Source organism: Marmota monax, unplaced genomic scaffold (genome assembly GCF_021218885.2).
Source record: "Marmota monax isolate L192 unplaced genomic scaffold, Marmota_monax_Labrador192_F-V1.1 WCK01_AAM20220418_F8-fsc00027, whole genome shotgun sequence".
NCBI classification, from domain to species: Eukaryota; Metazoa; Chordata; class Mammalia; order Rodentia; family Sciuridae; genus Marmota; species Marmota monax.
Window position 1 is genome coordinate 13,153,262 of NW_026694617.1, and position 72,089 is coordinate 13,225,350.

The window sequence follows — 72,089 nt, forward strand, 5'->3', positions numbered from 1 at the left end:
ACCCAGTGTTAATAGAAAACCATCAGACCCATGCTCAATTACCCACGGGTGATGGTCATTGATCTGCTCTTATGGCAGGACAAAGACTTATGAATTCGAGACACCACTTTGAAGTGAGTCTCTACATGTTGTCCCTTCAAGCACCTGCAAGGTATTAATCAAACTCCAGATATTTTAGTTTCAGGTGGTTCAATCTTTTCCAAATTGGATACTGGGGAAGGGATATATAAGATTAATGTGGGACCTAAGTTGATAGTGAAGTGTTGAAAACTAAACAGTGGAAAGGAAATCTAATTGCTGTGAGAACATTTCAAGTACGAGAATCTGATCCCTAAAGTGAGAAAGACAATTATTAACTAATTCAGTAATACCTATGACCCCAGTGATGAATAGAATTCAAATATCTTCTTGTAAGGGATCTCAATTAAAGGCATTGGGGAGTTGCACATACTATAAAATTTCCAGAATTGATCTCTAGTTTATACATGGCAATGACTCTAGTAAGCATGTGTTGTTTTATTTAAAAAGACAGATATTTAACTGAAGACCATTTTAAATGCACACACACACCAAGATAACCAAAAATAAAATTATTAAATTGGAGAAAAAGAGATTTGTGAAAAAGAAAGTTTGATAAACAGTACAAATATGTGTGAATGGGTGGGGACAGACAGGGACTTATTCACAAAGGTTAGAACACAGAGCCCACCATCAATCATCCCCATATGCACCACAGATGAAACCCCAAAAAGGGACAAATCAGTTTTCTAACAAACTCTTATTAAGAGTGATGAACTAAATAAACATAATCACTATGAGTAACACTCTTTCCCAGCTGCGTGTGAGGAGACTGAATTTATCTCAGGACTACCGCATGATGTACAGTTCCTCATTTGTAATGAGGTAGCAGTTGACTCAAGAGAGGAACAGGGGAAAAGATATCTTAGAATCAAGCATAAAATTAGAGTGAGATCTTTGAATTAGAACAAAGCTACTCGAGTAGGAATATTAATACTGAAGCCAAATATAAAGAATAAAAAGGAATTGAGTCAACTGAGAAGAAACTGCTAGAATGGCTTCTGGAGTGTGAGACTAGACTGAAGGAGAATAAAAAAAAAAAATGATTCAGAATCTTTATCCTGCCTAACCCAGGGTGAGAAGTTTGTAGAATCAGAGAGAACTGTGTCATAGGAAAAGGGTTGTTACACTAAGAAGTGGGTTAGAAAAGGCTTTGGTTATCTACCAAACACTGGCAGCTGAAGGAAATAGCTTAGACTGAAATTAAATAAAATGTGTAATGACAAAGACTTCAGAAATCTAGCTGGTATTTGCAACAAAGCCTTCAACCTTCACACTTACCTGCCTATGCCTAATTTGAATACCAATATTTTACCCCTTAGACTCTCCTACTGATGCCAGTACATATACGATCTTCTGAAAGAATTCCTTTGGAGCTTGTAAGAAGAGGATGAGGAAAAATACGGAAAACTATGATTGAGCTGGCCTATCTTCCAATTGCCCTTGGATATCCCTCAAATTTCTTTCCTCTCTTCATTCTGGATTATATGGGGTAATCACACTTTCTCACCTCCTTGAGGCTGGGAATGGTCATGCAACTTTCTTTGTAATATAAGAATATAAGTAGAGGTGGGCAGAAGGATGAAACTATCATTGTAAAATATCTAGAACATTCTTCCCTTGCAGCCATAATCATGGAAGCATGCTGATATGGAAAACGCAAAGCTCAGTCATCCTGTAGAGGGCTGCTGCCTATAAGGTCACAATGCATTTTGTCTGAGTGAGACAAAACTTAAACTTCTGTCTTTGGACTTTTGATATTTGGGGGATGTTTATTACTGCACCATAAGCTAGCTCATCCCAACAAAATCAAATTCCCCAAGACTCAGAAAACAAAAGAAATAGCTTAATTTTTTGGTAGTAAAAATAGTGGACAATTGTAGAATTTTATGTTAGAAGACTCATAGGCAATTTTATCCATGAATTTTTATAAGACCACCTTTTATTGGTTTTTTTTTATTAAAACATAGCCTCCAGTGCAACTATTTATGTAAAACTCTATACCCTACAAAATTAATTACAAACAATACTATTCTACTGACACCATCACTTCATATACCCACTCACCTCTACCATCCAGCTTTCTTTGAAATGTAAGCCCTAGAAGGAATGCTAATTTAGCTTAAGACCCTGAGAATATTTCTTCTACACCCTTTAATTTAGAAGTTAAATAGGATAGCATTTTCATCTGTTCTCTTGTATTCATTTTATAGCACTTCTTTTTGAGTGCCTTTTGTTTGTTTGTTTGCTTTGCTTTGCTTTGCTTTTGTTATGGAGCTAGGGTCAGGAAGATAAACGGACAAGATCATAAATACTTTCAACTTCATAGACAGTATAATCTGTGTTGCAACTTCTCAGCTCTGTCACTGTGGCCTGAAAGCTGCCTTAGACAATGTGCAAATAAACAGGGAAGTTATTTCACAAAAACAGGCAGAAGGCTAGTGTGGGCCCATGGATCATATTTTGCTAAATCTTGCCTCGGATGAGAATTCTAATGTAACTTACTTACATGTAGTTCTGTGTTATCAGTTATCAGCTATTGCAAATGTTGAGACCAGAATCATTAGGTTACTATTCTATCCATCTAAGAATTATCTGATGTTCCCTACAAGCACAAAATAAAACACATATCCTATTTGTGCTGGGAATTCCAGCACATCCTTTGTTAAAAATAGTTTTTCACAATGCTAGTTCCATAGGGTTAGATGTTAAAAAAAAAAAAAGAAAGAAAGTGAAATGAATGTTATATTCTTATAGGATATTCAAAAACTCATTTTCCTTGATATTATATTTTAAATGGACATTTTTATGGAAACAAATTTAATTTTTGTTCCATACAATAACCAAGAGATAAAAATCTTAGTGAAATAGAGGAAATAAAGAGATGTTAGTGTCCGAGGCCGAACAGAGATGGATCTTTAAAATTATTTTCAGAGAATGAAATTATGACTGACATGACCTAACTTCTCTCCATCAGAAAAACATTAGTCTGTGACAAATTGGTTCTGTGCTTATTACTTCAAAATAAAATGTCTCTGACATAGCCATCCACATGGGAGGCAGTTAGAAAGAAGAGTAAAGGACAGGAAAGAAAAGAAATATATGCATGTATATCTAAACATCCTAGGAGGAACAAAAACAATTTTATTCTTTTTTGGTTCAATTGTAAATTAACCTTAATGCAATATATTTTTAATTAATGGGGCAAAATAATGAACAAGGTATAGTCAGCTATGACAAATTAATTTAAGCACATAGTTATATGGAGAATTGGATTATAATGATTCAAGGCTATTTTTCTTTTTTTCCTACTTGAAATAGCATGTGTATATGAAATATATATATCACAATAACTCCATGTCTCAGGAAACATATCTAGGATACAAATTAAAATTAATTTTATTAGTTTATAGCAGATAAATATATGAACTTGGTCTTTTAAGGTACCTGATTACTTTTGTCCTTGTGTATACTACTGAATATCCTGGCCAGTTAGTTTCTAAATAAACCTGATAAGTTCTCCTATGGCTATAGGAGAACTTAGGATATAAATGGACAGGATCTTCCAAGAGAGGAAAATACATGGATGCAGACTGTGATGGTTCGGCCATGAAGCAGATCCTAACGTTTCCTGTGTCTCACTGACATGTGGAAGTAGTTCTACTTTAAAGCTGCTTTGATTGCAGTATAACTGCCACAGAGCAGGAGATGTCACTCAAATCCTAAGTACAACTGGCCAACAGATAGAACCCAGCAGACTTTGGATTGAATTTAGTACAACCACTACCACCTCCATGAGCTTGTGTAAATTATTTAATTATTCATGGTTTTGATTTTTTCAACTCTTAGGCTAAGCACTCTGAAAATGTGAATACTTAGCTGTTTTAACGTACAAGATAGGTTATTTCATATGGTCCAAATGTATGTCACCTGTCTTACTCCAGGTTAGCTAATGCTTGTAAAGTTAAGTGGATTCTGGCTCAGATGTTCCAACAATGATCTCACTTGTGAATAAAACAGAGCTTCCACTATTAATTGAAATTATATCTGTGTCTTCCAGCCACATTCATCTCAGGAAAAGCCCAGTGGTGCAGCTCGTAAATGCTCAAAGATACCTACTACTACTACTAATACTACTACTACTACAATAATAATAATCAAGTCATATCTATTGACTTCTTTGCCTGAGAGCATATTTTTCATGTGAGCTGCTATGGTATTAGAAAATCCTGAGGATTTTGGTCAAATATCCATTTGCTGTTTTAAGATTGAGTAAAAATGTAGCCAGGTGGAGTAGCATTCACCTATATAATCCTGGCAATTTAGGAGGCTGATGTGGCAAATGCAAAGCCAGCCTCAGCAATTTAGTGAGAGCCTAAGCCATTTAGTGAGACCCTGATTCAAAATAAATAGGTAGGTAGGTAGATAGATAGATAGATAGATAGGTAGATAGATCGGTCGGTCTGGGGATGTGGCTCAGTGATTAAGTGCCCCTGGGTTCAATCGCCTCTACCCACCCACCCACTCACCGCCCCCAAAAAAGATGGAATAAGTTCAAGGTGAGTGATCAGTGTTTCTAGGGGAAAAAAAACAGAACCTTGACAGGAGAAAATGGTCAGTAAATCTCCAGGGTTATTAAGGAACCTCTAATGGGTTGTTTTAAAATGAGAAAACAAAGCCTAACCCATAATTAATGACGAGCTGTGACAATTTGCTGATAAGGTTTATAATTACTGTTAAATCCCTTGAGACAGTTGGTTCCCATTTTAATGTGAAAGTTTTATGCGGTGGCAATCTCCTAAGTCAAACTTCTCTAAAGGTTTTCTCAGTTACTAAATTTTAAAACACTTCAGAGAAATGTTTAAAGTTAGAGGTGCTCTCTCTATCCCTCTTTCTGCATGAAGTTTACAGAAGGTGACATCAAGCCATCAACCTCAATGGTTTCAATTATACATGGCAAACAAGAGGACACTGAATATTTTATTGCCCTTCCATTCTCATCTATTCCACAGGTTTCCGATTGTTCACCTGGAAATAATTGGCACTGTAACTTGAGCCTTGGTGAACTGTCTAAAGCTTCAAGATTCACTAAAAACTGTGTTGACAACAAATAACTTGACCACATTTTAAGAGAAGGCAAATGGTCATTGAGGTCATTTCCCTTCAGACACCTGATGCTTGTCTGTTAGTGAGCTTCACTTATTTTTGAGCACAATATTTCAGCCATCCCACACATATTTCTCATTTAATTTCCCCAGCAGTTCTAGAAAGCAGCAAAGGGGAAATCTGTTGTTTTTAGCTGCCCAGATCCTTTCTGCCTTCTGGTATCCAACTTCCTTTGAGAGAATTACACCACCTCCCAAATCCCATCATGGCCATCTGTTAGTCATGGTGGTCACAGTGCTCTCCCATGAGCCACACTTTAGGCACATGACCCAATCAAGACTATACCAACTCTACTGAGAATCTGAATCTTGAGCAGGATGGTGCAAACCCAGAAAAGGGTTTGGTCAGATTCATCTCCATGGTGTTGCCCAGAAGAGTCTTTTATTCATCCATTCTTAATCTGGACCCCAGAACTACTATGGCTCCTATATTTTCAAATGCAAACTTCCCTCATCCCTTCAATAAATTTATTTTATGTCTTAAGTTACCCAGGAAAGTATTCATTGCTGTGTAATCCATTGTGCTATTATAATCAATTTTAAAAATCAATTTCATTCTTCAGAAGATCAAATCCATACCATGGTAGGAAAAGCATACAATATGGTATCAGACACAATAGTCGTTGAATCCCAAGTGCACTTATTTTAACCCTATACAGGTTGTTTCGTTTCTCTAAAGCTCGATTTTGTTAGATATAGAACAGGTTTAATGATGCTGTAATGCTTATATTTCAAGGTTGTTTTAAGACATTATTTATATAGTCCACACATAATTAGAATTAAAAGTGTCTCTAATATTAATTGTATTGTTATAAATTTTCTAAATTATCATTACTTTTTTCAAGGAAATTTTATTACCTTAATGTGTCAGGAACAGTACTTAAAAATTGGGAACTGCTTCACACAGTCAGCCTGATTATTCTTTTAGAACACTTTCTGCTGTAGGTAGGTAAGGTGCATGTGTGCTTGTATGTGTGAGGAAGCACACACACACACAAACATACATATGCATGCATACTTTTATAAGTGAAAATCAAATCAAGATCTTCTCATGGCTGATTTCAAACTTCGCTAAGCAATTTTGAATAATTTCTTCCTCTGAGAACATAAATGAGGATGTTCTGCCAAGTACACACATCTTGCAAACCACACAGGCTTTATGGGTTTCTTTGCTTTACTTCTGTGTCCTATAAAAGCCTCCCCTTAGCATTCCTTAGGTAGAACTCCTGGACCACTTCTGGTTGGGAGCTACTCAATTCATGAGTTGTTTGCTCAAATAAACTCTATAAAATTTTACTTGCCTCAATCATTATTTTCATTATTTCAAAGATATTTTCAAATAGGCCAAACTCTAGAAAGCTTTGCAAAAGAACCTCTATCACTCAAATGTTATTTCAGACAAGCTGTCACAAAATAAGTATGGCTGGTTTTGACTTATGGTGAGTAACATAATGTCTATTGAAAACTATTTTTTATTACTCATTTTGCATTGTATATTTCCCCTCCTTGGTGACAGAAAAATCTTTCTTTTATTTTTCATTTCTAATTTTTTTGGTCTTGGGACATGGATGTTTTCTTTTTGTCATGGATATAGAACTGAGTCAGTGAGCATATGATCTGAAAAGGTGTATTGAGAATGGAGCAATGTTATAATTTCACAGAGAAATTCACAGACCTAATTAGCATAAGTCGAGTTCTAAACTTGATAAGAAGAACATTTAGAGGAGAAAATAATGCTTGTTCCCATTCTGAACTCATGGAAATTTTCCTTGCATTTCTATAGATCAGACAGGTATTGTGTTCATTTAATACATTGTAGAAAATAAATTGCTAAAACATTGCATATGCTAATTTTCTTTAAAATTCATATCTTCTTCACCTTGTGTCTCTAGAACTCAAAGCATATCAGAGAAATATAATGAACTTTTATTAGATGCATGAATAAAGCTGAATACATGGATATTGGCATGCTTTTTCCAGTTAGCTTAGGTTATATATGTACCATCTGCAGTCTAGTGGTCTGTCACGAATCAGGAAGGTTTAATTACTATTTTAAGTGGAATTAGGAAAGTGAAAAAAAAATTGCTGATCTTAATGATCAATAAATTGATAACAAAGCCATCTCTAAAAACATGTTGCTAGATATGAAGATTTCTGTGTTCTCTGTGTTTAAAGTTATTTCATCAGTTAGCTATGAAGATCTTGCCAATTCACATATTAAAGAAGTTAAGAAATTAGAACTATAGTGTATTCCCAAGTGAGAATCCTAATATATCTCCAAAATTATGAGGAAAATGAGCCAAAATTAACAATATAAAATTAAATATAAACTTAAGTAAATATAAAGTTTTTCACTTGGAACCAAGAAGAAAATTAAACAGAAATACAAAGATGAGAAATGGAAGAAGGAAGGAAGGGAGGGAGGGAAGGAAGAAAGGGAGGGAGGGAAGGAAGGGGAGAGAAGAAATAATTTGAACTAGGATTTCAGAAAAAGAGAAATACCAGTTAGCAATATACTCAATTTATGATAATAGCGTGATATTATGAAAAAAATCTATTTACTTTTGGCTATATCAAGTAAGGTACAATCCCTGAGTAAGGAGGCCCACAGTCTGTTGTACTCTTTGCTAGAATCTCACCTGAATTTTTTGCAATATTGTGTTCAATTCAGAATATTCCATTTTAAGAACATCGATAATTCATATCCATACAGATATCCATACATTTTAAAATAAAATGGAGATATTGAAATAAAGAAAATAATATTTTTCAAAGTGAGAATTTGAGTTTTTAAATATATTATTATGTATTTTGTAATTTGAGTATTTAAATGTATTATTATATGGTCAAAACATAGGGCTAATATAGTGATATAATGATTGATGATGCCCTATTATGAGATGTGAAAAATGGTATTTTCCAAAATACCCAAAGATTTCCAATTTCATATATTCTCCAAAACCTTGCCATTTCCCATCAGGAGGTGGAGTCTATTTCCCTGATCCTTGAAACTAGGCAAGCTTGTGACTGCTCTAACCAATGAGGGAATGTGTGTGATTTCTGAGGTGTGGTTATAAAAAGATGTAGTTCTGGTTCATGCCCCTACCTCCTCTAACACTCCAAACACAACCCCCAAGTAAGCTTGGGTCACATGAAGCAGTCTCACAGGTGGGTGTCCTAGCCATGGTCCCAGTTGGCTTCTCAGCCCATACTGGATCAATCACTGCACATGTGAATGAGTGAGTCTTCAAATAATTTCCCCCTCTGTGAGCCTTCTGAATGAAGGTCCAGACATTTGAAGAAGAGACAAGCCCTACTAGAAGGAAAACAGAGAAATGAATGTCAATATTTCAACTGATGCTAAGCCCTCAGAATTACCATCTTGCTTAGATATATAGCTCCATTCCTGGCTTTTGGGGTGCCCATTTCAAAAACAAACTTATCCTGACTTGCTCCAATACAGTAGCCAATATAAATACAGGAATGTTGGAATGTGAATGAAGCATTGGAAACTTCACTTCCCATGGCAGCTCCTTGCCTCTCGGAGCTCTGCAGGATGCTCTGAAGGGATATGAACTCCTGGTAACTGCTACTCAAAGAGCCAAGCAAAACCTTAGGATTCCCAATAAGAGAAGTGTCTTCATGCCTGCCTGACTAGAGTATTTCCAGAGAATTAAGATGAAATAGAACCCTTTCACACAATTTTTTTTGGAGCTTAGACTTTTAAACTTACCCAAACTTAAAACCCTTACATAGAGGTTGCCCTGATGCATCTCTAGTTTTTTAAATCCATATATTGAATTCCAATTAAAAAACACTTTAGGGACTGGAGTTGTGACTCAGTGGTAGAGCACTTGCCTAGCATGTGTGAGGCACTGGGTTCGATCCTCAGCATTACATAAAAATAAGTAAATAAAATGAAGGTATGTGCACATCTACAACTAAAAACAAAACTTTCTGCTGCTTGTTACAGTTGTTTTGATATTGAATATGGCATCAAAACACAAAACAACACAGACTTTGTCTCAGAAATTTAATTAAAAGCAGTCATATATTTCTATGAGAATATAGAAAAGCATATCCTCTTGAAAAATAGTCTCAAGGATTAAATGCTTGCTTTTTTTTTTTTTTTTTTTTTTTTTTTTTTTAATATTTATTTATTTTTAGTTTTCGGCAGGCACAACATCTTTGTTTGTATGTGGTGCTGAGGATCGAACCCGGGCCGCACGCATGCCAGGCGAGCGCGCTACCACCTGAGCCACATCCCCAGCCCTGATAATATTCATTTTAAACTACATCTTTATATGACTTATTTTTGAGAGATAAGCCATGACTTTAATCTTTTGAAGATTTTATTTGAATCAAATGGTAAGAGTTATTCCAATAAAACTTCTGATACACACACACACACACACACACACACATTTGGAGGTATGGTATAGAGACTAAATGTATAGAGACTAAACCCAGGGATACCTTACTACTGAGCCACATCCCAAGTATTTTTTTATTTATTACTTTGAGATGGGGTTTCTCTAAGTTGCTGAAGCTGGATTTGAACTTGTGATTCTTCTTCCTCAGACACCATGTTGCTAAGATCACCTCTGCACACAGCTAAAATTTTTGATAATTTAAAAAAATCTTCCTCAACCAGCTCAGGAAAAAAACAATGAAATGTAATAAAATTAAGTGTAAATTTATGATCAATCATCATTGGAATATCTTTGGTGAAGAAACAATTTGCATGAGGAAGCAAAAACTAGAGAAACTAATGAGTGTTTTGTATTTTATAGCAATAGTTTACTCATGTGCTTTCTGAAACATAGTGAAAATGATTATGCATTTTATTATTGAAGACTTTCAAAATGCTGCATCTCTACTCTTTTAAATATATGATTGTACTTCTATTCTCTAACAGTTGAAAAAAGTGATCCCTGATGATTATAATAATTCTTTTTTACTCCTAAGTAAACTTTTCCTTTTATTATATCCTTATACTGCCTTGTCAATTTTCAGCTTTTTATGGTTAAATTTTTTTCCTTAGGGATAATAAAACTGAGAAAAATCTAGCTTGAAAATATAGTTCTTTATTTTCTTTTCTCCAACAAATTTGACCTACTTTCATGATACTCTTTGCAAATTGAAACAGAACCTAATTCCTTACTAACCTGAAATATTGGAAAGAAATAAATTGATACTGTTCACTTTGTTAAAATATATCCTTCATATGTTTTATCTGTATACTCAATTTATCTGATAATTTTAAGTGATATTTATTAAGCATATCCATTTGAGAAAAATATAACATTCTTAGAAACCAATCTATGTCATTCTCTTTTACTTGGTGTTCATTTTTCTTTGAATTTAGTGATATTCTCTCTGGGATTTCTCTTGTTTTCTTAGGCAAAGAGTGAAAAGAATCTCCTCTTACTTCTGCAGCTGAAGCTGGGTACTTAATGAACACCACTGGCATTGTTTCATCAATACACTCATTCATCCGAGTCAACCCTGGCAGAATTTTGATTTAAAAAAGTTTGTTTTACCTTTTGTGACATTTCCCTACATTTAGTTATAAATATCTAATATCTAAATCCAAAATTTAATGTCTTTCTATCTTTTTTGTTTTTCATCCTATCCAAATCAAATGTTTCTAAGAGTCATAATCTTACATCATACGTATTAACCTCTTCTAAAGTATCTGCCTTTTCAGATGTAGAAAGATTTTAAATTCTTATAAATTGTTAAATTGCAGATAATGAAATAAGAGGATCTGTGCAGGATGCAGGCATATTTATGTTTCCATCGGAACTCTTAGATCTAATCAAAACGCCAGTCTTTAAATAACAATAATATCATAATTCACCATACATAAACTTTGTTATGCTACAGGAAATGATTTAAGTGCCCCTACTCAAAGTTTAAAAAAAAAAAGACAAGAAGACTCTGAAACCTCTGAAATGTGTAAGCATGAACACTGAGTAGGACGCAAGAGCAGCAATAAACTGACAACCACTATGGAACCTAAAAATTGCATTATTGCATTAGTTGGGTCTCTTAGATTCACAGGGAGGAAAATGCAGATTACCCAAAGAAATGGGAATTGACTACATTCCTATTCAGAAGTAAGACAGGAATAGTCTCTCTGAGTTAATTTTTTTTTTAGTCCTGATATTTGCAGAACTCTTAAGAGTAGTATGAACAGCAAGCTATGCAAGGATTTGAGCTCAGTGACCTGCCTTTCTTTCATCTGGCCAGCAAGTATATTACCCAAAGGAAGAATGTGATTGGGTCCAGGTTGCCCCAACCCATCCTGGGGTGGCCTTCCTGGGAATATCTCTGTTATGCTAACTCTGTGGTGACAAGCTTATTTGGAATTCTACCATACAGTTTATGTTTGTCTTTGTGACAATTATTAGTTTGTTGCTTGGTAGTTGAACAAATTCACCCTTTACATGTTTCAAAAATCATTGCAGGTTGAAGAGACATCTGCTTTCCATGCTTATTGCAGTGTTATTAACAATAGTCAAGTGTTTTAGTCAACTTTCTTTCATTCTGTGACTAATAGATCTGACCAGAACAATTTTAGGAGGAAAAGTTAATTTGAGGACTCACAGTTTCAGAGATCTCAATCCACAGCAGGCTCCGTTTCTTGGGGCTTGAGGTGAGGCTGAACATCATGGCAGAGTATGTGGCAGAGGAGAGCAGCTCATTTGATGATCAGAAAACAGAGACTCCACTCTCCAGATACAAATTATATACCCCATAGCCCCACCCACAATGAGCCTCTTCCTCCAGCCACATTCACCTGCCTCTAGTTATCACTCATTTAATCACATCAGGGATTAATTCACTAATTAAGCTAAGGTATAGCCCAATCATTTCTTCTCCACTCCTTCTTGCATTATCTCACACCTAAGATTTTGGGGAAGACCTCACATGGAAACCATAACACCAAGATACAGAATCAGTCTAGGATCTACTGATGGATGAATACATCAAGAAAATGTGGTGTGTATGTATGTATGTGTGTGTGTGTTTCACTTTATGACATTCTGTCATTTTCAGCAACATGGATGGAACTGAAGAAAATTATACTAAGTGGAGCACAGAAAGACACATGCCCAATTTTCTCACATATATTTGGAAGCTAAAAAAAAAAGCTGATCTCTTTGAAGTACAGAATGAAATAATGGTTACAAAAGATTTTGGAAGGGTGCAAGGTAAAGAGGATCGAGAAAGTATAGTTAGCAGATACAGAAATGCAGTTGGACAGGAAGAAAAATTTCTACTGCCCTATAGCACAGTAAGGGAACTCAGTTGACAACAACTATTTATATATTTGAAAGGTCCCAGTACAGAGGAATTTGAATGTTCTCAACACAAAGAAATGAAAAACGTCTGAAGGGATGGATATGGCATTTATCCTGATCTGATCATTACAGATTTTGTGTGTGTGTATGTGTGTCAAAATGTCTCTCGGTACCCCAAAATTATGTACAATTGCTATGTGTCGACTTAAAAATCCATGGAATAACATACTGAAATGTACAACTTATAGTACATATATGTTAAGATGAAAATAAAAATTAACACTACCTAAACACTAAGGGAAATCTTTTAGCTCATATTATAGAAAAGTCTAGAGATAAGGCATGCACTTAAAGATTTCCTAAATAATATATCCTCTTTTCACACCAGTTCTGCTGCTCTCATAGGTCTTTATACTCAGGTTGGCTTTTCTTAGGACAGCAATATGACTGAGGCATGCCCAGGTCTCTCATTTACTAACAAAACTGTCTGGAATGAAGTAAATTTCCCTGCCATTCAATAAAAATCCAGGAGTGAATGGTAAAATAATGACTCCCAAATATGCCTTTATAATCCTTCCAGATTGCTCCACCAAAATTAGACCAGGTGGCTAATAAATAACCCAAATTTATTCCTCACAGTTCTGGAGGCAGGGATGTCCAAGGTCAAGGTGCTTTCAGATTCACTTTCTGCTGAAGGCCTGTCTCCTTATTAATAGATGACTGTCTTTTCATGTGTCTTATGTGGCAAAAGAGACAGGGATCTTTTTTTGTGTCCCTCTTAGATGGATATTAAGTCCATTCAGCAGGGCTCTGCCTCATGACTTTATCACCTTCCTGAAACTCCACCCCCTTACACCATCACCCCAGTACTTCTGTGGTTAGAATTTCAACATGAATTTTAGGAGGGCACAAGCATTCAGAACATGTTTTAGCTTTTAAAAGCTGCAATGTAACTTTTCAGATGCAATTAAGAATGCTGAAATGGGGAATTCTCCTGGAGGTTAAAATGGGCCCAATGTAATCACATGGGTTCCTAAAAGCAGAACCTTTCCTAGCAGTGGACAGAGGGATATGTAACCACAGGAAAAAATAGTCCAAGAGATGCAATGTTTACGGCTTTGAAGAATAAGAAAGGGAGTTGCCCCCAAGACATGCCACTTGCTAGAAGGCAAGGAGACAGATTTCCCCCTAGATCCCCCAGAAAGGATTGCAGCCCTGCTGACACCTTGATCTTAGCTCAAGTAGGTGGTCAGCAGATGTCTGACTTATAGAACTATAAGGGAATATATTATATAGTTTAAGCCATTAAAATGTGGTAACTTTCCAGGAGTGATGCATGCCTCCACAACTCAGGAGGCTGAGGCAGGAGGATATCAAGTGTGAAGCCCACCTCAGCAACTAAGCAAGACCCTGTTTCAAAAAATAAAGAAAGAATAAATAGAGCTGAGGGTATAACGCAGTGGTAGAGCAACCCTCGATCCAATTCCACATTACCCAAAATGTGGTAATTCATTTTGCTAGCTTTAGAAAACTGTCATACTCAATTTCACATAGATTGGACCCTCCATTGAACATGGGACTGTGACAATGGAAGTGCCCTGAGCTGAATGGTTTAGGCATGAGTTAAATAGCCCAACAAATTATAATGGAAAGGAAGATGGAATAATAATAATCAGTGAATCTGCACTGGGAGCTGGGGAAACAAGCCACACAAACTCCAAGGCCAACCCACCATGCAGAACAGAACATGGAGGGCCTGCCTGCAATATGCATTGCCGTGCCCTTACTTCAGAACAGATGTGATGCTGAGGCTCCAGAGCCTGCCCTGCTCAAAGTTTGCTCAAAAAGGTGGTTTCCTTTTTCTAAGAAAAGCATGGATTAATTTTTCTTCCATGTCTTACAACTTCTCTTGATCGATATATTTTTATGTCTGCAGAGGCCATAATTTGTCACAGGACCTGTCTGAAACAAGGTGAGCAATGTTCAATGCTTGAAGACAGCTTGCTGAATGCCTAAAAGAGGAAAGAATTATTCAGTGGAAGAAGATAGGGGTGAGACACAGTATGGCCACATGTTTATGGGAGTACAATATTTTTATTCCCTAGAGAGAATAATACAGGATTGTAAACTCATGAAAAATAGGGCATCAACCTGTTTAGATTTATTCTATAATCTTCAACTCACTGAGTTATTTCAAGAGTTCTTCAAATGTTTGTGTATTAGCAGAGACTTCTTTTCCAAATTTTATACTCATTTCCATTTTTGACAAGCAATAAATGCCATGTAAATATTGGCTGTCATTGGTGCTATTTTAACTACCTGATAAGTGACAGCAGTGTATGAGGAGACTGAGATTCCAGGGCAGTTCTGAGATATTGTGAAGACAAATTCCATCTGAAGGTAAATTAATGTCAACCCAAACAGGAAGCAACACCCATAATTTCGTAGGTGTGTGGGAAGTAAGATTGACTAGAAACAGCGTTCAATTTAATCAGTGAAATTAACATGGAGGTATATTGAAGTAATTTCTTGCTCCTTATCCACCAGGATCCAAAGGAGAAAGACTCAGAATCTACGGGAAATGGGCATTTCAGTCATGAAAGTGGGATACTTGTCAGAGCTCCTCCACAGCCCAGAGGAATCAGTCTTCCGTACCTGCAACTGCCCAGCAGTCATCAGCCACCATGTGACTTTTAATGCAAATCCTTTAATTATTTGATATCAGGACTCAACACTTGGGATATAGGATGTGAATCTAGGCTTATATACTCAAAATATGCACATTGATTGAAATTCAATGGCTCAGTAAGTCTGTCAACCCAAGTCACATTGTCACTGGATTATACTGAAAGACTCCAAGGTTAACAGATTTTAGATTTTGTCAGTGTCAACTCTGTGGAGCTTCTTTCCCTGGTGGCATTGGTGGCCTTTCTACTCAAACACATTTGACAGTTTATTAAATGAAACTTTATAATATAGACTACCAGTTTCTACATAAATGTGTGTATGATGTTACAAATAACTCCTTTAGAAAAAAATTTTGGAATGATACTTTAAAACCCATGGTCTACATGTACCACGTAATTTTAGGGCTGAGTATTTCTTTACTTATTCTAATTTTAGGACATGATAAACTATGAATAGGGGCTATGTGGGATGTAAAATTAACTAGAAACAGCATTCAATTTAACCAGTGAAATTAACATGGAGGTATATTGAAGTAATTTTTTGTACCTTATCTACCATGATCCAAAGGAGAAAGGCTCAGAATCTGAGGGAAATGGGCATTTCAGTCATGACAGTAGGATACTTGCCAATGTTCCTCCATGGTTTTCAATCCACGGATTTCAAAAGCCATACTACCTACTATGGTTTGCAATCTGTTTGGTCTGGCACCACTCTGCAATTTACCAGGGACATCTGGAATATGAAGAGTTGCAATGGAAAAGGAGGAGAATTGTATCAGCACAACAATGAAGAGATCTAGTTATTGGTAGGTCCTGGGGGTGAGGTACAATAAACGTGCTACAACATTGGGAAAGTCAAGTACAACAAAGAGCAACAAAGAACTCTCCTTTCTGAAATGTCAATCATATCTCTACTGAGAATTATTGCTCTTAGTCCCTTATAATGTCAAGATGGATTATAACTGAGAGAATGGTTTAATACAAAAAGACACTGGAGATCTAAGTGCATTTACTACTGTTATATCAAGAAAGGATAGAACCTATTTAACTTTCTAATTCCAAAGCTTTATATATAGCACTGTGTATGTGTGTGGAGCTAAATGACATTTATAGAGTTTCTTTACTTTTTGAAAGTCTATTTCTCCTCTCTCTTTCTCTCTCTACTTTTCCAATGGGTGGAGCCTGGTGATATAGTTCTTTGAATCAAAGACCTTCCAAACTTTCTAGATAATCTAATCAATCAAAGCAGCAAACTCAGAGAGCTCACCTTGGCAACAGGGAATTGCAGCAGTGAAAAAAAGTCACAGTTCTTGCATGGATCAGTCATTCTGCATTCTTAATCACATAAAGTTTCTTTCCACTAGATTTAATCATCCAAAGGTGACAGTGAAGGGGAAACCTCTAAATATCCATGCATTTTCTCAACCAGATTACAAAGCCTGGCATTATGTGTACACTCTACTGATGTAGAAATAGGTTGGGGTACAAATAGGGCCTGATCCAATATCAGAGTCAGGGTGACCATTTACACAAAGGCATTCAGTTCAGGGGCAGAGGCAGCTGGGGCTCTCAGGCCTGCTTAGACAAAGACCCAGCTAAAACCCTGCAGGACTGAGGTTTAGACAATCATACAATCAATTGCATTACAGCATCCAGTCCTTTTAAACTCAGTGACCAAAGATCAGTCCCAACTAGGAGGCTTTCTAAGTGTTGCAAATGCTCTTATAAGTGCTTGGCTTGTCCTACCCAAAGCTTTTAGGAGATAAAAGTTAATTCAGAAACAAAGTTTTATGGATGTCAATGAAGGCTTTTGAAGAAACATAATTGAGATTGTTTTAATCTTTTGCCAAAATGAAAGAAGAAAAAAGTTAAATTTCTGTCCAACAATCTCAAAATCAGCAAGACAAAGAAAAATAATCCAACCCCCAAAGCCAACAAAAGACTCATTTGATGTCTGACACCCTGGTGGACTTTGAAGCCACACTTCTCTAACAATCACTGTATTGTGCCCACAGAACAATGCCAACCTGTTAATATGGGTTTTGTTCAATCTATTTGGAATTCAAATCAGAATACGTCAGGGTAGAATGCTGCTCCAACACCAACTTGCTGAGGCTAACTCAAACATAGAGGAAAACAACAAAGTCTTTTTTCCAAGAGAGTGAAAGCAAGATTAAAACTTAATAAAACTAAACTCTGCTGACACAAGCCTACAAACACAATACAAAAGTACTTTTGCAAAGTGAAGGACAACATCCTTGTGCAACCTCAGAAAGTTAAGTGTGATTCACAGTGTTCCTCCCCTGGACACCCCGGTAATCCATAAAAGGCCATGTTTGTCTTGCAAACTGTTCTTAAAATCATTAGATTTTCAAACTTGAACTGTCAATGAGATGAAAACAGCTCTAAACAGGCTTTAAACAGAAACAGGGATGAATTTTTAGAAAAACCAAAGCACATAATTGTATTCTCCAACATAAACCCCCCATTACTAACATGCTTTTTGATTCCAGTCACTGTTCCATTACCTTGAAAGCACTTGCGATCACAGCCCACTCTCCCTGGTAAACAGAATTGGGAACAATAACTATCAGGAATAAATGTCATTAGTAAAAGGAGAAGGTATTAAAAAAATATGATTTGTGGTTTTATAAATGGTTTTAAAGCTTCCTTTGCAACCATAACCATCTCTTTACTCATTCTGAACACCCTGAATGTACCCTCTGTGTGTAACGTTGTGTGTGTGTGTGTGTATCATCACTCCCTTAAGCTTCTAAACTCTCTCTTAGAATAATTTTCAAATTTTTCAAGTTCAAAATACTTTGTTTCATTAAGAAAAAAGAAATCGTAGTTGACCTAAATTTATATTTTTCAATACAAATAAAACTAAGAAGAATACAATTTTGAAAAGGCTTTTTCCTCAAACCTCAGAAAAATAATGATCAAAATAGTAAACTTTCAGCTACCTATGCTTATTCTTAAATTTAGTATATATAAAAAAGTAAAACAAACCAGAAATGTTTAGCTTTATAGTAAGGCATTTGACTCCAGTGATTCCTATGGATTTTATGGAATGAATTGCATGTGAATTAATTTTCTCTTAAGTAATTAAGAAAAAGTATTGAATGAAGTTTGTGGAATTGAAATAATAGGAAATGAAAATGCCATTTGACAGCCATGTGATTGATTAAAATATTACTAGTAGAAGAGAATGATCACTTTGAGGTTGATTAAACTGTACATTAAAAAAAAAATCAATCTTGGAATTCTGAGCATTTGAGCCACAAAGACTTCTAATCCTCTACAAATCCACAGAAAGCAATGGAAAATTGATTTAGAACAGAGTTCTAGGATTCAAAGACCCTATAACTATGGCAGCAAATAATAATTATCTTCTACTTAAACGAATACAGTCTCTTCAATCAATTTATTTTATCCTACTGCAGATTACAATGTTTGACGTAAAAGTTGGAAAACAGTTTAGAGAGATAGTGAAAAATATCAGGACTATTGTGAGGTTATGACATTCAAATACATAGTAAGTCTGTTTTCTAATAACAAAGACGATGGTCTCCCTGGAGACCTAGCACATGTAAAGACTCTGTTCTCCTATGCTGCTGCTCTTCCCTTCGTTGGGGGCCTTGTCTTGTCTTGTTCAGTATCCACCCAGGGCTTTGATACAACACTTCCCTCTACCTGGGATCCTCCTTCCTCTCTAAGCCTTTTGCAGTACTTCCTCAAAAGGATTTTTTTTTTTTTTTGTACCAGGAATTGAACCGAATGGTGCTTAACCACTGAGGCACATCTTCATCTATTTTTTAAAATATATATAAATTGTATTTAGAGACAGGGTCTCACTAAGTTGCGGAGGCTGAATTTGAACTTGTGATCCTCCTGCCTCAGCCTCCCTAGCCACCGAGATTACAGGCCTGTGATTACAACTGGCCCAAAAGAATCTTCTCTGACACAACAAATAGATAAGGTTCCCCTAATATATACTCCTAGAGCCCTTTTACTTTCTCAACATTAACCATATTTTCACTAAATATTTGATTACATCATTTGCACTTCCTGTAGGTGCTGTATAATGTAAATTCTATGAGGGGTTGCTGTGGATCTAATGTATATGCTGTGTTTTTCCAGGAACTTAGCACAATGTCTGGCATATAAGAGTTTAACTGAATGAATAGAGTAATTGACGGAAGGAAGGGGAAAGGGACAATGTCTAAAATGGCTTTAAGGATACTGTAACTGAAAACTCTGAGATAGAGACATTTGAAGATTGAATTATCACACACGGATACTATAGTTTGTCTAGAACATATACCATGTACATGGCCATAAATCTGTATGTCGTTGTGCTGGACTGTTCATATTATGGCTTGAAAATTGTCTTAACAAAATTGTGCATTCTTACTCTTTTTAATTTTTTTGTGGGGATCATTCCATCTTAACTCGTAGTTCTGATTTCCCATCTGTATTTTGCCAACCTGTATTGTTTGTGTGTTCAGTTAGTTTAAGGACTCATTTATTCTTTCATTAAGTAAATACTTACTGAATACCTACTATGTGTTATCTGAATTTATTTTTTTAGATTTTTCTGTGAGTGTGCTGGAGAAGTAGAGAAGTTATTATTTGTAATATCCAGAAGGAGATCTCTACTCATAATTCTTATGCTAAATCATCGTACAATTGAGGTTAAATTGGGTGACTTCAGATAAGTCAGGTAACTTCTCAAAGAATCAGTGTTGCATATTTTTTTTAAAAAAGAAAGATCTGAATAATACTGAAAGATCTTAAGATATCTTTTAAGTCCAAAGTAATATAATTCCATTACATAATACAATCCCTATGTTGAGCAATTTTGAATTAAAAAAGTGACAATATAGGCAGCAAAACAAAACTGGGTTTTAGTAAATAATTTTTAATAGCATTCACTAAAAGACCAAAACAAATAAAAATATGTATCTTTCTACTTCCCAGAGGAAGGGAGAAAATATACATAAGGCATGATTGTGAAATTATGGAAGCTTTCAATGTGCTTCTCCATCTTCTCTTTATGATAAGGGTTATCTATAGTCAGAGATATGGGGATATGCTGCCTAAAAGGAGAATATAGAAAACCAAACCAACAGAAATTTCTTGGAGAGTACACAAAAATGCAAGATGTAGTCAAATTATCAGGAAAAGACTTCAATGATCAGAAAAGTCCATGTAGTTCAAAATAAGCATCAAGGGTTAGAGAGAAAATTTCTTTAATGGATCATGCTCTCTGCCAAATGTGTTTTAGATCAGGACTAGGAGTAAATGGAGAGAGAGGGGAATTGTTATACTCACTGTTAATTAACCCCTAGCATGAGATGAGGGAAGATGGGCAGGGACAACCATGTGAAGACATGACATTTAGAATGCCAGCGAGACATGAGGCTAAATAACTGCTTATACATTCATATTAGCAGCAGGAGTATGGACTAGTCTCCAGAAATGTAGGATGTGTTTTCAGTATCTGATACTAAAGGTATCTTCTGTGAGATCAGGCCAACTCTTAATCCAGGTGATTCCCAATGTGGTGAATATTTTCATTGAACATGAGCAGTCCACCCTGTGCTAAGTAACCCTGAAAGTGGGGAGAAATAAAGTGTGTTCATGATATCCTTAGGAATTGCGATATAAAATAACAGTAGTAAAATACAGTAATTATAACACACTTGATAAGTGTTTATTCTATAAAAGACTTTGCTCTTTGTATTAATTCATATTAACTCAATATTAATTCATCCCTAATACTTTCAAATATGAGAGGATACCCATATAACTACAAAATATTCACTTTGAACTTGGAAATTTAAGGAATTATAAAAGACTAGAATAAATAAATTATAAAATACTAGAATAGAATATTTAGAGCAATATTTCTCAAATTGATATACCCCCCCCCAAAAAAAAAAACTATCTGGATGTTTGGCACACCATATACTTAATAAAAATCTGATTCAGTGCCTCAGAGTTAACTTTGAGATGAGATAGTATTTCATGAAGATCAATCCAGGGACCTAAGACTTTTCAAAGAGCCAAGGAACTTTTTGAATGTTAAACAATTGAGTGTCATATAGAAATCATTGTATGAGAAAAAAAATCTGTAAGATTTAAGGAGGTGAATGATTAGAATTTAATAGACTCTGTATCAGTAATCTATACTCTGAGATTAATAACATCTTTAATATTATGCTCAAGTTCTAATCTCCTTAAAGAAAACTAAGACACAGATCATCATAACATATTAGGGTAAATTATCTATTTTATAAGGTTCAGAAAGTAATAATAAAACCTAATATATAGAGTAGTAATCAAACAGAGATAGAAGCAGGAGAATAAGAATGTAAGACATGGGCCATAGACTAAAATTGAGCAATGCAGCATTACTATTAAAGTCTTACATAATTTGGGATGTAATTATAGAGACTGAGAAGTCTCACACTGCACCATCTGCAAGCTGGAAAATAAGGAAAGCCATTGGTATAATTCAATTTGAGTCTGAGGACGGAAGAACTAGAAATTCATCCACAAAATAATTCAATATTCTATTTGGAATACCCTTAAAAGGTTGAATTGTATCCTCCAAAAAGGTATTTTAAAATCCTAATCCATAGATCAGGATGTGATTTTACTTAAAATAAGTAATTGCAGATATAAGATAGATGAGGTCAGACTGGAAGAGAGTGGGCTCTTAATCCAATATGACTTGTGTCTCACAGGAGAAGAAGTTATAAACAGGGAGAAAGTGGGCTCATGGAGATGGGAGAAGCATTTGTAGTTAGGCACCACCAGCCAGGGCTAGGGCTACTAGAAGCTGGAAAATGAAAGGAAAGATATCCTAAAGGCTTAGCTGGTTTCCTTTCTTCCATGTTAATTTTCACTATCAAAGACACTATGTATTCTCCTTATTTATTTATTTTGTATAGTGTCTTTCTCAACAAGACAGGGCAGGATTGTAGATTTGTTCCTAGCTATATCACATGCACCTACATCTGTGCTTGACAGATAGTGGGGCTCACTAAGTACTTGTTGAATAAGTACTCATGACTTAACCAATGCCCAGTACTCAACTGTCACTTACATACTTCTATGACACACTAGAGCCAGTTTTACCATGATTCATGGAGAAATGGACCTTTTTTTCTAATTCTACTTTTATGAAAATTAAGCAAATGGTGAGAAAAACAATTATTAGGTGTATATTTTAAAATATTTTTAAATACTAAATGCAAATTCAGCTGGATTTTGTAAATGACCTACATTTATAAAATGGAGCAACGAACATTTGCTCTTTTCCTCTGTGAAGCCATCCTGCCCACCTTTTTTCCCTCCCAATCACTGATTCTTTCTCTTTCATAAATGTTCATTGAGTTGATGCATGGCACCATGAATCTAAAAGCTTTGTTAATTCTGAATCATTGAAGAAGTGTTAAATTGAGTACATTATATTATACAGTTATAGAGATAGATTTTGAAACAGTTTTTGTTAACTCTCCTGAAACCACAAAATTGTTCTGGCTAAGGAACACAAATACGATTTATACATTTCCAAATTGAACTTTCTATTACAAAGTTAAGATGTTGTGTAAGATTCAAAACCTTAAAAACTAAGCTCCAATTTTGAAAGAATTCAATTTAAACATCTTTCAAAACATGACCCCTTTACTATAAGGCCTCAGTACACATTTTCATTACTATTTTCCATAAGGCTTCTGTTGAAATCCTCTTCCCATTCTTATAACCAAATGCCCAGGTTTGGGTAGTTTTAAAAGTAAAAAAGTTCATTTACATTTATAGTTTTCAAGGCTGAAAAATCCGAGATCAGGCTGCCCCATCTGCTTGGCCTCCTATGAGGGCCCCTTTACTGTGTCACAACATGGTTGAGAATTAGAAAGGCTGTGGGTAGAAGAAACCAACTACATTTTACTTTACGACAAGTTCTGCTCTTACATTACCAACCGGGTCCCACAAGATCTAGAAATCTCTTTAGAGAGCATTAATCCATTCACCAGAGGCTCCTAGGCCTCATCTTCTAAAGATTATGCCACCTCCCAACACCTTTGGGAAACATATCTGAACCATATCCAAACCACAGCCGCTTCTAGCTTCTTTACACACGTGCACAGGAGCCAAACTGGACTATTCATTCCTCCATCGTACCCAATGAGTTCCTCCTCTGTTCCTTCATTAAACTCTCTCTCTCTCCTTCTCCCTGGAGCACCACTCCTCACACCACTCCTCTCAAAGCCTACCTATAAGTTTTCTCATGAGGCCTTTCATGCTCTCCCCCAATGTGACCTGTTCTCTTTTCTGAACAGTCACAGAACTTCACACCTTCCTGAGGTACCTGACATGTCCTTGGTTATGTCACAGTTGTTTCTTTGTCTCAATCCTTCTTGCCCATCCACCTCTTTCTGTTTTTTTAAGGTCTGAGACTAAACTCTAGTTACCCTCAGTTAGCATAGAATCTTTTCTATTTAATGTGTTTCATCAGTGTTTCTTCATTTATAAAGTTGCCCAAGTATCATGAGAGGAAATGTGAAATCACTATTATTAATCTGCTCTGCAGCCAACCTAGGTGTCCTCAGCTGTCCTCGTGAAAAGAGGACAATGATGCCTTGTTGTTATCATTCCTGAAACCTCTTAGAGAACACACAGTGGGCCAGGCACTGTAGGGCAGGCCTATAATCCCCGTGGCAGGGAAGTCTAAAATGTGGATAGTGAGTTCAAAACCAGCCTCAGCAACTGAGTGAGACACCGTCTCAAAATAAAATAAAAAATAAAAAGTGCTGGGGATGAGGCTCAGTGTTTAAGTGTCCCTGGGTAAAAAACAAATGAAAAAAAAAAACAGAATACATGATTACATATACACATACACACAGAGGGAGAGAAAAATCCCTTTGAAGAGTATCAGACTGGGAAAAGAAGAGTGTGAGTAGTCATTTAGATAATTAGGTTTCATCTGGAAGATAAATGGTCTGGATCACATCTATTTAATTTTCCTACCTCTGAAATTTAATTATTTTAAATAACGTCATGTTAAAATCTGAAAGAAGAAAGGCACTGACTCAGTTATGTTACACAGTATATAAACTGACCATTAGAGAAACATATTCCTGGATAGAAAATTGTGTTTCCATATCATGCAGCTTTTTTAAAGATGAAGAAATTCAACCACATTTCTTTGTTAGTAGCTTTTAAATATCACTGTGTCACCAGGTCAGAGTCTTTGTCATCTCATTTAGACATATGCCCCACATGTCCAGTATCTAACCCAATTGCTGCAACTTAAACTCCTAAAGAGGAAAGAGAGGGGATTCAAATAATCCCAATGGAAAGCATTAGTTTATGTTTGTTTGTTTGTTTGTTTAGTTCTAAGAGGGAATTTATTAGATTGACTCAGAAAGCCAGAGGCTGAAGAGTTTCACAATGGCTCTCTGCAGGCTGGAGAGACAAGGGAAACCAGGAGTTGGAGCCTCAGAGTGAGAGAAGGGAGCAAAAGAGAGAGAAAGACAAAGCAAGCCTGCATCTGACTGATTCAGCAGGAGGGTCAAGGCCTGAAAGCCCCCGGAGAGCTACTGGTACAAGTCATGTTCAAAGGCTGAAGAATGTAGAGTCTGATGTCCCTGGGCAACAGCCACGGGGAAACACATCTGGTCAGAAGGGGAGAGCAGGGACAGAGCTAGCTTTTCTCTTCTGCATTTTCATTCCAGGCCTCTACCCTATAGGATGGTGTCACCACATTTGGGGCAGGTCTTCCCCACTCAGTTCACTGACCCACATGCCAATCTTCTCTGGAAACATCCTCACAGACCCACTGGATTTTCCAGTTCTTTACTTCTGTTCTAAGCATTGCTGAATCCAGTCAAGTTGGCTAACAAAATTAACCACCAAAGTGGGACTAAATATAAAAACAGAATAAACCCCATTATTAAACTACCATCTCCTATTTTGGGTGGGACAGAAAGAACACAGGCAGATGCTTTTAGACTGAGAGATTCTGAGCTTCACATCCTGAGAGTGGAGAGGCCAAATAGACCAGCAAGATCAAGGAGGAGATCAGCAGGGGTGGGCTGAGGACTCATGGATCCAGATCACTGGCTGAGGTTTTGGGGTTGGGGTAGGGAATCTTCAGCTCAGACCACTCTAAACAGAACAGTTACATCAGGGTAGGGCTTCACTCTGTCTCCTGGTACAAGAGAAGCCTTAAACTTCAGTAGAAAGTTGTGTTGGTATCTCCAAGAGGAGACTGGAGAGATTTGGTTCTAGAACTGGCCAGGTTATTCAAAACCCTACCCATATTTTTCCTCTCAGTGTTACATTAAGAGTCAGCTTGAGCCAGGTGCAGTGGCACACATCTGTAATCCCAGCAACTTAGGAGGCTAAGGCAGGAGGATCACAAGTTCAAAGCCAGCCTCAGCAAACTAGGGAGGCCCTAAGCAACTCAGTGAGACCCTGCATCAAAATAAAAAACAGACTGCGAATATGGCTGAGTGTTAAATGCTCTAAGGTACAATCCTTAGTACCAAAAAAGAAAAAAAAAAAAAAAAAAGAGTCATCCTAGAAAGAGGCTGGGCCTTTGGGCTGGTCAGAGCATTAGTTTTTTAGTGGGAATTTATAAAGAATCTGTTCAAAGGTAGCATTTGAATATTCAAGTGTTCTAATCAAGATGTAGGAATATTTTACTATTCTACTACTGTGCTTTCATTCCACTTAAAGAAATTAATTCATACAGATTTAATCAAGTCTATTTTTTAAAAGAAGGAAAATTAGAATTCAGAGTGCTTCATGCAGGATGCACAAAGCTTCAAAGGTCAGCATTGAGGGAAAACCAGATGACAAGTGCATTGTTTTTTATTCTTGATTCTGCCCATAATTCCTCATGGGAAAATCATGCTTGTTCAGAAGTGAATTTATTAGGAAAAAAAAAAGATAATTTCTTCCTACTCTATTTATTTATATTTTGTAAATATTAGGAAGTAATTTTACATCTATATCTGAATATTAAAAATACAGTTTTGTTTTAATATACAATATACTTTTATGAGTCATGCACATAAAATAGTACTATTAGGAATGCTTCTTTATAACATAGTGATTACCTGCCCCAACGGGGCATATAATTATAAAGCAGTAAGGCCAATTCTAAGTTGTGCATAGAACCAGTAACTGTGTCATTAAGGCAATTAAAAGATTTATTGAATGTTGGTTAAAAGTAGATTGACAATGACATTAAAGAATAAAGTGTAATTTATTTGGTGCTACTTGGTGAATGAATGCCTCTAAATACAAATCATCTCACAATACCATATACAATATACTTTCAGTTACAACTCAAACATAAGGTAACTTGCAAAACCACATGGCTGTACTCAATATACAACAATTGTAATTTTTTAAAGAAAGGAAGAAATCTAGCAATTAATTAAATTAAGGTGCAGTAACTTTTTCAAATAAAATATTAGCACCATACAGATAAAATAATCTAAACTATCAGCCTTCTCATTCTTCTTAAATAACCAAATATAAACATTTTTTTTCAGAGCACAAATATTATTTTGCAAAATCAGTTCTATGGTAGTTAATATGTATTTATTTGCTTTTTTTAAATTTTTTCCCCTCTTTTTGCATGTTTTCCCCTAAAGAAAAATATGAAGTAGAAACATTCACAGGATATGAAAACCAAACAAAGAAGCAAATCTGACCAAACCAAGTACTGTCCTTCAGCAATGAGTTCCAACCGAAGCAAAAGTGGACATTTCCCGGCGTATGGTACTGAAAGGAGACAGTTCGAGCTCTGTGGTGTACTCGTTGTCATTGTCATCACTGGTCACTGTTGAAGACTTCTGGATGCATTCTTCGCAGCAACAGCAGCAGCACTCCATGAACGCACGACTGAAGGGTTTGCAGAGACAGAAGAGGAGGACGGGGGTAACACAGGACTTAAAGAATAAAAGAAACTGACTGATGATATTCAGTAGGTCCATTGTCTGCTGTGAAACTCCGGTAGCCATGTAGGCAGTGACAATATTGCAGATATTTTCAGGAATAATGCAAAACCCATACAAAATGGTCAATGCCACTACTGTACAGTTCATCTGGCTTTCTAGTTGGATCTGCCGCTTATTCCCTCGGGTAGAGGCTTTCTCTGCTTTGCGGATTTTCCTTGCAGTCACTAAAGAGCAGGTGATGGTGAAAAGTGTGGGTAAACAAAAGTAACAGCCAAAATACCACCAGAGTCTCGCGCTGTCATAGGTGAGGGCTAAAACGTAGATGGTGTCCGGTAAATCGGGAGAGATCTTTATGACACATCGTTCTGCAGGAGCCCGGCCACTGAACCCCAAATCCTCCTTGCTCAGCTGGCGGAGAACGACCTCTGGAAGTGCCAGCAGCAGAGCGCCAACCCAAATCACAGCAAGTTTGGCCGTCGTTGAAGAACAGTTTTCGATCATCTCATAGTACATTTGTACATTGGTGGCAGCGCGGAAGCGGTCTATACACAGCGCACACAAGGTGAAGGTAGTAACTCCTAGAGAAGCAACCTGCGGGATGGGGAGAACCAAAAAAAACATTTATTCTGGGCGCTCTCTGAAAAGATCAATGCACTAAGAAATAAATGCAGATTGGTGAGAGAGAACCGTTTTCAGGAGTCATGGGTAACTGGAGTGGTGACTGCAGCTGAATCACTGTAAGAATAAAAATAGAATAATATTTTAATGGCTATACAGTGATGCAGTGATGTAGTAAAAGAAAAAAAATTAGAACTGGAAACATCTATAAAGGTCAGTTATTCCAATACCATTTTATTATAGATAAGAACTCAGAGACTCTAAGAATTTCGGACAACCTGAAAATGCCTACCACCTAGAGATCCAGATAAGGAGTAAAGATAAGGGTTATGCCCCACTTTCATTACTGAAAAGACAGGTCATGTTTTCCAGCATGAGGGTCAATAGTGTGCCTCACACACAGCAAGCAATCAAGATCACTGTTTCCAGAAAGCTAGATAATGAAAAGTCTCCTCTAATTTCTAAATAAATCATTTTAGTATTATTTTCAAAGGCAAACATCTATGGGAAAAAGGAAAGAGGAATTCTTCAGAGGCTAAGATCAATGAGAAAAGAAATTCTAAGCAGGTCAGAGATGATCCCCCACCACCACCATCCCCAAGGCATGTTTTCCACAGCAGTATCTGCCAGGCCTATGAGGGTTTCAGGTTAGTTTTAGCTGGACAGATGAGGCCAGGTGCCCAGGTATGCAGAGGTGGGACACAAAGCTGGGGCTGATATGGGTAAGGATTATGGCAAAGACCCCTTTTTAATTAAAAATTTCCTAAATACTGACATCTTTAGAAGTGTAAAGGGGGGGGGGAGAGGAGAGAGGAGAGAGGAGAGAGAGAGAGAGAGAGAGAGAGAGAGAGAGAGAGAGAGAGAGAGAGAGAGAAACTAGCCTGCATAACCTGAGTTGGAAGTGAATTGGGGTTGGGATGTGGGTAAGGAAAATAAATCCTGACACATTCTGAGAACCTGCACTTACATGGCATTAGGGCCAGAATTCACATTATCTATTTTTGGTTGTCAAAAGGATCAAAAATGTATTTACAATCACCCAGGTGCTTGGTATAGGCAAACACAAATCCTCTCTGGAAGAGTGCACCTTATAACCAAGCCTCAGACAAATCTCATAGATAAAATTCAAGGGAACATGAATTTACACAATCAAAAGTCTAAATCTAAACGAATTACAAAAGTTAAGAACCAATAATATGATCCTATGTTTTTCACACAAAAGTTTATCCAAGAATATAAAAATATATTCCTAATATAAACAGAATTCATTTGCCTATATTAAGTATTACACATACTTTAATCAGCACACAGATACATACATACCCAACACAAACACATATTTATTGATATCAGCTCTATGCCAAGCTTAATATTAGGGGTAAAAGACATAAGAAGGAGTCCTTTTCTCCCAAGAGGGATAGGATGGTTTTCAAAGTCCCAAAATAAACATAGCACTTGCCTGGGAGCATCAAATTTACTCAAATATTTTTGGAGTAATTTATGTAGTTTAGTGCTTATTAATGTAGCCATTATTGATATGAACGGAATGTAAAATGCTAGTGAGGCTTCAGATAAAACAGGATACTAAAAGAAAAGTCCTAAGTGGATGGAATGCTTTAAACTATACCCCAGAAACCTGAGTATATGCATTCAGTCTCCTCTGTGGTCTGGTGGGAATGTTTAAGAAACATAGTTATGGGTCATGACTTGGTCAATGGGTAAAAAAATATATGTATAAAGTTAATATCTGATTTTTTAAAGTCAATGTGATCATGTTGACAAAAGGAAAACCATTTGCCATACAATTTTAGTACTTGAAACATTTGTTGTTTATCTACTGCATTCAAGCTGTCACTGTCCCCAGAGCTATGGCAACTTGCCTTGTGAATTCTAAGAGTTCAATGTCAAATAATCTCTCCTCTTCTCACACACTGCACAGTGTCTACTAGTTAGAATATAGAAAATACCAACATTACTCCATGCCATGACGAGTCTCATGCTTATTAAGGGAAACATGTCAAAAATGAGTTATAACAGGTTTTTAATTACGTGAAAAATCAAAAATAAGGAAAAATATGATTAACCGAGCTCTAAATCAGTACAGATAAAGAGCTCATTATAACAACTCTTGTTCTCCAAGAATTGATTATTTCAGAAATCCCCCCTAAAGACTAGTATAAGAAACATCAGTCTAATATGACTGGGAAAAAATAAAAGCCATTCTATATTTACCTTGTAAAAATTAACTTTGAAACTAATGAGTTATTAACCCTGATGGAAATTTGTTTTTAATCTATACTGGAGACCAAAAATAATTCTAACACTGACTTCAACATTGTGTGATTATCTTCTGATTATGCTTTTTTTTAATATCAGTAATTGCCAAACTTGAGGAAATCTGAGGATGGCCTGCCATTATCTAAAGGTCTACATCAAACAATATTGTTCTACTTTACTTTATAGATTTTCTACACTTTGGATTTAAAGTCTTCAAATGCTTTGATTCATTTCTCTTAACAATATAAAACAAAATTTCAAGTTGTCAGATATATGCAAATACTCAGCAAGCCTCTCTGTGTAGTTTTCAGTAAGGCAAATCTTTGTGCATGGTTCTCTGTCGCTATATATCCTGAGTCAGTCCACAAATATGAAGTTAAGGCTGTATGCTTTGCATTCTTTTTAAATTATGAATAACATTTCTAATAAAAGGAAAGCTCCGTAATATAAAAATACTGGAGACTCTGAGAAGAGGCAGTCTGTTAGAGGCTCAGCATATCATTACTTTCAAAAAGCAAACAACACACAAAGGATAGCATCTTCTCCTCTACTAATCTCTCTAATTACCAGTGTAGAGATTTTAAAAAATCTGAACCAATTATTAGAACTGCTAGCATTTGCATCTCTACCTCCAACTTGGTTTCAGAGGAGTTCATGAGAGGTAACAGCAAACGCATGCATGTGGGTGGATGTGGATTAGGATGGGTGTGTTAGATTGCCAACTCTAGTTATCAGAAGCTGTGCTGCACATTCACTTTTAATTAAAAGAACATTTTCCAAAAAGCAAGAGAACATTTTCTAAGCTCCATATATTCCATCTCACAAGACAATGAAAGCCGGGGTGTGTCACTTATAGATGCTCCAACGTTTTGCTCAAGAATTATTTTGCAGTGCATTTTATTTACAGATGATCATTTCTTCAGACATGATTCCTAAAAGCTTTAGTACCAATTAGAATCTCAAACATATTTGATCTGTAGTCTTCTTGACAAATCATGGATGGAGGGATCCTTTCCAGTTTTCATACACTAAGCTCAAAAATCTCCTGTATACAGCTTCCCATTTTCCAACTGTACTTCTCACTGATAACATCCTCTGTGGTTAGGATCCCGCTGAAACAGGGTGAGCAATCCAGAAAAGTCACAGGAGTAACAGAGAGAGTTGCTGAAGGTGCCAATAAGGAAAGCAGAGTTGCCCCAGGTGCAGACAGTACTTTCAGCGTAGAGGCCAGCAGCAACTGCAGCCCAAATGCCACTCTTAGACATCCTTGCTCTCCTGCTGCCACTGCCTGCAGTGTGACTTCAGATATTTTCAGATATTTATGCACCACATTTTGTGATGTGAAAAAGCAAGAATGTGGGAAGGTCCTGCTCAGTACTTCTCCAAATCATTATAGAAGGCAGTAACATATGTAAAGAATTAATTGCACACCTCTGAATGGATTGATAAAAATCATCTGAATGAGTGGTGTTGGCCTAGTTTCTACTTACACATATATGAAATTTACCCATGTAATTAAAATTCCTAAACGTTGTGATAACATGAAAAGATTTCCATCACAATTTTAAATGTACTTGTTTATGTACAGCTTATTAAAGATTCTACCAAGATGAATAGTGCAATTATATGCAATTATAAAACTGTATCATGAATGCTGGATCTTCTACATTTAATGACCATATCTGATTGCTAAAATTCAATATCACTATGAAATATGCTCCTGGGAGGAAAGCTGTTAAGCGTTGGCTTAGAAGGGTAGTACTTTGAAGCAGCATCCTGAGATGGAATGAGATGAAATCTCTTATGATTAAATTGCAATAGGAGGAATAATTAACAGCAACAAAAGCAGAACTGTAAACACTTTTAATAGAAAATACTATTAACTTTGAGAATTTCAAGATCAGAGGAAAGCTGGAAACAGAAAATTTTCACTATGTGGGGAACTAAGATATTGAGTTTTGTGAGGGAATTGGCATCAAAATTCAGAAATGGCAAGGGAATCAAAACAAACAACTCTGAGATCTTTTTCTTTTTCAAACAACAATGTTCTGTTGTTCTTTGTAGCCCAGCATGACAACAATAAAGCTCCTTCAGCTCCAGCCCTGTCAACATCCAGAGCAGTTGGGCTCTGAGCAGTTGTGGCCACCTACGGCATTGCTACAAAGCACAGGAGAGACTCAGCAGAAGCTGAGGCCTGAGAATTTATACATGGAAGTGGCAGCCCCAGTGCTAAAGCAGGGGGTCAAGGGCCACTCTTCTTGATCACCCCTATGATGTACTGCTCCCATTTCAGTATTATTGTGGCTGTATTGAACTCCGTTTTTAGTGGCAAGGAGAGCCACTACATTAATGCTATGTGTGTGGATGCATGTGTATAAATATATATTCATTTTTTGAGAGCAACAGAGAAACTACCAGATATGTTATACTGTGCTTGCTGCTATGAACAATGATGAATCTGTCCTTAAGAGAACTGGAGTCCAAAGAGGAATTTTTTGACTATCCCACACCTGCTGCTACACATTCAACAAATTAGTTTATACACAGAATGACTCATTACAGTCTATTAGAGGGATTGACTCGACTATGCACAATTCTTGACATGTTTGCAGTGACTTCCCTTGCTCAGAACATATCCATGTATGCTTGGAAACTGTACTTGAGAACCACTGGCTTAAAATAAAAATGGTAGACAAATATAATTCCAAAATATTTGGAAATTGCTACAGATGCCTAACTAGTTTCCCCAAGCTGACCAAATAATAAAATCTCCCTTACAAACATTTTCATTTCAGGGGATATGATCTAATTCCTTGTAAATATTATCACTGTCTTAGTTAGCCTATTAGATGAAGATAACCTTGGGATTTTGGTCATTTGACATATGGCTTTTTAACACCTATAAAAACCTAGGAGAGTAGCATGCCAGTAGCATTTAAATGTGTGCCAGTACTTTAAAGCATGCATTTAAATCTGTGGGCCCAGGAGTAATAAATAAATAAATAAACAAATAAATAAATAAATAAATCTGTGAAATTCGAAGATAACACATGCACACAAAGGCAAGATAATGCTGAAAACCACCCAGAATTGAGATCTCAATATGTTCTTTGTTGTTTTTGACATTCACAGTAACCCTCATAAAGTTTGCTCCTGGGTAGGAAAAATAGAAAAGGAACAGGAAAGAACGCCATTGGCTTTATATGTTATTTTCATAATACAGAGGATCTTTTGAGGTTTAAATGCGTTTCTTTTACACACTAATACATTTTAGGAATCAAAGTTGTGCTTTTGAAATATTTGTTAATTTGAGATTTATAAAGTACTTCATAATGAATACTACAGGCTTGAATTATTCATATTATATAATAGTTTCATTGTATTCAAAACTTTGTTTTACTAACCTTAACTGGACTCCATTTTGAAATCATTTTAAAAGGTTTATTTCTAATTACAGTCAATGTGCAAATGATTCTAGCTAATGGCCTAGATATTCCAAATGAAATTCAGTACCATGACAGATAACTTCTCATCTTTCCCTTGCCTCAGTTTCCTTAATAAAGGGAAAGGGAAATAGATATTCTTCCCATTATTATGAATACTGAAAAGAAAATAAACCACTGGAGTGAGAAAAAATAAATCTATATAATATAGAGGATTTTTAAAATATAATGGAAATTTTTAAGAATGGCTTCTAGAGTTACCTTTTAAGTTTTGTTACAGAAACAAACTAACAAAAAGTAGGTGGTCCAATCAGGATAATGAAGAGTACAAATGTGGTCATCTGAATGGAAATGGCATATCTCTTCAGCTATTCCTTTATCAACATTGGCAAGACTGGATTTAGAGAAACTCCACCCAGTACTTATGTGAACCATAGGTATGCTCACCCTTCAAATGTTTCATCCCTCTCTTAAACTTGTGTTTTTGAAATCATGAATTTCAAATTTCAGTTTAGCTATTGTGTTAACCAATTTAAGATAGCCATTTTATATCAGTGAGAAATTAATGGTGAGAAATTAATCCATCCCACAAGATATGTGGCAACAGTGACTTCAGGGAAAGATTTAGAGTAAAACTGTCTTCTTCCATAGTAAGGAAAAAAAATGCACTGCTCTGTCCATCATGAGTTAATTTGAAGATTAATGGTTGCCTAGGTTTCTGTTAAAAATAAAACAAGTGTAAAGAAACCTATAAGGCAAAACAGTAATTGAGGTAGAAAGCTTAATTTACAGATCATGACATTATTGGATTTCATTGTCTCTCCTGCTCAACTTTCTAATTCAATGCAAATATCAGGCCCTGAGGACACCTGGATTAACATACCCACTTTGTACTACATTAAGTCCATGTTCATTCAAAATAGTATGAAGGAGTGCACAGATGCTCTATGAAAACAGTAATCCATGGGGAGTCTGTCTTTTCTATTACTCCATTTCTCAGAAGCTTACTACCAACTAAAGGAATGAAGCAACTATGAAAAGTAACCTGTGAAACAGACATCAGAGAGCACTTCTCTTTTTTCAGTACAACTCTTATTAAATAAATACTACCTTTTGCTAAACTTTTAGTACTGCACATCAAGATTACCACTGACTGGGGTGGGGGGAATGATCAAAGACCTTCTAAACAAAAAAAAAAAAAAAAAAGAACTTCTAAGCAAAATGCCCTTTATGTGAAATTAACTCTACATATTTAAGTACAGTGAAATGACTGGAATACATTAATTTTTATAAAATAGGGTAATTTCCAAGGAAGGTTATGATAACAGACATTCTAATCTAACTTCTATTTCATATAAAAATGTTTAATACATCTATTTATGAGTTGTCCTTTGTTTACAAGTGACCCTCAGAAACAAGGACTTTATTGTTAAGAAAACCCATTCATTTGGGCCATGAATGATAACCTATTATAACTCAGTGGTTGTGGGACTAACAACAGTCAGGAGAAAAGCAGGATGAGCACAGGATAGAGTTTCCTCTGAAACCCTAAATGGCCTGGGCTTGTGCCTGTGGCTTCCAGCATTTTCCATAACCTTCCTCCTTGCAGCACTTCAGGGCAACTTCCCCAACTTCCCCTGCTTTGAGCACCAACAGGGACAGCATGTTTATTGATGACCTTTTTTAAAAGGTCTTCATTACAAAGCACACTATGGCAGTAACACAGGTCAATTAGAGTTTTCAGACCAAAAGCAGCAAGGAGTTGCCTCACTCTTCTCAAGTACGCACACATCTCTGGAATGAAATAGAGCTTTTCACCCAAGCTTTGGCAAAGTATCTACATTACTGATTTTTTTTTTTTTTTTTTTTTTTTTTTTTTTTTGGTGCTGGGATGAACCCATGGCTTTGTGCATGCGAGGCAAGCACTCTACCAACTGAGCTTATCCCCAGCCCCATCACTGATATTTGATCTAACTCACCCACATAGAATAAATATTCATCTTGACTACTCATGTATGTGATTCCTGAAGTCATGGCCTAAAAATTATTTTGAAGGCAGCAACTATCAACTGTCATTAATGACCTCATTTACACTTTCTTTTCTCTTGCTTAAGCTTAATAACATGCTCACACTTATTTAAAAAACAATTAAGGTTATTTAAAACTGACATATCAACCTAAAACATCTCTTGATTCCATACATCTCTTCTTTTCCTTTATACTCCTAGCTTAAATTAAGATTTTCTTTCAAGTATTACTTTTGTAGCACAATGAATTACTTGTATAGTTTTAAAAATCCATTTAACAACAGTTTGTCCTATGTTATTATTTAACTATAAATTTTTGTGTTCATTAATATAGTAATGCAAATTAAGCAAAATTAGCATCATTTGTCCTAAGATAAAAGCTAAATATTGGAATCAACATTAAAAATTTTTATTTTCCATGCTTATTCTCAGTAATTATGAATTCATTTCAAAAGTTTAATTTCCCCCAAGATCACATTCTAGTTTTCAATCCTTGGTATTATTATAAGATTCCTAATAAAAATTAAGTGGACTTAATTTATTAATTATTAAATTAATTTTGGTTTGTGCACCTGTGGGTCCTGATGAGTATCCAAAGAACAGGAACAAATTTTACCTATTTCTCTTTGTGACTAATGACAATCATTTGCATGCTGGTGCTCCCAAATTAAAAATTAAATTATTTGTAACTGGATCATTATTATTTGAGTGATACTGAAAAAACACATTTTAAGATAAAATTTCTAAGCTTTTAACAAGAATTCTACCATTGATATTCTGTGAAGTAAGTATTCTTTCTTCATTCAATCCTCTATAAAAAGCCAATGTTTCTAAATCTCACATCTTAGTGTGAATTATTTTATCAGTTACTTTTCCTATATGAGGGATTTGAATCAAGAAGACAGTAAATTTAGGAGGAAAGACCCTGAAGGTGAGGAGTATGGAAAAGGGACTGTTTGGGGGACAAAATGGCAACCTTAAATCAACCTTGAATTGAATCAGTAAGAATGACTTACTCCACATAGGAATCAAATCAATGACCTTGGTTCATTAAGGCTATGAACCATTCAAGTGTGCAGATAGATAACATTGAAAACCATCATAAATTCACAAACTAAAATATTCTGTCTCTAGAATGATTTCAGAACTGAGATTATATCCCATGTTTTATGGAAGCTTTGTAGAAACTACCTGTATCTACCTTGCAAATATACAGACTTCATATTAAGGGTTACAATAATCTTATTGTCCACTCAACCCTGAAATTTTAGTTTGGATCATTTCTTCTAGCACAAAGAATACTGTTCTAATTAGGAGATTTAAGAGTTAGTCTTACCAACAAGGTTGATTAATTATGGGACCTTGGCAGGTCAATTTTGGGGGAGGTGAAACATCTGGAATACCCCTGCAGAATGTGAGCAGAGTGCAGTGCCAGACACAAACCTCCATGCCCAACAGTCTGTTCATCCTTCTTCTCCCACAGTCTACATCTCAGACACAGGTCCATGTGTTTCCTGTGGGACACTGTTAAACCTAGTTGTGACACATAAAAATGTCATTAAACATGGAAGAATTCCATCAAGGTCCACGCAGCATTAGCATGATAGTTAAGAAGATACTCACCTCACTTACCCTCACTCTCACTACCTCAGATAGACGCATAAGTTCAGACCTCTCTAGCTTTTGCAGACATACACACTTCTTATTCTCTGTTGAAAGATGCTTTACTGACATAACCATATACTTTGGGAGCCCTCAGCATCTCAGGGCAAATCCTCACTCTGAGTGTACACTTGACATGTTAACCAGTTCTTGGGAAAGACCATTTGTTATGCTTCCCACTCCCCTATTCTACAATAGCATCCAAAGTAGCTCCCTGGCCAGCCTCCGAGACTCTCTCCGGTCAAACTGAATACTACATACATTCTTGAGATTTTCAGGTTTAGAAAAAAAAAAAAAAGTAAACTCGATCTAATGTACTATAATTACAACTGATAAATAAACTAAGTCAAAAATTTTAAATCTGATTTATTTAATGTCCTCATCACTGATAAGAATTCATAAATGCAAAGCAGAGATGGGGTTCCATATTTTTAAAATTCCATATTTTAAAAGAACTTTCCAATATGCTGAATTATCTTGCCAATTATGATGGGCTTCCTGTCTAAGAAAGGTTTAGAAAATAGGAAACCAAGATTAAAAATTTTCATAGTTGTTAACTTTTCACCATGGATCTCAGATGTATAGGCATCTATAAAGATTAGTGATAAGAATATGATTGAAAAGAATGATGGAGAAAACAGTTTTTGCTCCATCTTTGTCACAACCAGGTCCATTCCATAATGCTTTGTTAAAACCTCTACTATAGTATTTGTTATGTTGTAGAACGTCATTCTACTTTTCTATAGCTTTAATAATAGTAGTGTAACTATGATATTGGTCTTTGGAAAAATTGCCCTTCTTCTCCTATCTCCTCCTGCCCACTCCTAACATAGTGTCTCTCATTGAAGAAAAGCCCAATAAATGAGTAATGAATGGATGGATGGTGACTCAAAGAATACACAATAACACATTTGGAAAAAGATTAGAGTAAATAGTGAATTATTCATACTGTTCCTTAATCAGTTATTGGGTGTTTCATAATCCTTAAAAGCTAAATGCCAGATAATAAATCTGGAAGGGAAGTAAAGTAAAATGCATGCTTCTGTTTACATTTTAGTGGCAAACTTTAGAAAATGGCACATTCTCTTTCCAATCAATGGTTAACTATTTGAAGTTTGAATTTGAATATCAGAACTTTTACTTCTTATGTTAAGATTCAAATTGGATAACTTCACCATGTACCATTCAGGAATGAAGTTATAAATAAAAGCACACTCTTACAAACTGGTTTTCTCTCCTGCTGGAGTCATCAACTAAAATTTTTCACTTGCACGGAAGTGTAGAAAATGATTACAAAGGGATTAATGTGAAATCATAAAATATTTGTTAAGCACCATTCCTACACACTGAGTCCATTTCCCTGAGAATATTATTAGCAATTTCCAAATTGCTAATAAAACTGCATGTTTCCACTTAAAAGTCCATCAGAATACCAAATGACTAATTTACAACTCAAGCAAATTTAGCATCTGCCATGCTTAATGTGCTACAATTTGAATGTGGGTATTCAGAGAAATTGGTGTAGCTTTGCAAACTAGTGTGGTCATGCCACCTTTAGCCTCGATATCCTTCTTTTCTTGCTTGTCAGTTCTAACTACAATTGAAGGCAAGAAAGAGCATTAGTTTCACTCACTTTAAACCAGTATTTCTAAAGCTATTGCAGAGGCTGGCTCTTCAGAGAACATTTTAGATTTGTCATATATTATCCCTTGACCAGAGGCCTGGTGAGATGTGTTCCTTTTATTTACTTTTTACTCCAACACAGGAATATTGTATCCTAGTAAAATAAAAATACTGTTACATCTGAGATTATCTTACACCTTCTTGAAGACTTTTGCCCTACCACACATCATGAAGGTTATCAATTCTTTAAAGAGGAACCTTGCTCATTCAAAACCCCCAATTAACATCCAAACAGAAGTAAATATTTGGTGATTGATCTAGATCATATGATACACTTACTCTAATTAGCAACATGGTGGAGAAGTATGGAGACCAAAGGTCTTGTTGCCACATACTAGGTATTTGCTAGGGATGCTGATTTTTTTTCTGAGTCCTGTGTTTCATCACTAAAATGCAAGGGTTGGTTGAAATTGTGCTCTAATTTAACATGCTAATTCTAAAGTCAGTGTTGTGGATACTGTGGTTCTCCACCCACACTGGTCCCTCCCAACATCCTTCAGAATTGAAACATTGCTTCCCTTGGCTATTGGGTGATAGCTCTTGGTTACATTTGTCTCTCTAGGAACTGCCCTTTACCAAAGAGATAGATCAAACTCAAGGTTATGCTCTACTTCCGGGAGCAACTTGTATCCAATGATGGGTTCGGTTAGAAAGATAAGACTGGGCGCTCTGGTCTCAATTCAGGATTTCTCTACATGCTTCCACCCATCCCTCTTAGCACTAGAGGTCCTCCTAGGCTGAAGACTTTAAGGCAATTGTATCATAGTGAAACTTCTCCTTCTACCCAGTCCTGCTTCCTTCATCCCCTAATAGGTACTGAACCCAAAGGCATGCTTTAGTAAACTTCATGCCCCAATAAATCTCCATCTCAGGGTGTGATCCCAACATAGGACAGGCACTAAATCTCTCTTACTTCTGTGAAAACAGCAGTGCCTCCTGGAGGTAAAAATGCTTTATTTTGACATTTGAACTTCATGTTCTCAGTAATTAGGAATTATGAAGCTACTACTATGGTCGGATAATTATTTTTATAAAACATGCTAAAACATTTCAAAATAATTTCAGATTCTCTTCTCTCCTATCCTGCTTTTCCTTCCATTCTATTTGCCCATGGTCATTCTAAGATTTATTAAAAAGCCACAAAGATTACAAAACCCTGGAATAGAAAGGGAGAAGTAGGAATATAGAAATACTACATACTAACATTGTGACTCACTATTCTACCAGTAAATATATATAGAATGTTTATGTTAAATATTTATGTTTAAATGTATGATATAAATATTATGCAAATATTTAAATGTAAATTTTCAAGAAAAAATAAGGGAATATTTTTCAAGTCTTTCTTCTCTAGGAAGAATAAAGAATAGTCTCAATAACTGAAAAATAGATAAGATCATAAAGATGGGGGGAAACTAAGCAAAAGACAGATTTTTACTGACCAGGAGAAAAATGATTTAAAAAAAAAACAAAATATTTTTAAGGAGAAAATTAAATTGGACAGTGAAATAAAAATGGAAGGTGATATCAATACATTTAGAAAACAGAATTAGGGAGAAAAAATTTAAAACAAATGTGTAATAAATACCATTGTTCAAAACTGTTTGGTCTGGCTAAACTAAGTTTTTATATACTTTCCTGAATTTGAGAAACTTCTTTTCATTTCAAATTTCCCTTCAAGAACTTTGGTAATTTTCTTTCTCTAGTTTCTTCTTTCGGTTGTGTTGTTTTCCAGTACAAAGGTTTCTCTATGTCCAGAACATTTCCAGTGAGACAAGTCAATACCCTTCTCTCTTATTAGGGTAGGTACCTCTCCTGTTCCCTTTATACTTTACTTTCTGTCTCCTTTCTTGCATAAATTAATTTCCTGTAATTCAAATAAGCAGAGAAATTCTAAACTGAAATTGACCTTGAAAGGGCAGTTAGTAAATAGACAGATATTCTTGAACACAAATTCTACTACCTCCTTCCCAATTTGAAAATGAACTATCTCCCAAATAAGTGTAGTTGTTTCAGAGACACTTCAGGCTTGGCAACAGAGAAGTCCTGGAACCTACCAAAGTCACAGCAGCTGACTTAGTAGCCCTGAGATGATTCTGCATCTGATCCCTGTCAAGATAACAGAGTGTCTTATTTACTGTCTCTTGCTTTGGTCCTTTTAAGTAGGTGCTGTTTTCTGTTTACTTATCCCCTAGCTTTAGGCCCTGGAACAATGTTGAACATAGTGTCACTGGCCCTGGTGCCAGACAGGATCAGGGGCTCTGGAATATTTACAGTTTCCCTTCTTCTGCTTCCATAAATGAAATGGACAGTCTGAATGGAGAAAATCAAGGGCCAGCTGGCTAAAAACACAACTGGCAGCAAAACACTTGGGCCCCTTCCAAGAGCTGGTGTTTAAAGAGAGGCCATTTAGAGAGCAAATTCCAACTACCACAATTCTGGTTTGGGACATTTATTGTAAGATGAAGCAGTAAAATCCTACTCAAAATGATAATCATTTTCAAAGTTTGGGACCTATATATGCCTCTGTCTTCCTAAAATTTTCTAGACTAAGAGTAAATGCCTTAAAATTGTCAATCCTTTACACCCATAAAGAATAGCAAATACGTACTTGGAGAATATTAAACAGATTTTGTGCCATTATAACCAGTCTTTTACTTAAGTTCATTATACAAAAATAATAAAATTGTTATGAAATTCAGAAGGATAAAGAGAGGTATAAAAAATGACCTGAAACTTTAGATGAAATACCCTGGTAGATAGCCAAAAACGTAAACTATTTTGAGGAGTTATTAATATATCCTGAGGCCAATCAACCAAGAAAATATTTCCTTTTTTTTTTTTTCAAATAAAACGTTGCTTCCACTTATGCATCTTGAAAGACTGTAATAATCTTTCTCGAGGAGAAAATTACATTGAAGCATTAGAAATCTAGTAAATAAATGTTAATGCCTCCCTCCCCTCCTCCCTCTTCTTCTCTATTTTCCTGTTTCTTGCTATGCTCTGATAAGGACAACCATAGACTGGCCATTATTTTAACTCTGGAATCTCTGATGGGTGCCAAATGAGAAATATAAGTAGTATCATATTCAAAGAGAGAGATTTATAATCCAAACAATCCTATGCATTCTGAGACCATCTTTTTTTTTCCCTACAGCCCAGAAGCAGCTGAATTTGAAGGTGATCTAGAGAAGCTGCCTCTTTTTTTACATACACACATATATACGTAAATGATTGGAAAGACAGATGGAGGGACCCAAAGAAAAAGCGAAGAGGTTCAGCCAGGTAGGTGCGTCCAGTAGCAGTTCTTTGATGCTATACTCCCGGAAATGGATAAAGCCAGTAGCTTGAGAACCCCTAGAAGCATTACCTCGATATAGGGCACAATCTTGCAGGAGAAGTCCTCCAACAGCCACTTCTTGGTCAGCTCGTGGAAAATGACGAGTGGAAGGCAGAAGAAGATGATGAGAAAGTCCCAGAAGGCCAGGTTGGCCAAGAGGGAGTTGGAGATGCTCCGCATATAGTAGTTGTGACACACAATGCACATCACCGCCAGATTGCCAATGATGCCGGTTCCAAAGATCACCACTGATAAACACATGACTGCGTAGGCTCCATATGACTCCTGGGTCAGCGGGTAGAAGGGGTTCTTCAATCTCACCCGCCGGCTGGTGCTGTTCCCCCGACGGGGACCCCAGCGATCATGAACTCCCTCACCAGAGGACCCATTCTGGGGTAGCGCCCTGCCGGGAGGTGCAATTGTCCTCCCTTCGTGCCCCGCAGGTTCATTGATTGTTTTGGATGGGGGCTTGTGGTGGGTGCTCTGTAGTTTCCCTGCTCTTCTTGGCCAATAGAAAAGATCGCTGGCTCCGGGTTCTGTTCTCACGCTCTGCTCCTGGCTGCGCCGGGAAATACCAGAGCTTCTGGCACTCTTCTCATCCTCCTCTGAGGTCTGAAGGAAGAGTTGGAGGGCCGTTGGGTCCCCTCTCCCCAAATTTCCAGGTGCCTCCTGACTGCGGGCATTTTTCCACCTCCAGGTTCCAAGTGGAGGTCCCGAGGGCCCAACCGCCGACGTCTCCGCCCCTCTAGCAGCACCAGGGTCACCGCCCCGGGCAGCCGGTAGGTCCCCGGAGGGCACATCTCGTGCCCCTTTCTCTGGTTCCTCCCTGGGTGCGCGTGCTCTCAGAACGTCTCTTGCAAAAATTCCTGGTCCCCAAACATCCCTGCTGCGGCGCTGGATCAATGTAGGTGAGCAGCTCTCCCCAAGACAAGTTTCCTTTCTGGCCGCGGGGACAAACCCCAGCGCAGAAGAGAAAGAAGAAACCTTGAGCAGTAGCAGAAGCAGCAGCCGCGATGTGCGACCGAGTGGCGCGCCCCGGGCCCGCATGGCTTGGCTAGGGCGCACCTTGCAGCCGCGGCTCTCGCTTAGGACCGACACCTGCTGCCTAACTTGCTGCGGAGAGTTAGCCACATGTCACATACTCACCCCCGCCTGGGCAGCGGGGAACTGGAGATTACCGGGAGAGTGGGGGATGGGTCTTGGGGTCCCCCCTACAATCCTTCCTCGTTTGGTGTCCTGTGCATCTCAGCCAAATCCAGTCCAAGCACTGTGTACCCCCAAGATTTCGAGAGGAAAGAGCTGCTCCGGGTGGCTGACCTTGAAAAGTTGCAACCAACACCTGATTGTTGATTAATGTTGCGACTGGGCGAAGCCCGGACGGAAGAAGCCCTGTGCGCCTCCCTGCCTTTGGGTGGTGGTTGCCTTCTTGGTAACAGTTGCTCTGCCTATTTACATCCTTTTGCTACTGCTTTATCCAGTTGCAAGCCGAGGTCTCTAAAGGGAAAGAAAAACAACTCCCCCTCCCCCAGATGACTGACAGTCACAATCCCCGCTCCCTGCTCGTTGGAAACAGGTTGCAAACAGACTCAGAGCTGATGCACCAGGAAACTCTTGCCCCACCTAACCCTAGCGACTTTCGAGGCTAATGTTGCCAAGAAGAAGCCGACTGGAAACCTGCGGCCACTGTCAAAGTTGCTTCTCCTCCGGCTCAAAGTTGAAGAGGAGGCGGCACCGGCTGCTGGGCGGCGTACCCCTGCAGAGACAGGAATCGTGGGGGAAGGGGGAGAAGAGGGCGCTGCTGGTGGGTGGACAGTACCGTCGACCGCAGAAGCTTGTCACTGCCACAGCGGGCGCAGACCGGGCGGAGAGTGTGGTGCCTGGAACCGCCGCGGGCAAGGCAGTGCGTGGCCGGGAAGGGGGAGGTGGCCCAGCCTCTTCCCGCCGCTTCAGCCACTGCGCGAGCGGACGAGACAAACGGTCTGCCCGGTGCCTCCTCCCTTACCCCTCCTCCTCCTAGAGAGAGATTCTGCATTGTTGGGAGACCGGATCCCCTGGTGGTTTACCACTCACTAAACCCACACACGTTTCATTCAAGCCATTTGTAGTGGTTTTCACTCTTAGGAGCTGGCAGCCGCGAGGGAATAAGGGCGGAGGCGCGGAGCCCGAGCTGCTAGAGGCTAGGGGATGAACCCGACAGGTTCATTCCCCAGATGTCAGAACCAGCCAGACCGGTTCTGGAGCCTGGGTGCAGCGTGATGGTGGAAAGAGGAGATGGAAGGGGTGGCATAATGGAAGCGGGATGGTCACTAGAGAGTGGAAGGAGTGAGACCCGCATCACTGCCTCCATTAGGCCACAGCAGGTGCGCATGCCCAGGCGTCAAACCCCTGGGAGTAGAGAGGTAAGGCGCACACCTCCTTAGATATTCTTGAGAGCGGAGTCAGGAGAGAAAAGGCGCTGGAAGGTTTCATTCATAGAAAATGAGAATGGGATTCAGAATGAGAATGCTCTGTATGTGCCATTACCTTTAAGGTAGATTTAGGAAGCAGCCAACTAGGGGTTACTTCCAACTACCCAGTGCACAAGGGAAGTTTTGTTTGATGAAGTAGTGAGAAATGACAGGAGGGACAAATAATATGAACAGAACGCCCCAAAGGGCCCACCATGACTTTCTATTTTTTTTTTAAATTTATTTATTTATTTTTAGTTTTTTGGCGGACACAACATCTTTGTTTGTACGTGGTGCTGAGGATGGAACCCGGGCGCACGCATGCCAGGCGATTGCGCTGCTTGAGCCACATCCCCAGCCCTCTAATTTTTATACTATACCCAAACCCCGGTCACAGCTGTTGCGTTGCTGATAAAAAAGACAACTATCAGATGAATTGGTTAAGTGAAAATGATAGAGGAAGAAATAAACACCATCTGAAACAAGAAAGAAAGGAAGGGGGGAGCAATAAAACTGAGAGATACAAGAGAAAATACAATGAAAAACATGAAGCTAATTTTGGTAGGTAGAATACTGGCCCTCAAAAAGAAGTCCATAACCTAGTACCAACACCTGTGAATATGCTACCTGACAGGTGAAATAGGAGTTTCATATGAGAAGCAAAGGATCTTAAAGTGGAAAGAGTATCATGGATTATACACCCAGGAACACTGCAATCTTTAGGTTCTTATAAGTGGTAGTGCGGGTGGGGGAAATGGGAAGCCAAGATGTGACCCAACACAAAATGTGAGCAATACTCTTGGAGCTGAAACAAGGGAGGAAAAGGTCTGCCACCCATTTGAGACATTTGACCTAGAACTACCCATTTGGTTTGTTTAAGTCAATACATTGGGATCATTTGTTGCAGCAGCAAAAATAAGCAAATGCACAAGTTCATCTAAAAAATGAAGGAAACAGGAAGAATTTTATAAGAAAATATCAAAACTAGCTCAAGAATAACACTTTTAGAAACCCAAGGAAAACTGTAATGTTAAATAAATTAAATCATTTACCAACATCTATTCACAAGGAAGCACTAGACCTTGATATATCCTAAAGAATAAATATGCATTTATACAAAATGTCTGAAAGCTACTGGATTAATATCATGAAACCAGAATATCAAAATCAGACAAAGAAAGAGAAAAAAATCATGACTTAAAACCCCATATTTATTTATGAATTCATTTATTCATTATACACACTAATTCTCTCAAATTTGTTAAATCACTAAATAAATATTCTTAGGGCATAATAGTGAATAAAATAAAGTTTTACTTTCAGCGAATTTAAATTTTCTTGAGAGAGACGGGCAATAAAAAATAAGCAATATGTATTATGCTAGGTCATAAGTGCCAAGGAGGCAAAGGAACGAGTAAGAAAACAGAGAATGGGCAAAGCCTGTCATGAAAGGAAACTTATAGCTAGTGCCTTACCAGATATCAAGACTATCTTAGAGTAACCATGTTAAAAACCAGCATGATATTAGTACTGGATGGCTAAAAAAAAATGGCATGGAACAGAAAACAGTGAAACTTCAAGCGAATTTTACAAAATAAGAGAACTGCCATTATAAATGGTAGAAACCGTTGAACCAGTCAATAAGTGGTACTAGAAAAAGATCACAATCCATGTGGGGGACAAACTAAGGTTATATTTCTTTCTTCATGCCATATGTAAAATCTATTTTTAAAATCTAAATATGAAAATTAAGTACTGAAAAATTTGAAAAGAAAATTAAGGATGATACCATGATGGCATCTGAGTAGGAGAGGGCTCATAAGTAAGATCACGAAAAGCAAAAGAATAAAAGACAATAATGATAAATGTGACTATCTTAAAGTTTCACATTTCAGAACCAATAATAATAATAACAATAATAATTATCAACAAAGCTATAATTAATCCACTGGGTGGAATCAGACTGTGATATGAAGGAGTAATGAAACCTGGTGAGAAAAGTCTGTCTTCAGTTGGTCATCTAAAGATGTCAAACAGTGGTATGGTGCAGGTTTACAATCCTCATAAGAAATATCATACAAAATAAGTATCCAGGGCACTTGCTTAGAGCTGAATTGTTGTTATATGTTATAGTAACAAAATGACATAGTATTTGTTGATTTACATGCACATTGATAAAACTCCTGAGGTGGTCTCCCAGTATTCCTGTATCCAATAATACAGCATTTGGGACACAGTTACTTAAAGTTTTCTCTGGGACTGAAGGAATCAGATATCATGGGAACACCTAGGAATGCTGTGATCTTGAAGTTATTTACTACCATTTTATCTTTTTCTTTCAAAAATACCCCATTCTAGGGGCTGGGATGTGGCTCAAGCGGTAGCACGCTCGCCTGGCATGCATGCGGCCCCGGGTTCGATCCTCAGCACCCCATACAAAGATGTTGTGTCCGCCGAAAACTAAAAAATAAATATTAAAAAAAATACCCCATTCTATGAGGTCTTTGTAATTTTCTTTTTGTCCTGTGACACAGACAAAAAGACTAGCATACAATATTTGCAGAAACACAAAATAATAAGAAAAAAACACCAATTGAAAAAAAGATGATCAAAGAATGGGGCCAGGAATTTCACTAAAAAGAAAACCAAATGACCAATGAAAGTATGGAAATGTGCTCAACTTAATAGAGAATTGCAAAGTAAAATACAAATGAAATTGCATCTCTATTAGGAAAAAAAAATGAAAGAGAATGGCAATACCCAACTGCTTGAGAGAGTAAGACGAAGTGAGAACTCTCATGTTCTGCTGTTGAAGGAGAAGGGACTTGTCAATCCCTTGAAATGCTAAAGGCTTATACCCTGTAAACCCAAAATACTATGCCTAAGTATAAACTTTAGTGGAGCTCTTGCATATGGCAGAAGGCAACTTCCACACTTATTTTTAAGAATAAAAAAGATGGGAACAATGGAAATGTCAATCAACATAGGAATGGAAAATTTAATTATAGTGAATTCAGAAAAAGAAAAAACTTGACTTACATGAATCAACCAGAATGAATCCCAGAAACAAAAATATGAGGAAAAAAAGCACGATTAATGTCTTTACTATGCCACCCTTCACGTAACTCTTAAAATGCACACAAAACAACATAAGTCATATGATATATATATATATATATATATATATATCATAAAGTATACAGATGGAAAAAAATAAACTTTAACTTCAGAAGATCAGTCACCTCTATAAATTGGATGGAAGCAAATTTGTATTCTAACTCTTTTATTTTGTTTCTTTAAAAAATATTCAGAAGTAGGACCTCTGCATTAATTATGGAACAGAAAAAAAAAGTTTCCAAAATAAAACCAGTGGTTTCTCTTCCCCATCCATCTTATTAGCTTGGAGTTTCAGTTATACAGATGAGCCATTTTTCTAACCTTCTTACTTTAGACCACTTAAGTGTGTCACAAATCTCCACCCTTATGCAAAGAGAGATCAAAGCTAAACAGGAACAATAAATCTTTTACATCTTGCCTAAGAAGCTCCATTGCCAGGATGCATGCTTCACTTGAGCTGGGCATCATTCCCAAAGTGGTGGGCTACAGAACTCAGGTACCCAGCTTTGGAGCATGGCTTATGGAAATGCCACAGGAGGGGTTTCCTGTGCTTGTCTGAGATGACACCTCCTTACTTAGAATCTTTGGCCTCCTTAACCTGAACAATGATGCTTTCCTGCTTGGATGGCTGCCATGTTCTGGCTCCTTAAGTAAAGACTTATTCTGACCATGAATAAAACCACAGGGAGCTTCAGCCACTCTGTTGGGGACTGGCACAATATAAACTCTTTATCTTTTTAGCAACAAAATTCTTCATCTGTAAAACAAGGATTTTAATACCTGCTCTCAGCTCTACCTACGCAAGTTGTTATGTTGACTAAGTGAACATGAAAACATAAAGTGCAAATATTTTTGTTATTGCTTTTAGTAATTCAAGTATTTGTAGTTTCTTTTTTTTAGCAAAAGTAAAGTTTGACACATAAGTTTTGAAGGGGATTATAACGTTTGATAAATAAAAATCTAAATTAAGATATTTATTTTCATAAGGAAATTTTGAATATATTCACTGAATATATTCATAGCTTATCCCAGCTGTAACTTTAATTTTTCAAATGGGAATAGTCACAACTCATCTATTTCTACAGTTTCTACTTTAGAAATATAGACCAAAAAAGAAGTTAGCTAATCATTGTTTGTTTCAGATCTAAGGTCATCTGTACAAAAAGAATTGATTTGAACATGGATTTTTCCATATCAGCATTCCACAGGGTTGATAATACATACTATTGATTTTTTATACAGAAGAGAACATGTAAATTATTACCTGTCTTGGCATTTCTATAAAATCTATTACACTCCATTTAGTTTTTGGTGTGCTGAAATAAGACACACTACAAATTAAAAGAAATGACTATTTCAAGTTTTGAGATACATTATTGAACAAGAAAAATTTTACCCAGCAGCCAATTCACGTCCCAGATAATTTTTCTTTCCATTTTGCTTCAAAGAATTCAAAAGAACCATATTTCTAAAAGAAATCACAATATGCAACCAACATATTATTATTTGCCAAGATTCAAAATATGCCTTTTTGTGGGTGTGGAGGTACCTGCCTATAATCATAGCACATCTGGATGTTGAGGTAGCAGGATCACAAGACCAAGACCACCCTGAGAAACTTTGTGGGACCCTATCCCAAAATAACAAGGACAGGAATGTAGCTCAGCCCCCTGGGTTCAATAATCCCCAGTACCACCACCACCAAAAAAAAAAAAAAGTCTTTTACCAAGTGACAAACTTTGTCCCTGATTGTGTCTCTAGACTAATTGTTATTTTGGAAACCTCCACTGATCTCTTTGCCTTATATTAAATCCTAATTAGAATTAATGGACGAAAAATGGTACTGTTAAGAATATACATGATTAATTATGTCTATCTTAAAAACGTATCAAAATTAAGGTATTTTAATTTATTTAAATTTATAAGTTAAAATCAAGAAAGAATAATTAAAATATTTCTTTATTTATTCCAGGAAAAAAATAAAATAGTTCCTAGGCTACATAAAATATTTGAACACTACATTATAATTTATAGCCAAGTCTAATTTTTAATAGAAGATTGGAAAGAAATTCAAATACATAAAGGGTTAAAATTGAGGATGAATTAGCACATAAGTAACCAAACTTCTCAAACTTTCACATCTTTCTATGGACGTAAATGCTTGCAAAATGCAGTACCACTCTCTGATGAAATCCATTGAGAAACAGACAATTTGATATTTACTTAACATTCAGCAAATCATGATGTATCAAGAGGCCTGAGCATCTCAGACTTCAGTCTGTCATGACTTCTCAAATAATGCATTTTCTCTAGAAATTATGTCACTTTAATTTTAGGTCTTGTCAACAATCACAGTTAGCAGAACTTTTCAAGAACTATTCAGAGAAAATGAAATATTATGCAGATATGTATTTTACTTCCTTCTCTTATCATATGGGTCCAAGTTGTATGCTGTATCAATAAGAGTCTCCTGAGACCCTCAAATTCCATTATTTTCTTCTGCTGCTTTATTTCTGATCAAGGATTATACTTTATATCACTTTTCTGTGTTGTGTTGATATTGGATAATACAGAAGTATAAAAACAAGTCAAGCCAAATTGTACAAGTATCAACCATTGCTTAAAATAACGTGAATAAATTTGAATTTTTAACAACTTATTGAATAGAATATAATTTTTCTACATAGAGGTAGTAAGGTAGATCATATACTGTCCATGAAAAGTGAAAGACAAGTTATGATAGTTAGAAGGGATTTTTTTTAAGAATACACCATTGATTTGGCTCTCTTGGCAACCTATTAAATTTTAGCTCCAGCAAAGAAATCAATTCAATGGTCACATTGAAGTCTTGAATCTTGGCACTTTTAGCAATGGTTTTCTTGATTTGTTGTTGAAATACCTAACAGGGTTTGCTTTGTGAGGGTCATAAAACTCTATCCTAAAGATTGGTCAACAAAAGGAAAATGTTTCCAGTATAATCTTTCTGATTTGCTTACATTCATTTTTTAAGATATTATAAAGAACATTGAGGTCCAGAAAGAAAAATAAAATTGCTGCTTGGGTGGAAACAAGGTCGATTTTATATTTATTTTGTAACTCACTCAAAAGATGGAAAGATTGTGACCAGATATTGACATTACAACAAATTGACCTTTTAATATAAAATTTTTGAGTGTCAAATTCATAAGATTGGTCCAAGGTATGAAATTTGGATACTTGAGATTACTAGTTTCTAGTGTTTAACAACACTTCTAGGTACCCATATGCTTCACTTCTAGCCGGCCCATGGAATGCTTTTACAGGACTAGTGTGATGCCCCGCCCCACCCCCATGACCTCAATATCCTTCTCTGAGCATCCACCTTTAGGAGTTAGGAAAGGTTTTGTTTAGATCTTCAGAAAACAAATAAGTGGTATCTCCTCTCATATTGCAAGACTATACATATGTGATGACATGATTGAGGACCTCTATAGTGGTGTTCCACAAAGTGCCCTGTGGTGATTGCAAAGTGTCCACAGGGTGGTCCCTTTAGGGAAGGATAGGGTGGGCAGCTTCCCTTCCATGATTACTAAATACATTTTACCTCATTGGGAAAAGGGAGACACATTGGATCCCTGAAAAGACTTTTTAATGTAAACATTGGACTTCATAGGGATTTTATTTATAAAATATGAGAAATAAGAAAACCAAGACCAAAGTAGATAAGGTTATTTGCTCTGCAGTAGAAATGGAACATTCATGAAAAACCAAGATTTTTGAGAGTGAAGGGAAGGGGCAACTAGTCAGAGGTTCAGAGAGGCTGCATAAATGGGTGGATGGAGCTAGACTGAAGCTGGAGGAAGAAGAATCCCATGTTGCAAGCAGAGGGATTAGTTCCAGCAAAGACTGGGAGAAGAGAAAATGAATGGCATGTCTGGAAATACCTGCAGTTCTGTGTTGCTGGGAATAACATAATAGGATTTTGCTCTTACAAAATACTTAGTGTCTATTTTATTTTTTTCAAGAGTCACTTAATGAGGACAATAGTTAGGTCATTATTTGACTTAGAGATCCAGTTATTCTGAATCTATTGATCTTCAGATATAAATTAATCTCTCTATGCATATTCAGTAATGCCTATTGCCTACCTCCTTCGTGCCAGGTGCTGTGCCTTATGGGCTAGATGTACAGCGACGAACAAAGTAGTTATGGCCATATCCTCTAGGAGCACACACTGCAAGAGGGAATTCAATCAAAGAAATAGGCATTTCACTAGAATATACCATGACAAAATTAGCTCTAAAATAGACTAGAAGTCAGGTGTGCTGCAAAGACATAAGCAGACTGGGGACAGGGTCAAAATGGATGTCCTTGAAGAAGAAAGTTTTAAACTGAGACCTGCATTGAAGGCAGGAAGAAAGGGAGAAGTGGGACATCCAAAGGAAACTAGGAGAATGCTGAAATTCAATAGGGTAGACTTACAAAGGTAGCAGTAATATGGTGGGACTGGAAATAGAGTTTAAAGTAGAAGTGGGGAGAAGATGGGTCAGAGAGTCCAGAGAGCATGAATGGACTTAAGAGCCAGTGATTTTCAACCAGAGCACCGACCCAACAAGAAGGTCTTCTAAGAATGCCCTTCAGAAAGGATGGGGTGAAGGGTACAGGAAATTAATTTGAACCATCCTTTGTCTCTACTTCCCTCTGCCACTGGGCTTTTTCCTGTCCCTACATTCCAACTTCCAATGCCACCTCAAACGTGTAATAAAATAAACCTGACAACACCTTCCTTCCTTATATGTTGACAAGTCAATCGGTGTAAGTACAAAGAGGACGACTTTTTTTTTTTCTTTTTCTTTTTTACTTCCAACATCCCAGGAAAGGACTCAACATGGTCAAATGACCAGACCTGGACCTGTCACATGTGGTTTGAGGGAATGACTAAATTGAAAATACACATAGCTTTCGCAGACACCTCACAGTTATACCATGTAGAGAAGTGAGTTCCTAGAACATCGTGGAGTGCTTCCTGGCAGCTTTCTGGCATGAGAAGGGGTTCTGAACAGGGAAAGCTCTGTGTTCACTTTGTTGACTCAAAAGGTGGTTGTAATGATTGAAAAGGTAATAGATATAAAATCACAGTTGGTGCTCAGTGACTGTTGTTAAACTGATTTGTTTTAGTAGCTTGAATATGGATGAAAAGATTAAAGTACTCACAAGGACCCGTTGTTCTCTTCTAGCACTACCAACAAGATGATGCTCCAATCTGCCCCCAGCCACTTACACTTTCCTGGGAAGTCCGCCCACACCAAGAGTTTTCTGTCCTAGTCTCAGTCAAATTGACCAAAAATTGGCCAATTAGTCGAATCCCTGGAACATTTTCAATTGGGAAAGAAGCAGAAAGAACGTGGAGAGTAGTTCTACTTTTGACAGAACACAGAAAGTGCTGGTGGGTGTGTTTCCAATAAGAATAAAAACATATAGAAAATCAATTTACAGCCAGGAAAACAGATGAAGGAGTCTCAGACCGAGAAGCCTGCCATAACTCCAGAACATGATCTTGCACTAAGCTGCCCCTTAGTCCTAGGAAGCGTGAGGTACACAGTGCTTTTTAACTAATTAAGATCAAATAGTGGCTCAATTATGTGTAACCAAATTTTTCATTGCTAATAGATAATCTGTCATGGGACATTCAAAGCAATGACACCTTATTACATTTTTATCTACTCAAATGCACCAACTATTAAGAAAAAAAAGTCTGAAGTATCATCACAGGAAAAATTAATAATCAACATTTTAAACCAATAGAATGACTATACTATTAGATCTTTAAACAATTGCAGGGTTTGTACAAAATTATTAATTTTTTAGATCTTGAATGTTTAAATCTGTATAAAGTTTTTTTTCCTTACTTCTAGTAAATAAATAGGAATGTGTATCCATAACCCATGTAAGTTTGTAAACATAAATAGATTTTCTGTGCAGACTCTTTAAGGGAGGGGAATTGAGAAGGGAAAGCAAGCCATTTCTCTGGCACACCTTCCCTTGCTAAATTATCATAGATCACTTTGAAGCATGACCCTTCCAAGTAGCTATTATGGGAAGCTGAGTCTATTTGCTCCTTCCTTCCCTGGGTGCCCTTAAGGTACACACAGAATGGGAAGATCTGTAACCCAGGATTTTCAGTTTGGAGAAGTTTTACCAGACTCCAGCACATAATGCAGAGGTGGGTAGGCATTTCTTCACTATGGACTTGAGGTAAAGAAAAATTAAACTTGTGCAATATTTAAGAAAGAGTTGGAGATCACACTAAAAAAAGAAAAAAGGATCAGAGGCAATCAGCAAATACCCACTATATGCCATCCTTATGAGGTACTGTGCTAGGTGCCTAACAAGGCAGACTGAGCTAAGGCATTTCTTTCTTTTTCTATATTTTCTTTTTCTTCTTTTTTCCCACTATTCCTTTTATATTTTAATTTTTTTAAAAATTAACCAATACATATTATGGGCTGTACATACATGATGTTCCAATGAGTGTATATATTGTAGAGAGTTACATCAGGGTAAACCTATCTCCTCAAATGTTTATCATTTATAAATGGCTAAAATATTCAAAGTCCTTTCTTTAGAGTTTGAAATAACATTCAGTACATCATCACTATCTATAGTCATCATATTGTACAACAGCCCATCAGAACTTGTTTCTCCGATCTACCTAAAACTTAGTTCTCCTTAACCAACCTCCTTGTCTCTCCCTCCTCTTATTCTCCCAGACTCTGGTCACCACCATTCTACTCTCAACTTCTATGAGGTCAACTTTTCTAAATTCTACACAGGAGTGTGATCATGCGGCACTTGGTTTTCTGTGCTAAGATAGTTCTTCATTTTGAGTTGTCTAAAGTCTAAAATTTGGCTTCAAAATTATATACAAGACTTTGAGGAAAAATAGATACAAAACATTTTGTTTCTAGAAAGTTTTGTAATTTTTAAATCCAGGGGCCATTTTGAAAAAAACAATAGAGGGTTCTATTTGTTGAGGATGTTTCATTGCTGTTATAATTTATTTATAAAGGAATTGCTGCAATTTAAAATTATTCCTGGGAATTAAACTTAAAGGATGTTAGAAATCTGCAATTTTAATAGAGGAAAACATACTTAAGAAGAAAAATATACCCTCAGACTATTATTTAGATCAAAATTACTGCACTTCAATCCCATACTATAAATATTAAAACATTGAGAAAAGACATGGGTTAAAATTTTGAATTTTCCATTAACTCCCGAGCAGGGTAATCTTGGGGTGTCTCTAATCTTTCTCTATCCTCATTTGGAAATGGTGAAGACAGTGCTAAGTAATATGATATTTTAAAAAATAATAAATATTTTACACATTTTTATTCTTTATATTGTATTTTAAAATATCTCTTTTATACAGAACATTTTGGCAAGAGGAATTCTACAAACTCAAGCTATAGGTCTAGCATTAGAATTAATATTCTTGATTTATACTTTTCACTATAAATGAATATTATTATACTTTTATATCAAACATACAGCATTAGCTAAAAACATGGACTATGTTTAAAACTGCTGTTATAAGTGCTTCATGTTTAAAAGAACATTATGGATTTAGAATGATTAGAGATATGATTGAAAAGATTTATCCTGACTTTTCATGTGGTACATTATGTGTATGTGTAGGGTATTTTCAAATTCTTATAATAAGCCTATTACCCTTAAAATAATAAATGTAAACTTTTAAAAGGAAATTGTTCAGTTGGAATTAACTAAATTGTTGAATTCATCAACCTCCTTCATTGTATTCATAAAGTGTGGACTTCCCGTGGGTTGCCCAGTCAATATGCAATAGCACAGGAAGGCACTTTGATCCAGTCCACCCCCTGAACAGTGCTGCTTAACCAAAGTCAAAATCAGTTATGTTTGTTTCCTTACCTGTGAAAGATGGTTGTACTCATCATTATAACTGTATAAATTAATACTATATAAAAAACAATGAGATGTAGTTATGAAAATAGAGTTGTTTCTTTGCTTCATAAAAATTAGATTTTCAGGGCTGGGGATGTGGCTCAAGCGGTAGCGCACTCGCCTGGCATGCGTGCGGCCCTGGTTCGATCCTCAGCACCACATACAAACAAAGATGTTGTGTCCGCCAAAAACTAAAAAAAATAAATATTAAAAAATTCTCTCTCTCTCTAAAAAAAAATATATTTTTAAATGTTATTAAATTAGATGTGAGATGACCATAAAATATTATGATAAATGGTGGCACACACCTATAATCCCAGTGGCTTGGGAGGCTGAGGCACTAAGCAACTCAGACCCTGTTTCTAAATAAAATTTTAAAAAGGGGCTGGGGATGTAGCTCAGTGTTCAAGTGCTGCTGAGTCCAATCCCCAGTACCTAAACAACAACAAAAGTGTAATAAAAACTTAAAAATACTTAATGCCTTTACATTCCTTTTTAAATGTTAGGTTCTTACTCTAATGAGGCTGAAATGGGAATGGAAATGATATATTTGCATGGATGTGTTTTATGTAAAGAAAAATGAGAATCTTTAGTCAACACCACTCATTAGTGGCCACATCTCAAAAGATTGGTGAGCAAATGAATATTTATATATTTTAGAATAAAATAAGACATTTAAGGTATATGGTAATCACTTTTTAATGATATCTCATTTTCACTGTTTTCCAATTATATAACCAACTGCAAGTTCTAATCAAGTTAAACAAAAGAATTTCTATTTCAACTGTTCATTTAGAGGCCAACATGTTAATCATTCTATGGGTTTTTCCTACTACATTTTATACTTGAACCGCAATCCCTTTATTTTCTCCCAAATTTTTCTTTAAATATCAGTAAGACATAGATACCCCCTAAACTATATGACCTAAAAGAAAGTAACTTGAAAACAATTACCTTTGACATACCCATTAACAAATTTGCCTTTAGTCCTATTATTCTAATTACTGCTGCTTCTATAGAGAAGTCATTTCTTGGTTAAATTTCCCTATTCATCTAACTTTGGTTCCCCTGCCAAGTGTAGAATTATTATCTAGCCTATCATTTAAAAAAATTAAATATTATGTTTTGATCATATAAATTGAAGTGTTATTTCATATCTCATATATATTTAATTAATTCAAGGCTTATTAATTCAACAGTCACTATTTTTTATTCACTATATAGTTCATGTATGTATACAAAAAGAGAAATAAGAAAATTTACATAAGGAATCTTGAAATACCTATTGGCCTAACTGTGCAGGGAAGGTTTCCTTTGATGATTTTAAATCAAGATATCTGAATAGATTATGTAAAAAAGGGAAGTGACATCCAACAGTATAACTAAAAACCTCTAAGTTGACAGCATTTTTCCTTCAAAGATCATAGGGAAATTGAGTTAATTTTAAAGATTGGGATCAAGAAAAATATGAAAACCAAACTGTCAAGGGAAATCCTCAGGATTTAGTGAAAGACAATTGTTTTAATCTATAGTCAATATCCCCAGAAATTCTTGGTGGTTTTCCACTAAAATCTGTACATTGAAACAAAGCCTGGCATATTTTCTTGCTGCCTGTCTGCAACAATGCTTGGCTGCTAATGACAGCATCCGCTTATGAGCCTTCCCTGCAGGAGAGATGAAGCCTTTGGGGTGGAGAATTTTCTCTAACAGCAGAACTGCCACAGCTGATCTGTCAGAGTGAGTCAGACAGGCATTCTGCTCCCCGAGGATGACAAGAAAACAAATAAAAGTCAAAGAAAATGCAAACATTTTCACTGAAAGCATTTGGCAAATTAGTAGGGGCCCTAAGGAATCAATAGCAATGGAAGAAACATCCATCGGAATCTTTTGATTTCAATATTCCGAACAGATAAATTAAGACATCTTTATGGCATCAGATAGTTCAATTATTCAAATGTATGAGCTCACAACTTGGCCAATATGACATGATTTCACACATTACTCATGCTTGTTTTCCATTTTTCCTACAAATACTTATCACGTTTCTGCTATTCTAAGGCACCATGCTAGGCACTGGGGACTATAATGGGGGGCAGATATTGATGAGGACTCTCCCTTACAGAGGCTGAAGAACAATGGAGATGGCAGGAAGCATAGTAATTAAGTCAACAACAAGCAATTGTGAAATTGCAGTGGAAACAAATGTGCTGAAGGAGAGCCATGTGGTTGGAATATTTCATCTAATCCAGAAGGTTGAACAACACAGCATCCATAGAGAAGTTCAAAGGGATTCTTAGATGTAACTACTCAGCAAGGAGAGGGAGGATATTCCAGGCAGAGGAAACACCCCTGTGCAAAGGGCCTGTAGGGAGGAGAGGGTATGACCACTTGAGAGACTGAAAGGAGGCCCTTGCAGATACAGATAAAGCAGGAGTACTAAGGTACTTTGGCATGAGATGGGGCTGAAAAGAAAAAGTGGGAGCCAGATCTTGAAGTAGACTACAGCATGCAAAGTTTGCCTCTATCCTGAGGAATGTATAAAGTCAATATAATATTTAAGGAGTAGGTGTACGCGTGCCTTTATGTGTGTGTGTGTGTGTGTCTGTCTGTCTGTCTGTCTGTCTGCTGGTGGTGGGAATGTCATGTCTTGCTGCTTGAGTGGCATGACATGATCATGTCTGCTTTTATACTTCATGTAATTGCCTCATAATTTTACCAACAGATAGCACAGTTTAGGTATAAGGAGGAGTGATAGTGTTTGAATATAAAATGTTCTTACATCTTGGCACAAATATGCCACCATTTCTAAGAAAATATTAAAGGAGTAAACATAAAGACACAATCACAAGTTTTTAATGTTTTCATACGTAACAGTACAACCGGATGATGTTCTTAAATGTAGGATTTGTGTTCAAACACTTGCTATTTTTAACATGAAGAGAATCAGGGAAAGTTTATCTGACTAAAACCAATCAAATATTTAAATAATCACTTTTAAACATATACAGTGCTACTCCTAAGCAATATAATAAGTAAAATATTATTTAACCACCAACATTTGTTGCATGAAAAGGTGAATAGTGTTTCTTTTGGGGGAGCCTAAGTGTTTTAATGCACAAGAGGTTTGGAATATGAAAAATCTGACTATGTACTGAGTAAAATACACTGAACAAGGCATTTAATAATAATAATAATAATATAAAGTGAAATTTAAAAAAAACATTGTTATGAGTAACTTCAGCAAAAAAGAGAACCCAACTCATAGAATATTATCTTTGATGTTAATCTAGTAATATACCCATGGAAAACATTATACATATAGGTCTGGGAAATTCAGTTTATAACTGACAGAGAATCTAGGTGCTAGGTGCTTTCAACATTTCCAAATTGAATCTTTTTGTGAGCTAGCTGTATGTAGGAGAGGTACTCACAGATATTGAAGCCCAGGCCTGCTGCAGCCTGATGCTGGGTAATAGAACCTCACTTCATCCCACCCCCATGGAAACACTCAGGAAGGTGCTAATTTTGTTTTGCACTAGTTATTTGCACCTAGTGAGGAGGCAGGCATATAGCCAGCATCTCCAGAAGAGCCTGGCTGATACCAGTAGGGTGCGTGTGTGTATGTGTACATCCCTTGAAAATAGCAAAGAAAGTTTCTCCCACCTGGTGGTGCCCTCCCTCCATTTAAGCTGCATTATTCCTTTGGAATCCTGGGGTACAAACAAAGCCAACCCAATTGTTAAACCTCACTATGATATTTCCTGCCTTCTGTCCCTCTTCTCTCTTTTTTCTTTTATTTTTCTGTCTCTAAATTTCCTAACTTTGGCAATCAAATTACCATCCCATGTGGCAATGCAGAAATTATTGCATTTGTTTTAGAAATAAAGAAACTGAGCACTATAATCACTCTCTTAAATTAAGGAGCAATGCTGTTGAGGTTCTGCTAAACAGAACTGTGTCCTTGGAGGGGGTAACCATTAGAAGATGACAGGGAGGCTGATGGCAGAGTTATACGGTGAAGAGAAAAAAGTCAGATCCACAAATGTGCAACTGTGACACTGAGTGAAGAAATCTAGGTTGTTTCTTTTCATGTTACACACAAAAATCATAATATGACATTGTATTTATTTCATGAATATCAATAAGCTCTATGACTAAGAGAAGTCTGTTTATTTCTTTCACCTATGTAAGACCAATATCAAGAAAATAAACACATTTTTAAATTTTCAAAATGCCTTTGTATTTGAATTATTCCATTCTTTAATTAAGGTAAACAGAAAAAATGCAATTTGGTTATTATGGGAATATAATTACAAGGGATGCTTCAATGAGGAGTTTTGGGATGAGATTCACGTTTAAACTTGTGGACTTTCCAGTAAAACAGATTTCCTTCCATAATGTGGGTGGGAGAGAGATGAAAGTCTGACTCTAGCAAAAGATGGACCTCCCCTGAAACCAGCAGATTTCCTGTGTTGGTTTTCATTCCTGTGTCCAAAATATCTTATAAGAACACCTTAGAGGGGGAAAAGTGTATTATGGCTCATGGTTCCAGAGGTTTCATCTATGGTAGGCTGACACCATTTCTCTGGGCCCAAAGTGAGGTGGAACATCATGGCAAAAGGGCATGATGGAGAAGGTACTATTGTTTATGGCAGTCAGAAAGCAGCCAGTCATACCCCACATGTCGACAGTTACCACCTAATCACAGTTCAGCTAATCACTGTGATGGACTGGGATACACCTCATATCTGAACCATAATGCTGGCTTGACCTTCAGTTGCAGCACATGTTCTTCCTGGGATTCTAGCCTGTCAGCTCCAACCTGTAGATTTTTTAATTTGCCAGGCTTTATAATTTTGTCAGCTTCATCACCAAAATAAATATATAGATACATATTCTTTTGGTTATGCTTTTCTGTGGAGTCCTAATTATTATGGTCAGTATTAGCATAATTTTTTAGGATATGGTTTCAGTGTATACAATCTTAAATGGGATGAAGTCTATTAACTTAGGGTAGAAAAGGAACAAAGTAGGAAACTCATAGGATTTTTATCCTGGATTTTTTAATTCACTCACTCATCATTCATGCATTTATGAAATACTTCCTGAGCATCTATGATAATCCTAGATACTGTTCTAGGAGCTGAAGGTACAGTGGGGAATAGAGTTTGCAAGTTCATACCTCATACCTCTTTCCATTCTAGTAGAATAGACAACATATAAGCAAACAAGTAAGCAAAAAATGAATAAGCTACTTTCAGAAAGTAGCAGCTACTAGTAAGGAAAAAGCAGATAGTATATAAGTCTATTTAGACTGGAAGAACAGAGAAGGCTTCTCTTGAGGAGGTTACTTTTGTGTGGAAATCTGACCAGAAATGAGGAAACTGCTGTACCAAGACCTGGAGGCTGAGCATCTCAAACAGAGGAAACAGCGAGGGCACAGGCCCTGAGATGGGACAGCATTTGCCCAGGGGAGGTTAAACAAATTCCTTGGCCCCTCTTGAGCCATATTCTTCTTATCTGTAAAATAAGGGAGATGAGATATCCTTAAAGGATTGCTGTCAGAATTAGAGACAATGTTCACAAGTTCAGAAGTACAATTGTGGTACATCATAGACACTGAAGAAATGGTAGTTACTAAGGGAATACAAAGAAGGAAGGATCATTTAGACTGGGAGTAGAGAAGTGTAGAGAAATGATTTACAAAAACATTTTTGAGTTTTGAAGGATGAACGAGGAGAACCAGGTAAATATTCCGAGTGTTCAGATGTAAGAAAAGAAAGAAAGAAAGAAAAAAACCCCATAAGTGCATGGAAGAAATGACAGAACAATCAATACCGATAAATCAAGAATAAAATATTGCTTGCCCTCTCCAGGAAAAATGTTTCTTTCTATTAGCCAAGAAATCATTGTGATTCATCAAATTTCCCTTTTTAATGAGAACATCTGGAAGCTTTGAAGCAAATGCTCATAAGTTTCTCATATAAATCTTTCGTTCCTGCACCTTTTCTGAGGCCTCTCTTCATCTGCTCTTCCCTTTAATCTCACCTATATTTTAATATTATAAGTGTCTGATTTGAGGAAAATAGGAAGCAGTAGCAAATGAAGTGATTTTAATCCTTCTCCATCCCAAGCAGGGCTTTTCAATCTTGCTTCCATATCAGGATCACCAGGGGAGACTGGAGACTTGCAAATGATTGAGTCACACACTGGGTGATTCTCACGGGTGGTTTGATCTGTGGTCTGGACATCAAGATTGCTTTTAAAGATCTAAGTTTAAGGAAACTTCTTTATTGCCTAAGCATATGTGTTTTTTAGAAGCTTAACTTTGGGAGTGCTTTTAAACTTGAAATGTAGTCTTCAGTAATGTTCAGTACATTCACTATGTTGGGCAGCCCATCTCCAGATGCTATTTCATCTCACAAAACTGAAACTCTATAACCATTAAAAACAACTTTCCATTCCTCCTTTACCTAGGCCCTTGGAAGCCATCATTCTACTCTCTTTTTCTATGACTACATGAAATTCCTCATATAAATTGAGTCATACAGCGATTATCTTTTTGTGACTGTCTTAATTCACCTCATACAATGTCCTTAACATCATCCATTTTGTCATATATGTGGTAGCTTGTTTTCCTTTTGTTAGGGTCTGTAAACAAGTCAGGATGGCGCCTGGCAAATGTTAGGATCTGTAAACAAGTCAGGATGGCGCCTGGCAAATGTTAGGATCTGTAAACAAGTCAGGATGGCACCTGGCATTTTGCCAGAGGGAGTGGTTTGTGAAGTAACGCCAGCAAGCTATTAAGTGTGGAGATTCCTTATTGGTTGACTGCTGTATCGAGTTTATGTTAATTAAGATAAGCTGTGTGGAATGTATATATACCGCTCCTGTCCTACAATAAACAGCTCCTACTCCTGCTGTATCAATCTACACAAGTTGTTCGTCACCCCCCAGTTAGTTTGCTGCAGCCGGACTGTGGCACCTTTTAAAGAGACTGAATAATATTCCATTGGGTGTATATATCACATTTTATTTATCCAATTCATCCATCCATGGACACTTGGGTTGTTTCTACCTCTTGGCTACTAGAAATAATGCTTCCATGCATTTCAATATACAAATATCTCCTTGTGACTCTGTTTTCAATTATTTTGCTTATGTACCCAGAAGTAGAATTACTAGATTATATGGTAATCCTATATCAAATCTTTTCAGAACAGTCATACTACTTTCTGTAGTAGCTATACTAGTTTACATTTTCACCAAAAATGTAAAATAATTTCTCCATATCCTCATTGATACTTTTTCTTTTCTAAAATAGTGACCATTCTTATGAGTCTGGTGTTACACATGAAAGCTCCAAGTAAGAACATTTTAATGTCACAACATAGATCACTAATGTAAACTTCTCTAAGTTAAAAAAATTATGTAGCTCTTGTTCTCTGATGATGGAAACTCATTAGGTATTTATGCATAGAAATGACATGAAGCTCCTGCAAAAAAATTATAACCATGTTAGAGCATAACATGGAGTAAAGTGATCAGGTCAAACAAATACTCCCACTTAGAAGGCCCATCTGAGGACATTTTAGCCTATCTTAGAAATGGAGATCTCTGCCTCTACATAAGTGCATCTAGCAAGGTGAATGAAATTCATGGGCAACCAATTTCTACATTCCTATCTGAAAATACCTGCACCTGCTACTCCCACATGTTCTTCAACAAAATATCTACTAAGAGAAACACTAAAGAGAAAAAGAAACTGCTTATAATGCTTAAAGTGACATTTATGTTAAGTTTGAGCAAGATTATAAAAAGTCAGTCAATTTCGGCCACCCACAAAGACAGAGAAACATTTCCATTCTAAATTTTCATCTCTGACGTTCAAGTCTGTAACTGTTTTTTTGATAGCTCTACATACCCTCCAAAGTCTAGTTCCAGGTGTGGCACTTAGTGGGCACTGAAGGAGTATTTGTTAAATGAATTCATAAATGCATGCATCAATGTTTCTGGTCTACAGAATTTCCAGCAGAAAACATAGGACACTCAAATGAGGCTGGTATGAGGAGGATTTATTTATCAAGGATCTAATTAGATGGTATGCGCAGGGTGCAGGAGGAATAAATGTGCCAGTGTAGGTACCCAAGCTACAGAGATAAAAGGAATAGAGGTAACCAGGACTCAGAAAGCAGGAATGGATTAACCTGTACACAGCAGAGATCTTCTTCCAGCACCCTCCCAGTACTCACCACTTGCAAACTTTTAACCTACAGGCATGGAATGTTTTGTTTTGGGGGGTTTTATTTGTTTTGTTTCTTTTTCAACATCCTTAATGAGGTGGAATCTACATTAAAAAAAACCACCAGCAACAACAAAAATTTCACTTAGATAATATATGCAATTTGATGGGTTTGAACAATTTGGTTTGGACACATGCATCTACCCATGAAACCATCATCACAAGCAAAGTCATAAAAATACCCATTGCCTCCCTGTTGATGGAGTTAAGGAGATTAGCATTTAAGGGTAGTGAACAGTGGAGAAAAAGGGAGGAAAAGTGAATCTGGAAAGGCAACACAAGACAGCTGACACTGTTGTCACACCTGGACTACTGCACAGATCCCAGTAGCTGAGTGATAACACAGGTGTAGCACACACAGGCACCTGCACATGTATGCAGCACCCATATCCTGACTTTATTTTGGGTTGATCATTGTTTCTAAATAACACAGATAAAATTATCCAACTTTGAGATAATAGACATGCAAAATTTTATTAGTTTATATAGCAAATCTTACACTAACAGGTCCATTTTATATTGCTCTCAACAAAAGAGAAAGAAAAAAGATAAAGTGTTTGGGGGGAGTGAAATATATTAGGCAGAGAGACAAAATGAGAAGCACATAAAGAAAGATGATAGAAGATGGTTCAAGAGACATCCAGGCAGGGAAAAACAGTGAGGGCCCTCAGAATGATGGGAAGAGGGGAGGAAAGGTGAGGCAGAAAAGGAGAAAGAGGAGGCAGCAGAAGCAAAAGACATGTCCTTGGACTCAGGAAATAAATGGGCCAGTTGTTGGGAGCTGTTCAGGCTGTAGGCAAAGCTGCAACGTGTTAAATTTGAAAAGATATTGGAAAAAAAATCTAAGTATAATGTATGCATTAGTTTCTGATCAAAAGTATTACTCTCAAGTTTCTGAATTAATGTTCTTCTATTTGAAAATGGAAAAACAATGTTTCCATGGGACAGATATATTTCTTACATAAATTTCATTTTAACTCAAGAAACTTGGAAGCAACTTTACTATGAGATAAGTGAAAGAGAATTGGTCCACTCTCCACAAACTGTTTTTCCTTACTTCTTTATCTTTTATTTCCTATTTTACTATACTGCCTTATATAGAAATGGGCATGCATGTATTCAACTATGTCTGTATCTCTATTATACAGATATTGATTTTCTTTTACCTACATGTATTTACATAGGTAGGATATGTGTACGATGTTTTCTTTTATCTAATATTTTAAAAATACAAATAATATTAACTCCTCCAATGACTTCTACATCTGCTCTGCCTCTTCCTGAATATTTTACAACTCTGTGGCCTGAGACTCACAGTAGGAAGTAAACACTGCATTGATAACGCCAATTAGCAATGAACCTAGGACCCAGGTGTATTTACTCTCCTGTTCTTTCCTCTAGGGCCCAAACTGCCTTCCCAGCTGTCTCCCTTTACCAAATAGACATCATTTAGTTTCCATTTTTCTCGAAAGCATACAAACCCCTTCAATTATTTTGTGAATGTTAGAAATCTATTGAAAGGTATTATTTCAAATGATGTTTTTATTTCCAAGAACAAATTTAACATGAACTATGTATAAATCCCTCTACAAAAACTCAGTACAATTCAGTATCAATCTTTTTTTTTAAAATTAGTTGCTTAAACTAAGAAATATCCATTGGTTTGCTAAAAGGAATGACATATTCTTATGCTTTTGGCATTAATGACTGAGTGGGATAAGATGAGCATCTTGGGGCTGGGGATGTGGCTCAAGCAGTAGCATGCTCGCCTGGCATGCGTGGGCATTGGGTTCGATCCTCAGCACCACATAAAAATAAAATAAAGATGTTGTGTTCACCGAAAACTAAAATAAATAAATAAATATTAAAAAATTCTCTCTCTTTCTCTTTAAGAAAAAAAAGATGAGCATCTCAAAGTCTGTATACTGTATAAAACACAATACTCAGTAGGGCAGGATTTAAAAAGACAATTCTTTAAAAATATAGCCCTGTGTGAACCAACATGTGATGCTCATTCTCATTGTTAATTAAGATAAACAAATGTTTTCATATATTCTATTTTTAGTAAAGAGGAGAGGCTCATCACCATCATAATGGGAAGTTAAAGCAGAATAAAAAGAATGCAAGGAGATTCTGATAGTTGAGTTCCCCAAATACTCAAGCAAAAAATTCTTTAAAGAGGACAGAGGCAGTTCAAAGCTTCAAACTTCCAAAGATTATGAACTTTTATTTTGTATTCCAGAACTCTAAACAGATATCTGATGGAAGGGATCCAGAATCCAGAGTTGAAGTCCACTGTATATTGAGAGTTCGGGCATCTTCCACTGCTCAGAACCTTCCCCAGGAGCAAAGGCTTCCCTAACATAGTAGCCTTAATTACCCCTGGGAATATGGGCAGAGGTCCCCTGCCTGGTTAGAATAGTTTGGCCCTACTCACTCTTGAGATTGTAAGCTGGGAGTGCACTTGGTTGGGTTTACTGAGTTGAACTTCCTTCTATTTTAGTTTTGAACACTGCAAATCTATCATTTCTTCAAAATTATCTGTAGTCTCTGAAAACCTCCACTGGAGAGGACTTCCCCACTTCCAGCTGTGATAGATCTAATTATGTTTCTCATGATCTTCACACATTTGCCAGGATGCTGCTTCAACTTGTGGGGTGTTTCCTCTGCTGGGGCTAGCTTCTCCTACCTGATTTACTTCTGAAGATTAGTCCAGATTACTGTGGGGAAGAGCTCCCTCACCTGCTTGGCTATGGTAATGCGGCTGTATGAGATTGCCAGCAAGGGTTCATTAACTGCCTCCGCCAACCAAACTGTTTAATTTTATCACATGAAGTTTGCACTTGAATTTGGCTAGATCTTTTATATACTTACAGTCCTTGATCTGTTAATCTGAGTTTTATGTATAAACAAATGCATAATTAAACATCCATTATAGATTGCATGTATAAACACAATGTATAAATTGTACATTGACTACAGATTTTCTTTAGGAAAACAGCAATTATTTCATATGAGCTTTTGGAACAAATAGAAATCTGTTCAGTTTTGATTTATGTGCACTTCCAGTTCTGAGATTGTTACAGAGAAAACTGTAGCAACTAATCAACATGAAAATGATAAGTTTATGTATAAATTAAAATAAATTTTGACAGATGTATGAGTGCCAAATATTAAAATTTAAAGCTTTGAGCTTATAATGAAAATGACGTAAGTCACAGAAAGATGTCTTGCCCCTAGAAATACTGAAGTAAAGAATTTTAATAATATGTGCCAGATTAATACGTTTTATTGTTGATAACAGGTACACCATGACATATAAATACTCAAAATCCTGGAAAAACATACCTGTACTGGAAACCTCACCTCTTATGTCCTCTATAACATGTTGTTATACTATTCATTCCAGTAAATGGAGTCATTAGACACATCTTCAGAATAAAAATGAGTGTATTCAAGTGACCATTCTGAGAATTTCCTCTGTTCATAAATATTTGAAAATGTAGTATGATTTCTGAATCTCAAAAGGAAAGTTCTTAGCACCCTTGAAAGGAACTTTATCAGGGTCTAGATAAAAGAAAGGAATTGTTATGAACAAAAACATGAAAAGATAAGTGCAAAGGTTAATAATGTAACATTCAGAAATGTCACTCACTTTTGCTTTATTTAGTTCTTATCATTCATTAGGAAGATTCCCAAATTCATATGAAGTAACATTTACTGAGTGTTCAACAAATGTTAGTGACTACTATGTACTAGGCATTGTACTGGCTGACATTCATTATTCCCTTCAAACATTAGAATTTCAGGAAATTTGGGCAAACTGAGGCCAAGAAATTAAATAACTTGGCCAAGCCCCCACTGCCCGGAAGTAGTCGAGCTGTGTTTTCAACCCAAGTATGGTTCCAAGACCCCATATACATTTAATATTAAATCATTTACTTCTTTCTCCCACAATTCTTTGCCATTTTCCTGGTACACTACTGGCTAATGCATTTGGTGTGGAGAGCTAACAGATCTAGGATAGCACACACAATGCCAAAGTGATAATAATAATGGGTCTGAAAAGGAGAAATTCTATCATTTAATGTGAGAGATAGCAGAAAGTCAAAAGATATGACTAGAACAAACATAAGTGGATTCAGTAAGATCTGTGCAGAGATTAATTTAACATGATAGGGCTTTGGTGAGATAGCACAGAATAAAGCAGAGAATGGAATGGGTGTAAGGAAATGCAGAATGTGTGTTAAAGAAATGTAGTTCTGAAGTGGAGAAGAAAAAATGAAGATGAATTGGAGAGGGGAGAGAGAAGACAAAAGGGAGAGGGTGAGATGAAGGAACAGAAACTAAAATGCATTTAGCTTTCCAATGGGATAGGCATTTTTATATATGTCACTCCATTTAATTTTCATATTAACTGCTCCAAACACATAATGTCATAGAATGTTTTTTTTTCCTCACTTTTATACATGAAGGTACTAAACATCTTGAAAAATACTTAGCATTTGAAGAGACCAAGACTCAAAATTGCTTCCTTTGATTTCCATGCTGCCATGTTTAAACTTAAAGAAGAAGGAATCAAATAGAGAGGTTTAGATTATTTGGAATACATGTCATTTGGTTGATAAACTGTAAATATTCTGCATATTTTCTAATTATAATTATTGTACATATTTATTAAGAGAACTCTTTGCTGCATTCATTTCAAGAAAATATTTGTGCTTTTCTTGTGAATTGGAGTATATTTTTGTAAGACCGATAATGACCTTTTTGTTTATTCATGTTCTCCTATAAATATTTACCTTTGAAATGGGTCTACCCGACAATGGTAGTTATTATTTAAATCTTTTGGGTCCAAAAGGAGAGGAAAGGATAAATTTAGGATGTACATTTCATTTGACCAGCTGAGAGATCCAACAGAGTGAATGAAGTGAAGAAGTAGGCACTCTTCCTTTGAAGATATTATTTTGTTTTGATTGACATCCAGAAATTAACCAGAATAAGGCCGTGTGTGTGTGTGTGTGTGTGTGTGTGGTATGTATACCAGAAAATGCTAAGTCTGGCATATGCATCATACCAATTGTGGTGTTGGCACTAGATAAATTCTTGGGCTCTTCCAAACACTGGGCACCCAGGGTGTCATTGAAATACCTGTTAGTCGAGGTCTCGTTTACCATCTCAAAATATCTAAGATAATCAACTTAAAAAGAGAATAAGTTGTATAGGCAGGCTTGCTCATCATTTTGAAGGTTTTAGTTCATTGTCTATTGCCCTGCTTGCTTTGGCCCTGGAGTAAGGCAGTGCATCATTGTGGGTGCATACCATAGAGAAAAATCACTTACATCAGGATCCAGGGAGCAAAAGAGAGAGAGGAGGGGGGTCAGGGTCCCACAGTAGGGTTCAAAGGCATTACTCCAATGACCTAAAGACCTCCCACTAGGTCCCATTCTTCAAGGTTCCAACACCTCCCAACAGTACCATCTTGGGACCAAGTTTTTTAACACATGAACATTTGGATGACACTTAAGATCCAAACTATGGAAATATCTTCAGTGCTTGTTTTCTGATAATGCTTGCTATCAGGTGGCAAGTTGGGAGTGCCCTTCCTTCATTCCTCTTCCACTTGCTTGATGTGGAATAGAAATCTCAAAGTATCTGGAAGGTGGCTGTCACTAGTTTTCTTTTTTTATTTTGTTTTTCTTTCATTTACACCTTCTTTCCTCCCTCCCTCTCTTTCTTTCTTTTCTTCTTTCTCTTCTTTTCTTTTCTTTCTCATTTGCCCTCCCCTCCCTCCCTCCCTTCTTCCCTCCATTCCTCTCTTCCTCCCTTCCTTCCTTCCTTTTTGGTTGTCAAATAATCCATTGGTCATTTTAATGGAGGAAGTTAGATATATACTAATGCCAATTTGAATCTAAGTTCCATATGAGAGAAACATCATCACATATTTTTAATGACCTGAAATGTAATTCTTTCAAAAGAAACAAATGAATGTGGGCAATAACCTAAGTAATTATTTTTTTTTGAATATTTTCAAACCTAGGGTATATCTCAAAGTATCCTTAACGATATAGCATTATATCATTGCAAGAATCAGATTGTTAAAAAAAAAGACCTTATTTGCCATCAGATAAGGAGCTCAAATGTTTCTGTCTGGCTTGTAATTATATCACAAACTGAGTTGAAATCACATGGGGCCTGCCTATACAAGGATCTAATAAATGTGGATCCTTTACCTATGTGCTGAGTCTAATAAAGAGTAGGAAAACATGTTTGAGATATTTATACAAATTTCAAGTCTTCCAGGGGATTCATTTTATAAATACTTCTAAGGAATTTTAAGAAGGAAGTCAAATCCCATAATAATTAAAAATTAAAAGCAAATATTATTTAACAAGGTTCATTTCACTGCCCATGGGAAGGTTACTTTTCCTCTCCTGTTTTGTTCTACCTTAGTAAGAAGCACATAGGTTCCTGTGTGTGCATAATCGGTATGTGCCCTCAAAGACTGGGCTACAGTTTGGATCACAAATGTCCCCCATAAGCCCATGTGGTAAAGGCTTGGTCCCCAGCCCTTGGCACTATTAGGAGGTAGTGAAACCTTTAAAAGGTGGGGTCTAGTGGAAGTACGTTAGGTCATTGGAGGTGTTCCCTGAAAGCAGATATTGGATATCAGCCTCTCTTTTTCCTCTCTGTTTCTTGGACATCAGCCATCGTGAGGTGAGCAGTCTTTTCCACCATGTGTTCCTTGCTAAATGCTGCTTCAACACATACAGGTCTCAAGGCAATGAGTCCACCTGATCATAGGCTGAAACCTCCAAAACTGTCATCTAGAACAACCCCTTCTTCTTTATAAGTTGGTTACCTCAGTTGTTGGTCACCATAATGGAAAACTTACTCAGCTGGAAACCATGTTCTTTGGAGATGTGCTCCCTCAGCCTCATGGCTAAACCCACATGCACCCTTGCTCATTCACTCCCTTTCCTTTCTCAGGATTTCCACCTCTCATATCTCCTTTCAACTCGTTTCTTTCTCAATTTTCTATTCCCTATCTCTATATATTTGGTCTATTTAGTGTTTTTGTTTTCTTCCCCAGGGGATTGCTCACAATGTTTTTAGCATCCTTTGTTTTGAGTTTTTTTTCTGGTGTCTCTCCCTTTGTACATTATCTGACATTTGTCCTTTTTGCTCATAATACTCTCTACCATTCCTTTTTTACTTTTTTATTTACAATTGCAATTGTACAAATTTACAGGATATCAGTGGGTACTGGGGATTGAAATCAGAGGTGCTCTAGCACTGAGCCCCAGCCCTATTTTGTATTTTATTTAGAGACAGGGTCTCAGTGAGTTACTTAGCATCTCTCTTTTGCTGAGATTGGCTTTAAACTCGTGATCCTCCTGCCTCAGTCTCCCAAGCTGCTGGAATTATAGGTGTGTGCCACTGTGCCTGGTGGGGTATTGTGTTTTAAATCAATATATTTATACAATGTGTAATGATGAAATCAAAATAATTAGCATTTCTATCTCCTTGCCATTTCTTTGTTCTAGTTTTTCATATAATAATTTGTTTTAAACTATAGTCACCCTAATATACTCTAGAACAGTAGAACATATTATCCCTAAGTATATTTTGAAACCATTATCCAACTTCTCCATAACCACCACCATGCTATCTTTCCCAGCCTCTAGTAATCACCATTCTACTTCCATTTTATTTGTGGTCACCATTTTTAGCTTCCACATATGAATAAGATCATGCAGTATTTATCTTTCTGTGCCTGGGTTACTTCACTTAACATAACGTTCTCTAGTTTCATTCATTTTGACATAAATGATATGCATTCCTTCTTTTGTGGTTGAATATTATGTGTGTATATACTACGTTTTTTTCATTCATTCATCTACTGATGGACAACTTGGTTGATTCTGCATTTTGCTATTGTGAATGCTGCGATAATAAACAGGAATTCAAGGTATAGTTCCTG

At 36.6% G+C, this 72,089-nt stretch overlaps 1 protein-coding gene across 1 annotated transcript; it reads right to left on the reverse strand.

The window, feature by feature from the left end:
- Positions 1-26,453: 26,453 nt before the first annotated feature.
- Positions 26,454-44,133, reverse strand: Gpr37 (G protein-coupled receptor 37). Its single transcript, XM_046422545.2, has 2 exons — positions 42,308-44,133; positions 26,454-27,818 (listed from the first exon to the last, which is right to left on the reverse strand). Exons 1-2 carry the CDS (start codon positions 43,322-43,324, stop codon positions 27,000-27,002), a joined length of 1,836 nt encoding a protein of 611 aa, XP_046278501.1. The 5' UTR covers positions 43,325-44,133; the 3' UTR covers positions 26,454-26,999.
- Between the last annotated feature and the right edge of the window lie 27,956 nt (positions 44,134-72,089).

Coding starts and splice junctions, on each gene's coding strand:
- Gpr37 (XM_046422545.2), bottom strand. CDS start 43,324: ATGCGGGCCCGGGGCGCGCCACTCGGTCGCACATCGCGGCTGCTGCTT. Junction 27,819..42,307: donor AGATTGTGCCCTATATCGAG/GTAATGCTTCTA, acceptor CCCATCCCGCAG/GTTGCTTCTCTAGGAGTTAC.